This window comes from Lissotriton vulgaris, chromosome 2_1, assembly GCF_964263255.1.
Source record: "Lissotriton vulgaris chromosome 2_1, aLisVul1.2, whole genome shotgun sequence".
In the NCBI taxonomy this organism is placed as follows: domain Eukaryota; kingdom Metazoa; phylum Chordata; class Amphibia; order Caudata; family Salamandridae; genus Lissotriton; species Lissotriton vulgaris.
In genome coordinates, this window is record NC_141687.1 from 1222280373 (window position 1) to 1222352461 (window position 72089).

The window sequence follows — 72089 nt, forward strand, 5'->3', positions numbered from 1 at the left end:
AGCGCCGACTCTCGGTGTTGACCAGTGCGACCCCTTCTTCTATGGTTAGTCTTTCTCTCCCACTTGCTGTGTGGGATGCCTTCTTGTCCAGGAGTGCGATCTGTCCCACTTGATGCTCTTTCTTCCTCCTTTGAATGACTCTTTGAGAAACTCCTGGGGGGTGAATAACTTTTTGGAATTGTCTTTTGGATGGTTGACTCTAGGTCATCTGACTCCGAGCAGTCCTTGGTTGACCTTGATTAGTCGGATGCTGAGAAATCTGACTCTGAGTAAGCCGTGTTATTTTCTTTGTCACTGTGTCTTTCCCGTTGTCTTTTTGCTGGTCTGTCTTCCCTCTCTCTCCTTTCAGTTCTGTTTGTTTTCTGAGGGTTATCTGTCCGGGCGTCTTGATAATTTGCTTTCAGGTTCGGGGCCTTTGATTTGCCTCTAACCTTGACGTGCAGTCCAACTTCAGCCTTCCTGATGATTTCTTCCAGTGACCACTTTCCTCGCAAGATCTTGAGTTTCGTGTCGGGGTTTGCGCAGCCTTCAATTATCCGGAGTCGGACGGCGTCCTCATTCGTAAAGGTGTTGAAGTGACAGCCTTGTACCAGGTTTTTTAACCGAGTGATGAAGGTTGGCAGTGATTCACCTGGTTCCTGGCGAGCTGTGTTGAAAGCGATGCGCTCTCGATCCACTTCCGTTTGTGCGGAGAGACGGGCACATAGCTTCTCTTGGAGTCTTTTATAGATGTCTGTGTCTTCTTCGGAAAATGTTTCGATTGGGCACCGGCCTTCTGGACCCACCAAATGGAGGAGCAGCATTAGGCACTTCCTCTCTCTTTGTTCTCCATTGGCATCCAGGAAGTCACTCAAGGTGGCCAGCCATTGGTTCCGTTTGAGACACAGACTCCAAGTATCCGTCTGCATCCCTGGGGGTGGTGCTTCAAAACAGGGATTGAACTGTTGTGCGATTTCTTCCCCCGCCATAAGAGTAGGATTTTGATGAATCATGCTCGCAGAGCACGGGCTGTTCACTTGTCTTCTCGTCTTCGTAATTGATCTGTATTTGGTCGAAGCCTGTGGTCTAGTCATGCGCTGGGACGTTAGCAATGCTTGTTTGGCCTTCGCCAGTGCTCGCTTGGTTTTTTGCTGATGCTTGATTCTGTTATGTTCACCAGTGCTTGTTTGGTTTTCAGCAATACTTGTTTTCTTTCTTGGCTGCGATTTATCCAATGCTTGTTGGTTTGCGTGTATCGATGCTTGTGTCTCTCTGCAGGGATCAATGCTCGTTCCTTTGTACGCACCAGTGCTTGTTGATTTGCACGTATCGATGTTTGTCTAGATGCATGTATCACTGCTTGTTTATTTGCATGTACCAATGCTTGTTTACTCTTAGCCAGTACTTTGTCTTTGCATGTACCAATGCTTGTTGATTTGCATGTATCAGTGTTTGTTGATTCACTTCCGCCACTGTTTGTTTGCATGCAATTGCCAATGCTTGTTTGTATGTCTCTTGTCTTTGCCAATGATTGTTTGGTCTGTTTGTTGATTTGCATGTATCAGTGTTTGTTGATTTACTTCCGCCAATGTTTGTTTGCATGCAATTGCCAATGCTTGTTTGTATGTCTCTTGCCTTTGCCAATGATTGTTTGGTCTTGGCCAATGCTTGTTTGTTTGTCCTTTACCAATGCTTATTCCCAGACACTGCTCGCCTGACTTAAAGATGGCCGCCTACAGTTTGCACAGGGAGGATGTCCCAAAAGTTGCCTGACTCAAAGATGGCCGCCGTGGTTATCTGCAGGCACTACTTTCTTTCTCTTCATTCAGCCCTCCTCTTCACTCGGGACTCACCGGCAGTCATTTCCAGGAGCAGGATCTTTCCAATTCGACTCCCTCTGGTCACCACTGCTGTCAGATCCGGCGTGAGATTCTCCGACATCGGAGTCCAGGCTCCAGTCATTGCGCGATCAGCAGCGTGCGTCAGCAGGCCTTCGTGGGGCGATCCACCCCTTGATTTATGTGTCTCTTGGCCACCACAGTCACCAGATCGGGTTGGGGTGGGCTCCCAACTCGATTCTTGAATTCCCGCTCTCTCTTTCGCCAGTGACCTGCCGGACCTCACGCATTAAGCGTGAGGTTTTCCAACGTCCGATGGCGCCCGGTCTCGAACTGCAGCGCTCTCAGCAGCGCTTGCTGTCGGCACGTTAAGGACGCCTTCCACAACTCTGGGGCACTTCTTTTACCTCTCTGGGCACTCCACAGGGTCGGAGTGGGCTCCCGATTCCTGCACACGGGCTCTTCACCCGGGGCACACGCTTCCAGCGTGAGGCGCTTTTTGGCGCGAAGGGGTCTCTTCTTCTTCGAGCGTTTTAACGCTCAGTGTCTCGGCTCCCTCTTAGATCCCTCTCACCTGTTGGGGGAAACAGGGTCACCTGCTGCTGGTTCTTGCCTCAGGTAGCAACTTCGTTTCCTTTAGGCAGCGTTTCTTCTCCTCGAGGCTGCCTGGGGACAGGGCTCTCTTGGGGGGTTCCGTGGGCTATGGTCATGCCCATCCCATCCTCGTCGCCAGCTGTCGTGTCCTATATCAATTACACACGGACACCGACTTGTATATCTATGAGCTCTTTATTCATACATCTGCATGGGTCCCTGTCCCTACTCTAACTGTTCCCTGGTTCCTGTCCCCGGCTCCTCCTGTTCCTGCTCCTCCCTCTGACTCCACCCTGCAACCACTAGACTGCATCCCACAATACTACAGTGCCCTTGTCAAATCTCAGCTCCTTTGGTTCTGACAAACGTCATGGGGATTTTTATGGCCCCACCCAAACTCTTACCTGATGGCCACAGTGTGTGGCATATGGAATTGTCGGTCTACTGTAACCTTCCTTGGTACATAACCACTGCACTAGTCCCGTGTCGTGTTTCTCTCTTTCCGCTGTCCGCACTTTTCCTGTAGCTCGAGCTCCTCCCAGTGCCAGCTTAAAGAGAGCACCCTATCCTTGTTGCCATTGAAACTTCCTTCCTTTCCAAATAAATGGCTTAGTCAACTTTTGAAAGCAAGAGATTTTTTCCTGGTAATAAGGGCACACCCATCCCCAAGAACATTCCAGTAGCAGCTGAACTCAAGGCATGAACATAAACATTCAGTTGTCAATGTCCCACATTAAACAGAGACCTGCAAGATCCTAAATAAACAGCAAGATGTATTTATTAGTTATTTATTTATTTAAAAGTTTTATATAGCGCTAGCTCGACCCGTAAGTATCAGAGCGCTTTACATACACACAGTAAACAGCAGAAGGACAATTACATTACATGGTAGGCCGGCAGTAAGGAAGCAAACCAAAGAAAAAACATACAGCATGGGAATAAATATGCAGTGCAGCAGAGGGGGAGAGAGCAAAAAGAAAGGGCGAGCAAGACATAGTCCGGTCACCCACTATCCTGGAAAGTCCAGGGAGAGGGGAGACAACTTGGATAAAGAAGACTAGGGGGCATATTACCAAGCATAAACGATAATTATCGCTATGCTTGGTTAGCAGCAATAATTTTATCGCCGTGCTTCGCCTATTTTTATCGCTTAGGAGCCTTGCTATTATCAAGGTTTATCTCCTAAGCGATAAAAATCGGCCGAAATGCATGAATATCGCTGAAAAGTCAGCGATATTCATGCATTAACGAGCTAATACTCTTAGCCATGTTATCCACCTACCATTGGATAACATGGCTAAGAACTGCTCAGGGCAGGCGTTAGCTTTTGGAGATATTGGCGCTTAGCGCAAATATTTCCAAAAGTTGGTAATAGGAGATAGCGATGTTAGCGACTGTTTTCAGTCGCTAACATCTTGGCACGCCCACTTTGTATGTCATTAGCGATAATTATCGCTGACATGCAAAGTGGGCCCCTAAATGCCCGCTATCGCCTACAAGCTGTCGCTAACTGGTGTTAGCGACAGCGTGGTAATAGGGCAATGAAATTATCGCCGCATTAGCGGGAAAAAGTTCCGCTAATGCGGCGATAATGGCCCTTGGTAATATGCCCCAAGGTTAGTTGACGTTAGTCATTAAAGTATTTGTTTAGGAGATGGAGTTTCAGGTCCCTTTTGAAAAAGGAGAAAGAGGGGTTGCATCTGAGGACTCGAGGGAGAGCGTTCCATATCCTGGGAGCGTTGCCAGAGAACGATCGGTATTGGGTTGTTTTCTTTTTCACTTTCGGAGGAATAAGGAGGAGTGAGTTGGAGCTTCTTAGTGTTCTGGATTGACCTGCTCTAATCAGTTTGTTGTTTAAGTACTTGGGGGCAGGAGAGTGAAGGGTTTTGTGTGTGATGCATGCCAATTTATAGCTACATCTCCCTTCCATGGGAACCCAATTAAGGCAGTTGAGAGCTGGAGAAATGTGTTAAAATCTTTTAACTCCAGATAAAAGTCGAGCGGACATGTTCAGCACTGCTCTTAGAGGGGCTAGGTGAGCTTTCGGAGTTCCTGTAAGGATGGCGTTCCCGTAGTCGATGTTGGAGAGAACTAGGGATTGGACTACTGTCTTGAGGTCATCATGGGGTAGAAAAGGTTTCAGTTTCTTCAGGTGTTTTAGAGAGAAAAGAGCACTTTTTGCAGAGTTTTTGATGTGGGCCACCATTGATAAGTTCTTGTCAAGGGTGATGCCTAGAGACTTAACTGAGTCGGATAGGGCAAGGGGGCAGTTTAGGGCAACCAGATTCTTGAGCCACTCTTGGATTGGGCAATGGTTACTTTTTAGAGCGAATAGGATTAGTTTAGTTTTGTCTGGGTTGAGCTTTAAGTGGTTAATGTAGAACTAAATTTGGATCTCGGTTAGGGTGATATTGAGGAGTAGTATGTCGCTGGGAGACTTGATCCTGCAATAGATTTGGGTGTCGTCCGCAGAAAGGTTGTAATTCACTCCGGCTTTTTTCAATGTGATTGTGAGGGGCTCCATGAAGAGATTGAAGAGGGACAGGGAGAGGATCGAGCCTTGTGTAACTTTAGTTGGTTTCGAGAGACAGGAGTTCATTTTAATTTGTTGCGAGCGGTGTTGAATGAAGGAGGTGAACCATTTTAATACTGTGACATTGATCCCGGACCGTTTCGACAGGGTCACCAAATAGGCTCGATGGTTTACTGTGTTGAATGCCGCAGATAGGTCAATAAGGGTGAGTAGGCAGGCATATCCTTCGTCTAGGGCCTTGTGAATGTCGTCGGCAACGTTGAGCTTAGCTGTTTCCGTGCTACAGCCTTTTCTGAAACCAGATTGAAAGGCATCAAGGAGGTTTAACTCATTAATATAATTATTGAGTTGGAGGAGAGCACATTTCTCTAATGTTTTTGCAAGGAATGGGAGGTTAGAGATAGGTCTGAGGTTGTTAAGATCATTAGGGTCAGCCCCAGGTTTCTTGAGAATGGGTGTGATTTGTCCTAGTTGAAGGGAGTCTGGGACACAGCCTGAGGTGAGAAAAGCATTGATGATGATTGTGGAAGTGAGGGGGTCCATGGTGTGGGAGAAAAGTTTTAGGTTGGAAATTATATTGAAGACCTTGTTTACCGACATTAGCTCAAAGTCGGACCAATGCGCATTGTTTTTGAGCTGGATGTAGGTCTGATTGTCCTTGTTAAGAGCTCTTTCCGAGTGGTCCAGGGAGGTTGAAGGGATGCAGGTTAAGGGGGAAGGGGGTTAGCAGTTTGTAAGAAGGATTGATCAATTTTAGAGACTTTATTGGTGAAGAAGGTGCCCATTTCTTCACATCGCTCATTGGTGGCTTCGGTTTATTGAGAGGGAGTGCAGTTAGTTTGGCTTTTAACAATCTTAAAGAGTTCTCTTGGTCTGTTTTTCACTAGATCTAGTTGGCTGCGGAAAAAAGATGCCTTTTCATTGAAGATGTGTTTTTTGTAAGACCGTCGAGCAGATCTAAGATGTGTTAGGTGCAGGGATGAGGGGTTTTGTCTCCAAGACCTTTCTGTTTGTCTGAGTTGGCGCCGTTTATCATTCAGCTCCACGTTAAACCAGGGTTTTGATTTGGTTCTCCTCAGTTGTTTGAGTTTGAGAGGAGATACTTGGTCTAAGACCTCTGCCATTCTTGAGTTGAAGTGAGAAGTGAGGTCATCAGCCGTCCATAATGAGGGATGGAGTTGAAGATGGGGAAGAATCTTGGCTTCAAGATCGGATAAAGGCATTTCTTTGATTTTTCTGGTTAAGAGTTTGGGTTTGACAACAGGGATAGGTTGGAGGTTGGCAAGTGTGTCAATCTTGAACAGAATGAGGTGGTGGTCGGACCAGTCAATGGAAGAAATCTCTCTCAATGAAATCAGATCGTTGTTTGTTATGATCGCATCTAGAGTTGCACCTTGGATGTGAGTTGGTTTATTGCAGAGTTGCTTGAGGTTATATATTTCCAGAAGGTTGGAAAGGTTCAGGACAGTGGAGTCTTCTGGGTCGTTCCAGTGGATATTGAGGTCACCCAAGAACACGTTTTTGGTGTCTGTCAAGGAGAATCGTGTTATGAGTTCTGCTTGTTCTTCTGGGAAGAGGGTACGCTCTCCAGGAGGATGGTAGATAGTGTGGAATTTGATTGGTGGGGTGCCCTTGGTAGTGAGTTCGACACCTAGGTATACAAACGAAAGGTATACTGCAGGTTTGAGTTTGGTAATCTGTATTCCATCTCTGTGCATGATGACTAGACGCCCCCCAGTTTTGATCGGCCTGTCTTGTCTGATGAGGTTGTACCCTGGAGGGGGGAGAATGTCAAGAATGGGGGTGGAGTGGGCATTGAGCAAGGCGGTATCTGTTGCCAGAATATTGTTATTGGAACTATTTAGTTGTATTAATATTGTGTTCTAATTGTATTTAAATAGCAATTCGTACCCTGATGAGGAGATGAAATAGATTAGTGGATGGGTAGCAGGCTATACCATTGCAAACTGCTTGGTTGGAAGAGTGTTACATTGCTGTGTGTTCATTGCAGGAAGAGTGTTCGTGCTGTGCCTGAATGAACAGAGTTGTGCTCTTATCCTGGAATAGGTCTCTGCACATAAGCATGTAGTCCATTGGAGAAGTGTACTACAAGATTATTGTTTTAATATGGATTGACAAAAATATCAACTGCAGTATATTTTCAAGGTAAATACACATAGATAAGTATAGATTTTTCTTCTTAACTCTACATTTAGTTCCTTTGACAATATACATATTTTAGTTTGTATTGATGTGGAGCTAAGAATCTATGGTACACTAACTGAAGATCATGTCATAATTATCATGCTACAAAAATATTGTAGCAAGAATAACAAAAAAATAGTGAAGGTAAGTACAGATAGATAAGTGTAGATTTTCTATACCCACCTCCATGTGCCATCACAGACACACACACACACCTTGCCACCCCACACAGCCACATCCAAGTTCTGGGCCTCCTTCATGACTAGAGAGTTAAGCTATTAAGTAATACTCAGTTTTTCTTCGCTCTGTATTTTATTAAATGATTTAGCGGTCAATTTAATTCTTGGTGGTAAGGATACTCAATTGTGACAGAGTATCCTTACTGCCAAAAAAATGCAGTCTGTCAACATTTAGGGTTAAGCACGACTGAGACTACTCCACCTCCACCCTAATTAATCCCCTCTAACAGCCCTGCAGAGTAAGGGCCATCTGAGGATGACCTGTCACTCAGCCCACCTAATTTAGATGGCTGGAATGAGAGGTCAGTTTTCACTGCCTGTCACTGCCAGGAAAACCCTGTTAGGAAGTGGCAGTGAAACCTTCTAAATGCCTCAATCACCATTGGCGAGGGCTCCAATGACGAAGGGATAATTGTATTTTTAATTTTCATTTAAAAAAAAAACATTTCAAGATTTACTATTTCAAAATATAAAAAGGAATCTGTTTGGTGCAAGGCTCTGTCCTCTGACGGAGCACTGTACCAAACAGAAAAATGCATTGACAGGAACCACCTTGCCAATGTTTTATAAATGACCACCAGATTACGGTCATTTATAAATCTGGCTGGGCAGTCCCTTCACCAGAGCGAACAGAGTTATTCACTCCATCGTCCTGGCAGAAGAACGGGCCATCCGCTAATATAAAAAGACGGGGCTTAATGTCTCTCTCTATCCAGAAATGTGGGCTGTATAGAATCTTTACCTAGATGATTATCAGTGATTTCATGTCCTTGCAATTTCTTGCATCGCAGGCAGGGTGAAAGGTGACTAAATTATATTGAGTGGAGGTTATTAAATTAGCAATTGAGATTAGAAAAAAAAACACCAACTCAGAGAATCTTCAAACTTTAGGACTTAATCAAAAACAAGCATTGTAAACGCCAAGCAGTCTTGCCTTTGGGACACCATTTTTTTTAATTTACCAACCCGAGATGCATTGTTAAATGAAAAAGGAAATAGAGCAGAAGCAGATGGGCTGTCAGCACTATACTGCTTGGTCCGCCGCAAAATAATAGTTAGAAAAAGCATGGAGGTGGTGAGGGGCAGCAAGAGGGTGATGGTGAGCGGGGGAAGTAAAAGGGAACACGTCACAAGGGAATAGCATCACTCTAGAGAGAAACACATGAGCACAACAGCAACCCGAGGGAGAAGCACCTAGGGGCGAGCACACCAAGGAGGGGTGGGGCAGAAGCACACGGGTGAGAGAGAGGAAAATGGAACGCGGTGGAGAAGGGAGAAGAGAAGTACAAAAGGGAGACAGCTGGTAAACACATGCACTCTCGTGGAGTGCTTAATCAAAGAGAAAAATGTATTCCACGAAAAGTAAGTGGTGAAAGGATACAAGTTAAGAGCTAAAGCTCCATGGGAGCAACAAACACAGAAGTGGAAGCAGGCCCACACAAGGCAACGAATAACAAACATTGGCATAGCCAATAGGTCTAGCTTTTGGGACCTTATAAGTATTAAGTTATGCAGCAAAATATCCTTGGTGCAACAACAACTGTTGCATGGCTAAACCTTGTAGCTTATATGTGTTTAGCCATGCAACAGTTAATGTTGTTGCAGTAAGGATATTGTGCTGCATAACTAAATAGTTATAAGGTCCCAAAGGCGAGACCTATTGGCACATGCGGTATTCTGAGCTTTAACACAATACAGACTGTAATTTGAATGAGTCCTTTTAAAAGCATGGTCTGTTCTGTCTCATGCCCTAGTGTATAAAGAAGGATTAGGCTGATGATGTTGGAAGAAATGTTATACCTTCTCATATTCTGGGATCCACAATCCCTTTGCAGCCTGGTGTACCCACGATTTAGTGCAAATCAGTTTCAGCTCTTTTGCAGCCCTCTCACTCACACCCACAAAAGTACTACGTATGATTTCATGTGGGTGAAAAATGTGCTTCTCTACTGCAATTCACATGCAACCTCTTAAGGAAGAGTGAGCATCCTTTCAGTATACAAAAAGATAGATATTTCTAAAGCTTGTTTACAAGGTGATCATACGTAAATGGATTTCAAAATCTAATTTTTGTATCCATTTCAGAGGCATTGGGTACTGAAAGAGACCTCCAATGTGTAGATATGAGAGCTAGATATTAATGCTACCACCGGTGGGTCATCTTTAGAATCCTAATTTACCAACCAATCACGAGGGTGTTCTAAGTTCTGGGAAACGTGTTGTGCTATTGCAAGGACCATTCAGCAATTTAGAAGCTGCAACTTTAGAATCCTAATTTACCAACCAATCACAAGGGTGTTCTAAGTTCTGGGAAACGTGTTGTGCTATTGCAAGGATCATTCAGCAATTTAGAAGCTGTAAACACTATACTGCACTTGCAATCTCATTGTGCTTTGCCTGGAGGCCTCAAGATGTGCTATCTTAGCAGTTACCGGGTAGATCAGCTTGTCACGTCAATTGTTTGCATTATGATGATTGTAACGTACGAGTAATCATTCAAAGGCAAAGCTACAAGCAATGAAGAAATAAGCCAGGAGGACAGCTCATTGAGCTGAACACTCGATGCTTCCGAGGTTGGTACATGGAGTACGCTTGAGTAACAGCATCAGCAGCTGCCTGCAGGGCGTAATGCTCAATGCTTCCGAGGTTGGTACATGGAGTACGTTTGGGTAACAGCATCAGCAGCTGCCTGCAGGGCGGAGAACCAATAGAAGTGCAATATTAAGGGTTACATGAACCGAGGTTATCCTTATTAAAGATACAAACTGGACTTAGTGAGCTTGAGAATTGGTGCACTATGTTACAAAGTGAACAAGCATTGGCCGCCGCTGCCTGCAGGGCATAGAACCAATAGAAGTGCAATATTAAGGGTTACATGAACCGAGGTTATCCTTATTAAAGATAAAGACTGGACTTGGTGAGCTTGAGAATTGGTGCACTATGTTACAAAGTGAACAAGCATTGGCTGTGCGACGCGGGAAGCTTTAGTAATGTAAAAAAGCGCTAGTGATGCTCATGTAAAAAAAACACGCTAGCAGCAGCACGAACAACTTAAAGTGAGTGCGCTGGAAGGGAGGCAGATAGCTGCTGCGCACGTGCATGCTCGCGTGAACGCAAGCACTAGGCCACCAGGCAGCACTTTGAAAACCCTGATACTAAATGTCTCGGAGCAGTGCATGCACTGGCTCAGCGAGACTTAAAAAGCATGCTAACAAGTGACATTAAAACCAACCAATGGTAAAAAATGGGCGGGCTCTCAGCCCATTGAAAGTTCACAATAGGCCTTTCACAATCAGACAGCTTGCCCTGTCTGGTAGGCTCGATATAGAAAGGATTTGCATTGGTGAACATAAATCTGTATATAATATCTGGGATATTAACCGAGTTCCATAGCTGCTGTAGCTGTCTGTCATTTTTGCAAGAGTTACGGCACTTGCAAAAAAAAAAAACCTTTTAGCACAACCAGACGAGAGCATGTAGTAATTTAAACTTGAAAGAAATGTGAATCATGATTGTTAGAAATGGGATTTCTGGTTGGCTGAGGCTTGCGCCAAAGCCAGGCAGAAACCAGCACTCTAGTTAGGGCAAGGGAGTTACACGCCAAGATAACCCCTGCTCACCCCCTTGGCAACGTAACACGAGCAGTAAGGCTTATCCCGGAGGCAATGTGTAATGCATTTGCGCACGCACCCACCAGCAACAACATCCAAAGCCCCCCACAAAAGGAACTCCACACAAGGTTATATCAAAAATAGCCTCTGTATTCTCAAAACACATCAGATAGTAATCACACAATATACATTGTGCCAACTGGCACAGGAAATATTTACAAGGGATATATTACACATGACAGGGCCACGTGCGCCACTGTCAGAATCATCACAGAGTGAACTTGGTAAAGAAATAGTAAAATTGATAACTTGGTAAAAGTTAACTAAATCATAAACATACAAGTAAAAATAAGTCATAGTACGTACAGCCAGTAAACACTGATAATTACTGTACTTTGCAACAGTCTGTGACATGAAATACATCATGCACAGTATCCCACAAGTCTAACTACATTAGACACTAACCACCTAAGTAACATTACACTAGGGGCGTAAATCACACAGGGAAGTATAATCTCCCTAACACAAACCTAAACAGGTAAAACAACCTCCTATGCATAAACCATATCTAGAGGTATCCAAACAGGGTGCGCAAAACATACTATACACCTTACATTTCCTAGCACCCCAAAGGTATTAGCAAATAAATCACAATAGCACATAAATCACATTAGGGCCTGCGCCCTATAAGTGTAACAATCCCCCCTGGCCAACTGGCCACCTAAAATAAGGGGGCTCAAACGCCCTACGTCCAGAGAGTCAGGGCTGCTGCCTAAGCAGCGAAGGTCAAGGTTGCGCCACTGCGCCAAAGCCTAAACGTTGTAGCTGCCCAATACTTGCTGGGCTGCTGAGAACAATTAAATGGGGCTTAAACGCTGCAGTTGGCACTAAGTGCTGCGCAGCTGTGGAGGCCAAGGTAGGGGCGAAGGGAGTGCCACTCACTCCTGGGTTCACAAAAAACAAGTCCCCTGAAAAGAAATATCTAAACAGTGGAGCTGCCCACTAATTGCTGGGCACCTGGGATCTGTAAACTGCGGCATGGGCTCTCACTGGCCCTTGGAACTAACTGCGCCACAGGTTTGGAGCCCTCAAGGCTCTGGAACAAATATTGCGTACATTGGAGCCCTCTAGGCTCTGAAAATAAAGGTGCCCAGCGTTGGAGCCATCTAGGCTCTAAAAGAAATAATGCACCAAACGTTGGAGCCACACGGGCCTCGGTAACTGAATAGGGTACCTCTGGGAATAAGGTGGGTGACAAAGGCCCTCATGGGCAGCACAGGCCCACGGGAAATAACTGGGGCCTCAGGAGCCATCTGGCTCCGGAAATAAAGATGCCCTCAACGTTGGAGCCATGCCTGGGCTCGGTAAAAATGTTGGGGCAGCCCACTGCCATCCGGGGTCGCCCTGCATGCACTCCTGTCACTGTGTAGCACACTGGCACCAACACAAGCCCGGAGCCCCGAGCCCGTTTATGCTTACCGGGGTTCTGCTCTCCTCCAGTGGGGCTCCTTCGGGCAGGTGGTAGCACGTATCTGGCGGGGCTCCCCTCGACTCCAGGGAGCACCGCACCTCCGATGGCAGCCTCGGCCACCAGCTTTGCTTCACCCGGGCCCCCTCCTGGGACCCGGGACTTTCTTCTCTTCTTGCCACCACCGCGGGGCTTTCCCCTCTGCCTGGGAGCCCCACATCAATACACGGCGTCACTTCCCCTTCCGTCTGGCGGCCCCACCCACAACCAGGCGGGCCGCGATGGCTATCTCGGGAAGGATGAGAGGTAGGCTCCCTCGGGTTTTTAAAATACATGGGCAAAGTCACGGGGTGGGCACCCACGCACCAAAACAATCAGATAAGCGGGGTGGCACCCGTACCATTAGAAGACAAATAAGCGGGCGGCACCCGCAATTACATCCAAATAGGCGGCTATCATGCAGGGTGGGCACCTGCTTTAAGGACATAAAAATAAGCCGGGTGGGAACCCGCAATGTGCTCAAGGAGGGGGGAATCCCTAGGCTGGGAGATTCCCTCGCAATAGGGGCTGCAGCATCAGCGCTGCACAGCCCTCACGCTTTCCTGGGGAGGGGGAGACAAAAGAATACAGTCCAGCGCTCCCAGGGCGCAAAAGGGGGCTCCCACAGTCTCTCTAGGGTCCTGGCATCCAGGCCAGGAAGAAGGGTCCCAGGGAAAGAAGTCCTCCAGGCATCCAGGGGCAGGGCAGAGCCCAGGCAGGCAAGCCTTCTGCTGGGTGCCAGCAGCAGCACGCCCCTGGTAGATTCGTGTTGGAAACAAGAACATTTACTTGGGGTCACAGCCCCTTTTGTATACACAGAAATCCTTTGTTGTCAAAGGTGCAGGCGAGGGGCGAACCAGATGCAACTGGTTCTTGAGCCCTTTGTTTTGCTCAGCCCCTCTGCCTATTCACAGGATGGGTTAATCAAGTGAAAAATGGACACTTGTAACAGATCCAGACCATTGGTTGGAAAAACTATGGTACCCTCAAAAGACCCAATGTGAATAGGTGTAGCGGTATATATCGTTCCTCCGCCCCTACATTGTGGTTCGTTGGCAGTTATCATTGGGTACCATAGGTAGTGTGGGTGCCTGCCTCAACCAGAGGCTCCTCTGGTCTGGATTGCAGTGGCCAGAGAAAAAAATATTGTGCAAAAGAAAGATCAAAGACTGTTAAAAATAAGATCAGCACCTTTTGGAACTTTAATGAAATAGTGTAGATCTTATATTAAAACCAGTGGGTACTTGTCCTGGATCGAATTAAGGGATCCAGAAGTATTCAATTACAAGAGTGTCGACATGTTTCAGCCCCCTCTGGCTCAAAGGAGTCTACGGGGCTTTCGTCAGGACGGAAAATGACAAACAAACAAAAAAGTTCTACTCACATTTAATATGTGGAGTTCAAAGGGAAACGGCGAGGGTCAAATTAAACCACTCGGGTTTTAAGAGCCTGCAAGAGACAATACAGACAGACATGTTGTGCAAGGTAATGAGACATTTATATCATGTTGCTTAAATGAGAGAGGCACACTAGTAAGCATTAGTCTTAACTAGTAACACAGAGCTTATTTTAAGCTAAGAGAATTAAATTTCATTTCTAAACATTAGGAGCATTCCCTGGTAGAGTAGAGGAAAGAGGGATGAGTTGAGAGCGGTTACACATGCTGTAAAGGTGTATGTTACAGCGCCAATCGATGCTTGGTTGTGTCTCGGTATGAGTGATGGAATATAACCCATCATGCGTGTTTGAAAGTCTATCACCACTTTAAAACTCATGAGGGACACGTACAACGAGAGAATTAGCGTTGTAGATGAGAGAAACACCCTGTTTAAGAAAGCGATGTTTACTGACTCTAATGCGGTAAAATAGCGCGCTCGAGCATATATTCTTGGAGAGGCACTTACCCCCTAATGTGGAGATTCTAGCTTGCATCGGGGAGGTTCAGAGCTGTAGGGAACAGGTATGAATAGTTCAGAGATCTCTTACCTACTCGGAGAAGAAATTGGAATATCCGAGAGAGGTGCGCGCTGCGCCATTACCCGCGTGTCTGCTTTCCTACGCTGCTTGTGCTGACTCTGCCCCCGGACGTCAGGAAGCGTCCGGGGGAGGGTTTAAGACTGCGTTTCTTTCAACGAACTTTATTGAATACTTGTAAAGAAAGTATGAATGATAGGATCAGCGTGTGTGTGTACACTAACGTAGTGTGCAGACCTCTAATCTGAGGAAGGTAGAGCAATTTTTAAATACAGGGTCTCTTTAGTGAACTGCAAATTGGTGCCAGGGGACGTTATCATTCATCCCGGTGATGTTGGTCTTCAAACGGTCCACCCACCGTTGCTCTTTTTCATACAGGATTCTTTCTGTATTGTGGGTTTTTTCAGTTAACATTTCTATGACAGTCCATCTTATGTCGTCACAGGAATGTCCTTTCTCTAGAAAGTGGGCACACAGTTTCGTGGTGTTTTTCTTCAGGCGACTGTTACTGCGGTGTTACCCTATTCTGAGTTTGATTTTACGGCACGTCATGCCTATGTATAGTTTTTTGCATGGACACGTAACTAAGTAGATGACGCAAGAAGAATTACAGTTCGTATGCTGTTTTTGGGTCCAGTTTATTGTTTCTGATAGTTGAAGCTGTTTTGTATGAGTGGTGAATTGACAGACTGTACAACTGCCACATGGATAGTGACCACTCACCGGGGCCATTGCGACGTTCCTGATGGGTTCTTGACTGTATGTTATACGTGGTCGGGTATGGACCAACGTGTCTCGTAAGTTTTTAGATCTTCTATTTGCGAAACGTGGTTTTGGCCAGTCAAATTTCCCCGTGTTGAGGATTTTCCAGTTCTTGTTGACCAATTTTTGGACCTCGTAAGTAGACGGACAGAAGGTAGTTACACATGTCGTGAGGTCTGGGATGGGGTCTTTAGGGTAAGTTTGTAAAAGGCATTCCCTCGGTTGATGGTTAGCACGTTTCATGCATTTCTGGATGGTCCTCTGTGTGTAGTCTCTCTGTTTTAATTTAATACACAGATCTTTCGCTTGGGTTTTGTAGTCATTGTTCTCTGTACAGTTTCTTTTTAGGCGTAGAAATTGACTGTAGGGTAAATTGTCCCGCAGTGGTTTTGGGTGGTAGCTCTTATAGGAAAGTAGACTGTTTTTGGCAGTAGGTTTGGTGAATGTTTTAGTTTTGAGTTTGTTGTTTCTGCGAAAATTGTGAGGTCGAGGAAGTCGATGGATACATTGTTGGCCATGTGTGTGAATTTCAGCCAAGGATCTTTTTCGTTTAGCCATCTCAAGAAAGCATCCAGGTCAAGTTTGATGTCCCAAATGAGGAGGATGTCGTCAATGTATCTCTTCCAGTATAAAATACTGGAAGAGTATGGATTTACCTCGTTGAGGACGAATTGTTGTTCAAAATTGCTGACGTACAATCCTGCCACCGAGGGGGCAAACGCACTGCCCATCGATGTTCCATGTTTTTGTAGGTACAACGTTCCGTTGTATTAAAAAAAATTGTCTTTAAGTGCAAGTTGGCAGCACTGTAAGATAAAATGTCTAGGGGTGTGGTATTCCCAGTTTTCACTGTAGAGAACGTCCTCCAGCATTTGTAGGGTGTCATCCTGGGGCAGGCTGGTGTACAATGACTCCACGTCGAGACCTACCAGGAGCATCGTGTTCTGATCAAACTGTATATCTTTGATTTGTACCAATAGGTCACGTGTATCTTTAAGATAGGTGGGTGTCTTTTGCACTATTGGTTTTAAAAACTCATCTGCGAATTTTGATAAGGGTTCGAGCAGTGATCCTATGCCGGCCACGATGGGGCGTCCTGGTGGAGGTGATCGATTTTTATGTATTTTGGGTAAGGAATAAAAGAAGGGGATTTTGGGTTCTTTTGTACAAAGGTAGTCTGCTTCCTTCCCTGTTATCCATCTGTTGGTTTCAGCTTCATTGACCATTATGCTGATTATGTTCTGGAGCCTTTCAGTGGGATCCTCCTCAATTTTCTCATAGTATTTTCTGTCTGATAGGAGGGAGAGGCATTGCAAATCATAACCCTCTTGGCTGAGGATCACGATCCCTCCCCCCTTGTCTGATGGTTTCAGGACAATGTCTGTGTTGGATTCAAGAGCCTTTAGAGCCTGTCGTTCCCTATTGGTCAAATTTTGGAAGTGTGGTTTCTTTTTAGTAGTCATTTTATCTATGCCTTTTAGTATTGCCTGTTCGAAGGTGTGAACTTCAGGTGGTATACTTCCTGCTGGAGGGTTGAAGGTCGATCTCTTTCTTAGATTTGTATCACCTTCTGAAGGTTGGTAAGGTTTGTCTGAAAAGAACGCTTTAAGTTTTAAAGTCCGACAAAACTCAGCTAGTTCACATTTTAGCTTGAAATTATCAATTGGTGGAGTAGGGACAAATCCAAGCCCTTTTTCCAGGACGTTCCTTTGATCTTCTGTTAGCTCGATATTGGCAATATTGACTATTAACGAGTGTTGGTTTTGCTCGTGCTCGGTTGGGCAGATGACATGCTCCTCGTTTGGACACTCCTCTGCTGATCTTGCCAGACTATGGTTTTCTTTCTTCCTCTGAATTGGTTTTGGCCCCTGCCTAAAAAAGGCGGCTGTTGTTGTTGTTGTTGTCCCTGTTGGCCTGGATGTTGTTATGTCTCATTACCTTGCACAACATGTCTGTCTGTATTGTCTCTTGCAGGCTCTTAAAACCCGAGTGGTTTAATTTGACCCTCGCCGTTTCCCTTTGAACTCCACATATTAAGTGTGAGTAGAACTTTTTTGTTTGTTTGTCATTTTCCGTCCTGACGAAAGCCCCGTAGACTCCTTTGAGCCAGAGGGGGCTGAAACATGTCGACACTCTTGTAATTGAATACTTCTGGATCCCTTAATTCGATCCAGGACAAGTACCCACTGGTTTTAATATAAGATCTACACTATTTCATTAAAGTTCCAAAAGGTGCTGATCTTATTTTTAACAGTCTTTGATCTTTCTTTTGCACAATATTTTTTTCTCTGGCCACTGCAATCCAGACCAGAGGAGCCTCTGGTTGAGGCAGGCACCCACACTACCTATGGTACCCAATGATAACTGCCAACGAACCACAATGTAGGGGCGGAGGAACGATATATACCGCTACACCTATTCACATTGGGTCTTTTGAGGGTACCATAGTTTTTCCAACCAATGGTCTGGATCTGTTACAAGTGTCCATTTTTCACTTGATTAACGCTGATATTGTTTGGGGAAATAAAATGGACACGATTTCCTCGTCCCTCCTTTGATTATCCTATTCACAGGATGGGCCAGGGACATCAGACACACCACAGGGGGTGGAGCCAGCATCGTGGAGGGAAGGCCCAGCCCTATTCAGGTCTCAGGTGCACTCCTCCCTCTCATCAACATGCAGATCTCTCAATTCACCACCGGGGCAGACCCATCCTGACTCCAGGAGCCATGCACGCCAGCCAGCTCCAGCCAATCACAAGCCAGACAGTCAATTCACATTCACTGCACAGACATGCCAACTTCTAGAAGTGACACTTCCACACTATACACAATAAATCAGCGCACATCATCGCGCAGCATTTAATCACACGAGTTTGCACATACCAAACTCGACCCTGCACTCCCCACACATCAGGAACTACCATGGTCACACACATTCCCCATGCATTCCTATGGGAGGGCAGGCCACTCTCACCACACGCACTCAGAGAGCGCACACACTTTACACTGGGCCCCAGTGCTAAAGTGCGCAAAGACCAGAAATCACTATAATTATGTAATATTAAAAGGCAAAAAGTTCAAGGGTGAACCTGCCAAAAGGGCCAAGTCCAATAATGATGCTTAGCATGGTAACCAAAATGAGAAGCAGAGAACTAGAATAGTAGCAACAAAATATTGTAAACAATGATAGATTGAAAATGGTAACTTACAGCATGCAGCACTGTTGCTGTCTTATCACTTCAACTACATTGTAACAAGGATAACATATTTTGGGCTAAATAAACTTGGTGGACCCCTAACATTTGCATAGAAGTCATTATTTGTTTTACTCTGCCGTGTATGTAATCATTTTCCACTTCAATATCACTCACTTTATAGCGTTCAGAGATCAGAAGAGGCTTTGCTGGGATTGGAACTTGTGACTGGCCCAGTATATTCTTTTCAGGGGTGACCTGTTACCCCACTGGGCTAGCCCGTCTGGTTTTAGGAGATGCTAGAAGTTTTCAAGAAGATAAAAATGCGGTGAAGAGCTTTAGAATTCTCTTACATTTGTACTTGTCATGGCCAAAAATCACAATTTCTTACTGATTGCTTCTAAAGCTTCCTTTCAGGAGGTGTAATGCTTTACTTTGCAAACGATATAGTTTGTAAATTGTATATCATGTTTTGGGATCCACAGATACTAAATGTGTGAAATAACATGTCGGTGTTTCCCGAAGCAAAGCGCTGTTTTCAGTGACTGCTTTTATTGAATTTTAGATGAAGCATCTATTGCGTGTCTGCCCCAAGGGAAGTCTTGTGAGTATAATGTATAATGTCAGTGTGACCTGGCATATTGCTCTCTTTTTTAGATAATGGACATTACTTTGTTACCACAGTTTTTTTAATTATTCCCAACATAACCAAAACCTGTGAAATAAATCGCATCGTCATTTTGGTTCAAAACACTGATTAACTAACAAGCCTCCCTTGCGTGATGATTTCGAAGCAGACTCCTCAAACAGCTGACAAAGTACAACAAAGAGACCCGAGAACTGATTGCAATGTGAGATGCTGGCTGTCCTTTCATTGTCTCGGGTTCTTCTTTGTTGTTTAATGCTAATTGTCAGGTCCCCCAGCCTGGCAGCAAACTGCAGCTGCTGGGCCTGACAACCATGGAGAAGAGAAAGCTTGTGGGTAGAGCAGCGGAAGGAGGTTGGTGGAGCGAACAGCAGCAGTGGTGGGGAGGAGACGAGAGAGAGCAGCACAGAGTGGGATGGTTACGAGAAGCACACTGTAGTATACTGGTGTAGGCCTAGTAATCAGAGGCTGCAGGACACACGTGTGCTGTTAGTGGTGGGCACGTAACCTGACCACGCCCAGAGCCCTGGGCCTTTTATTCACAGCTTTGCGTGTCCAACGTTTACGTTGGGCTGAACCAAAGTCCCCCTACGCTCGAGGGCGCAAACTAAGAGAAACAGTGGAAGGGGGGTGTGCTGCAGTGGTACACCCCACTGCCAGCGACACTACATTCCTCCTTTACCTAGGGATAAAACAAAATGGAGTACAATGGCACACAAATGTCTCTCATAGTCAGTGGGTGTGCTGTAACAAACATAACGTGCTGTCTTTAACCGTATTCGCCAAACTGTCTCTGGTATAGTCTCTGAAATTACTGTGAGATCCACAACATACAGGATATAAAACAGAACAGTCTTACTTTATTCTCGGCGGGGTCAACCATCTCGGTCAGTTCAACGCCAGCACCGGGCCACAAAGTCTCGATACCTCTGGGAAGGTTTGGGGCACGGACGTAGACTGTATTTTGCTTGGCTTCGCCCTTCCGCCGTGGTCGGGGACTGTTCTTCCGATTCTCTGGTCTCGTTGACGCTGGGGCTTTCTGCTGGTCTCTCGGGCTCCCTCTCGCTCAGGGTGATGTTGCCGGTCTGGCTTGTCAGGGTGTCTGTTCCAGTTGGTTCTGACGGTCTGCGCTGGGGGGCCGGGTGCCAGTCGTCCAGTTCCGGATCATCACCCCCTTCGGGTACTTTTTTGAAAAACGAGACGTTCCTTGTTACTACTTCTCCGTTCCTGACAGCAGTGACCATTGTCCCATTTATCTCCGTTACCCTCCAGGGGTCAAGCTCAAATGGTAGACGGAACTTCCCGCCAGGATGGCGATCCTTTACAAGAACCATGTCCCCGACTTGGATTGGGCTGTCTGCCGCTTTCCGTCTCCGGGACGCTTCCTGGTTGTTCTTGGCGCGCTGTTCCATGGACCGGTTCCTGGGGGTTGGAGCTAGCTCCCACGTGGGGTGGTGTGGGATTGTGTCTGCGATTGCCCGGTTAAAGGAGATCCGGCTTGGGGAGACTCCTGTGGTGCAATGTGGAGTCAGGCGATATTCTCGAAGAAATTGATAGATGGCTAGCTCCAGACTGTGGCCGTCGACTATCACAATTTGGATTGTCTTGTTTAGAGTTCTCATTAGTCTTTCGACCTCTCCGTTGGCCTGGGGCCATCTTGGTGTTATTCGTTTATGTTTGATGCTATGGCTCTGCAGGTATTCCGTAAACTCGCTGCCATTGAACGGGGGTCCATTGTCAGTGCGGACTTCATCCATGAGCCCATGGGTGGCGATGATTTTTTCGAATTTTGGGATCACTTGAGACGCCGCTGTCGATGTTACGATTTCCACTTCGGGGTAGCGAGAGAAGTCATCTATCACGACGAGCATGTACTTGCCCCCGGGGAGGCTGCCGAAGTCTGCGCTCACTCGCACCCACGGGGACGTTGGCCCTTCTTCGGTGATTACGGGTGCTGGGGGGTTTGGTAGGCTCGTCGCTAGGCACACTGGGCATCTTTGGATCACTTCCTCGACGGCTTTGTCGAGTCCTGGGAACCACAATTTGCTTTGGAGTCTGTTTTTAGACTTGACAATCCCTTGGTGTGACCCTTGTGCCAACAAGGCAGCTTGTTGGGCGAGGCTGTTGGGCAACACAAGTCGAGGGCCTCTCAGGAGGCATCCTTCGGCTGAGATGATAGCTCGTGCCTGACTTGATACAGGGCTCTCAGGATAGCCTGGGCGTCTGGAGTGCGAAAAGACGCTGGGCTTTGCAGCGCCTTCCAGTCGCCAGATTCTACGGTGTGGATTGCAATTTGGAGGCAGTCGTCATCTTTGGTGGCTCTCGCCAGTTCATCCAGGGACATCGGCCGTGGTCTTGACCGTTCGACGATTAGCCGGACGTATTCTTCTGTGGCTGCTGCCTCGGCTGCCTCAGCATCGGTGACTGGACGGGCGTGCCTCGATAGGTAGTCCGCGGGGTTTCGTGTGCCGGGTCGGTATTCCACCGTAAACTAGAACTCCTGCAACTGCAGCACCCATTTTTCGATTCTCTGGGGTGGGCGAGAGGACGAGCCTTGGAAGAGCGGTATGAGGGGTTTATGATCGGTGATCACTGAGAAAGGATGTCCATAGAGGTAAATATGGAAGTGGCGGCACCCCCATAGAATGGCGATGGCCTCTCTTTCAATTTGCGAATAACGTTGTTCGGTAGGTGTCAGGGTGCGGCTGGCGTATGCCACTGGGGCCCACTCTCCACATGCTTGTTGTTGTGACAGGACGGCCCCGAGGCCTGTGGGGCTGGCATCGACTAGCAGTTGTGATTCGTGTTGCGGGTTGAAATAGGCCAGGGTTGTGTCAGCCGACAGGGCTGCTTTGGTCTTTGTAAATGACTTTTGTTTTTCCGGGCCCCACGTCCAGGCGGTAGTTGACTTTGTGAGGTCGTGGAGGGGCCCTGTCAGGTCCGACAGATCCTTTATGAAACGCCCGCAGTATGTCACCATACCCAGGAAACTGCGGACGGCCGTTACAGATGTGGGGGCTGGCGCATTGTGGATGTCTTTGACTTTCTCCGGGTCTGGGCCTACTCCTTGATCGGAGAACTTGTATCCAAAGAAGCTGATGTCTTTGCGTAGAAATTCACATTTGTCCTTGTGGAGTGTCAGTCCTCTCTCTTTTAGCCGGTTGAATACCGCTTGGAGGCGTCTGATGTGTTCTTACAAGGTCGGGGCGTGTACCAGAATATCATCGCTCACATTGAGCACTCCGTCGAGGCCTTGTAGGACATTGTGAATGATGTTTTGAAATACTTCGGCTGCACTTGATATGCCGAAGTTGAGTCTGGTGTATCTCCATAGGCCTGCGTGGGTGGAGAAAGTCGTGATTGGGCGTGAGTCTGGGTGAAGAGGAATCTGATGGCACCCCGACCTCAGGTCCATCTTGGAAAACCACTTGGAACCTGCGAGCTCCCCAATGATGTCGTCAATGGTCGGCGTCAGGTGACGTTCTCTCTTGATTGCTAGGTTGGGGAGGCGCATATCCACACAGATTCTTACTGCCTCGGGTTGCTTTGGCTTTTTGGCAACTACAATGGGGGCTACCCATGGTGTGGGTCCGGTCACGCGTTCAATGATGCCAGCTTGTTCAAGCATCCTCAACTCGGCTTCAAATTTGGGCCAGAGGTGAAAAGCGATCCGTCTGTGCCGGAGAGCTACCGGGGCCACTGACTGGTCAATGTGGAGTCGGACGGGGGGGCCTCTTAAGCATCCGATGCCCTCGAACAGCGAGGAGTGTTCCGAAACCAGATGATCCAAACCATGGGCTTGTACTGTTAGGGCAAAGTGTATGAGCCCGAGCTCTCGTGCTGTTCTGCAACCAAGAAGGAACCCCGATCCTTCTTGGGATACGTAGATTTTTGTCTGCAGCTGCGTTGAGTCGTGGGACACAGCAGTCCGGAACACCCCGCACAGGCGCAGCGGGCGCCGGGTTCCGTAGGCAAAAACCTGCACTCTTGTGGGGTGAAGTGTGGGAGCATTTTCGAGGCTCTGGTACACGCTGGCGGCCATGAGGTTTATCGTCGCGCCTGTGTCGATGAGGGCTCTGACTGCTTGGCCATGCACTTGGACGGTGCACATTGGTTCGGTCGAAGATGTGGCTGCTAGAGTATTGAGCATGCGCACCATGTGGACGGATGCGGCGTCTTCTTCATCGTCGTCCATGTCGCTGCTGTTTGACGTGTTCGGTAGTGGTGCCATCTGTTGCACCCTCCTGGGTGGGCCACTCTGCTTCCTCCTTTGCGACGACAGGCAGACGCTCGCAAAGTGATTGGCCTTGCCGCAAGCGCTGCAGATCTTGCCTTGGGCTGGGCAGGCGCCTTTGTGGGGAGTGGCACCTCCGCACCACATGCATGCTTGATCGTGGGCGGATTGGGCCTGCTTCGGCCGCCCTTTTCGGGGAGGCCTCGTCCGGTTGTCCGTAGGCTGCGACTTGATGGCGCACACGGGTTCCGTCTTGACCGTGACCGCTGGTTTCGGCTCCATGTGGGCAGCACGGGCCTTGGAAAGTTCCTTAGACCGCCCCAGGGCTAGGATGTCGCGCATAGACATGGCGTCCGTTTCTAGCACTCTCTCCCGCAATTTTAGAGAGGCGCACCCCTGTATGAATTGGGCGCGAATTTCATCTTCCGCATCCGGGAGAGTGCACGTGCTGGCTAACATCTTGAGCCGAGCGTAGAACACGTCTACGGACTTCTCTGGGAGTTGGCGTGCTTGGCGGAGTAGGAAGCGTTCATAATCCGTGCTGGCGAATGGTTCAAAATACCTTGTGATGGCGTCCCGTAGGGTGTTATACGTGTGAGGCGGGTCTCCCTCCGTAATGTCTTTGGAGATGTCGTGGATGGCTTCACCCCCTAGGTGTAACAGCATTGCGCGCCGTCGCGCCACTGCAATGTCCGCTGCGATGAAGTAATTTTCAAGACGCTCCACCCACTTCCTCCACCCGGCAGCCTGAGAAGGGGGGGTCCCAGTGACAGCGAACGGTTCCAGGGGCAGCACGTTGGCCATGATGGCTGAAACCCAGCAGGGGGGTCGACAAGGGGGCTCTAGACAGTTGAATTAGGCTCCAGCAGGCAGCAGACGAGGAACGGGCACTGTGGATGGCTTGCCGGTACAGTGGAGGGCTCGTAGGCCTCGTTCCGCGAGAAGCGTGAGGTTTGGCAGGGTCCGATGACACGTGCGATGCGTGAGGAATAGCAGGGAGGCCGCGTAGCGCGTCAGAAGCGTGGTGCGGGGCGCACACAGCGCATGCGCGAGCCCACCGGGGAGCTGCACGGGACCGGGGCCGGGAACAGAGACGTGGCTTGGGGCCGGAGGCCGCGGGGGCAGGGGGCAGACACCCTGGGGTACCTGACAGTGGCGCTCCAGGCCACGCAGCAGCGGAGGTCCTTGGACGGCCCGGGAGGTAGGGCGAAGGCACTCTGGAGCACCGGTGAGCGGCACAGATGGCAGAAGCAGGCATGCTGGCGGCAACGTCGAGGTGAGCCACCGCGGGCTGTCGGCGGCTCAGGGGGGCGCTGGGCAGCGCGCCACGTGTAGGCTGGAACGGTGGCGGGCAGCCAGGAAGAGTGTGGGCGGTGGTGGCAGGGCACGCAGTGGGCCGGACACTCAACCACCTTGTCGCCAGTGTAGTATACTGGTGTAGGCCTAGTAATCAGAGGCTGCAGGACACACGTGTGCTGTTAGTGGTGGGCACGTAACCTGACCACGCCCAGAGCCCTGGGCCTTTTATTCACAGCTTTGCGTGTCCAACGCTTACGTTGGGCTGAACCAAAGTCCCCCTACACTCGAGGGGACAAACTAAAAGAAACAGTGGGAGGGGGCGTGTGCTGCAGTGGTACACCCCACTGCCAGCGACACTACCCACACAAGGGAGACAGCTGGAAACACATGGATTCTCATGGAGTGCTTGAACAGAAAGAAAAAGTATTACCCTGAAAAAGAGCAGAGGAAGCATAGCAGCAAGCCATTCAAAGAGCTGGTTAAGAGGCTTTGCTGCGTGGGAAATACAAGCATACACAAGATGGGCAAGTTGAAACTAGGAACACATTCAAATACAAAACAAGCATATAAACGGGACAGTAAAACCAACCAATGTTAAGCAATAGGCAGGCTGCAAGCTCCTGTATGTTCTTGGTAAGCCCACAATATGTTTTTTGCAACCAGGCAGCTTGCACTGTTGGTACGCTCAACCTATCAAAGGGACATGGTCCTTGATCATTAACTTTTATAACAGTTATTTTGATTACTATAATGTCCTCACTTTATACATTTATACACTTATCATACTTCCTAAGCAACACCTTATTCACCATCTTTTTCCTGATATTACAACCAAGATTTTACTTGTAGGTGATTGTAATTCAAAACCAGGGAGTCAGTGTAATTTTGCCTTACGTTACTTTATTTATTTATTTTAATTTGAAAAGATTTATATAGCGTGAACTTGACCCATGTGGGTCAAGTTCATGCTAAGCGCTTTACAAGTAAATGAGGCAAAGACATACAAATCAATAAGCATAGTAAAGGTACATATAACTTAATATAACACTAAGCTAATGAAACAGAAGTCTGGTGATCTATTCAAGAAATATGCTCATAAATAAAAGTTTGACTTTTTTCTTAATGAGGTAGTGGAGGGGATCAATCTTATTTCAGGGGGGAGAGAGTTCCAGATTCTGGAGTTTGTGCCTGAGAAGCTCTGTTGTAGATTTTTTCCTCACAAAACGCTATGGCTATAGCATTTGGGTGCTATTGCTTCTACAGGATCTTGAGCCTCCAGACAGTTTCAGCTTATTGGTGAGATAACTTGAGGTGTTGAAGTGCAGAGCTTTGTGCATCATACATGCAATTTTAAGTTGAACTCTTGTTTCATAAGGGAGCCAGTTAAGGGCTTCAAAGTCAGTGGAGATGTGGTTGTCCCCTTTTGAGACTGTCTTGCAGAAGGGTTAAGTGAGGCCCTTAACAGGGTTGTTGTTGATCTAGGCAGGCCTGAGAGGGTAGTGCTTCCATATTTGCAATTATTACAAATATGAACACTTCTTCTCCATTGACACCACCATAAAAAAGAGTTTACAGATCAACAACGGGCCACTTTGATAGATATAATTGCTATGTTTAATTTGGCCAAAACCCACTTTTGTTGTTGTTATTGTACGTACATATAGGAGTTGTTTCCCTGTTATAATGGTAAAGATGCCAAAGAATAGCAGATTATTTTTTTAGCTGAACTGATTTCAAGCGAAGGATAGATTACTGCAAGGTAAATCCTTTTAGTTTGAGTGACCACAATCATCCGATGTTAGCTTTCAGTCCTCTCTTGCCTTTGAGTTTTTTTAAGCTAGTTTTCCCATGAAATAAAAAAAGTTACCCATCAGGGTTTTTGCCTAAAACGGGGCACGAACGACCATTTTCTGAATTACCAAAAGGTTAATCCTTACTTCATTATCTAAAAGCCAGCTGCTTGAATGAGGATGCAGATTGTTCAGTCATTTTATAATCCTTGAAAGCACTCACTGGATGCATTTCCTCTTCTCTGAAGGCTCAGCCTCTTAAGCCTTTTTTAATTTTAGGTAATATATGGCGAGACCGTTAAAGCGTTGCCTATTGCCCTCAACATTCAGCTAAAATTTGGGATGTAGTGGTAATTTGTAGGAAGACCTTTAAAGCCTGCCTTATGAATAGGAGAAGCAAATTAAAAATGTAAGCTTCTGTCTACAAAAACTCCCAAGATTTCTGGAAGATTGTGCAAAAAACGTACCAGTTACCCCGGATGCTATGAGGGCATTGAAAGCTAACATCTCCTCTGAAACTTGGCGTCAACATTTTACTACTCTTTTTGACTCTTATATCACTTGTCTAAGTTTTTAGACCTTTTCCTCTAAGGATTTTCTTTAATGTTCTCAGTAGAGTAAGTTATTGCAGAATTAATGGCTAGCGCCAGTAAGAAGACCCTTAGCCCTGGTGTGGGTCTTGATGGATATGTTTTGATTAATTTTCAATATCTGGGTCCTCCTTTTGAGTAGAATATGCAACAAGGCTTCATATTTTTAAATTATAGATTCTTGGCACTCAGCTATTATTGTTTCACTCTTTAAAATAGGTAGCAGGGACGAGTATAAGTATCACAGCCTAATATTGCTGATACATTAATCTATACGAATTTTTTAAAGAGTACTTCTGATGTGCCTGCAGTCATGGGTAGAAAATAATGATATTTTTGTTGAAACTCAATACAGTTTCAGCCAGGGATTAGGCACCATAGAGCTTACATTGTATTTGCTAGTTGCAAAATATGCTTCTTTAGGTGCTCACCTACTGTTCGCACTTTACTTTAATCGTCATGGGAGAGCTTTGGATAGAACTAATAGCGATAGATCCAGGATTTGTAAGAAACTTATTAAAGTGCTCCTATATACAGAAAATGGCTTCCTTCAGTTTAGAACGTCATAAGACCTTCAAGAGATGATTTCAAAGGATGTGGTTTATATGAAGGAGATTGACCTGGTGACTAATTTAACAAAGCTCATGTAATCTCACTTCGTCCTAAAAATGTAAAACCTAGCAATCTGTGTATGGGTAACTCTCTGGTTAGTAAGGTGAAGGCTTTTCAATGTCATCATGTATTGCTCTTTTATTGTAAGCTGACGTGCGCAAACTTCTTGAATAATAGACAAATTTGCGTCAAGCAGACTCAGGGTGCAGTCTTCAGTTTTGTAGATAGATTAGGTCATAGACCTTTGGCACAGATGTTAACGCTTTACAACAGAAATCTGGCACTTTTCCAATGTAACCTGCCTTCAGAGAGCTGAGAATGTGCATGTTAAAGAGTTTGTTAAACTTACTACAATCTACTCCTTTAGCTATTTTGTAAGACAAGTGGTAATTGAGTAGGTTGAAGAGCTCAAACAAATTGCACTGATTTTTCTTTGGATCTCTGATTGTAGTAACCCAGCAGCTAAACTGAACAGGGAAATTAAGATTGCCTTTTTCTTGGCTATTGGTAGAAAATCCCTTGGTTAAAATGTGTAACGGAAGTAGTTTTATGATGGGTCACCCCAGTTTATTTTTGGTTAATCGAGACATGTTGTGCCATTTTTTTTACATGAATATCTTTATTGGTTTGTCAAGTATAACGGAAATGTGCAGCATACAAGGTCATATTACACCATAGCTTTACAAATGTGTTGATGCGGCTGTGGAGTTGGTCTCTAATAGGTGGGCAGCGTCTGGGTGGCAGGAGCGGCAGGTTTGCGGATGGAGTGTAAGGGCAGGTGGTGCGAGGGGAATGCTGGGCATGGACGGGTGACAGAAACACATCAAATACATTTTAAAAACACTTACCTGCCGCATCAGGCCCCTCTCCACTGCAGGCACATTCTGCCAGAGTCCACTGCTACCAATCCTGATACTGCTTTCATGCAGATAAAAGCAGCATCAGGATTGGCCTGAGCGCTTATTGTTTGTGCTCCCAATTAGACTGGGAGCCGGTGCCTTCTCTCTCCAACCCGGCACCGCAGCTCGGGTTGGATGGAGCTTCAGTGGGCATGGCGGTTTGGCCGGCCTGAGACGGCCGGCTAAACCATCATGCGCACTGAATAGCAGTGCAAACACTTCTCCACCAGCCTGTCATCCCCCTCACCCCACCCCCAAGCCCCAGCTCCAGAGCAAAAATAAAATGATAATAAACAAGGGTTTATTATCATTTTATTTTCTATTGTTTCGGCTGCTGGCAGGTAGGGCGAAGAACCACCACCGTAGCGGAGGAGCCGCCATTGCTAGTTGACTGCATTAACTGGGAAAACCAGACCTTCCTGGTGTGGGGGTAGTATAAGGGTTATAACCGAAACATGTTCAGGGATACTTGGGGGAGGAAGGGGTGGGAGATGAAATGCAGCTGAGTGAGGAGGGCGGGTGTGGAGCATGAAGTGCTCATCGTTTAGTCAAAGAGTCGTAGCACCCTGAGGCGTGGGGGTTGGAAGCACGTGCCTTCCATTCTAGAGATAGAAGTGAGCAGTGGGTGCCATCGGCAGAATAATCTCTTCTCTGTGTAAGAGAGCGTGTTAGATAAGTGTTCCATTGGCAGAATCTGCAGAGTTTTTGAAACCATGAAGCAAGTGTGTGGGGGGGGGGTCCTTCCATTTCTAACACAGTGCAAGGAGCTGTTTGGCCACCCCAGTCATATGGCACATGTGCGCAGTCCGTCTGTGTGCCCTCTAGGGTAGTAGGTTTCATGATCAGGGTAACGGGGTCTGGCGTAATGGGGTATCCCAAGACCCCCTTAATGTGTCCAAGGATATCCTTCCAGTATGTCTGGATCTTTAGAGCAGGACCACCAGACGTGTATGAAAGTGACTTTATCCTTATGGCACAGCCAGCATGTCTTAGGGGTGCCAGGATACATAAGGGATAACCTGTAGAGGGTCAGGTACTAATTGAACATTATTTTCGGGGCCAATTCTCTGTGCATGATACTTTTGTGGGTTTGGGGGATTTCCCTCCAGAGTCCGTCCCATTGTTTGTCTGTAAATGTGTAGCGTAGGTTCTTCTCCTAGCAGGTCTGGAATACATGTGCGGTGTAGGTCAGGTGCGCGAAGTGAGTCCCTTGGGGCCATTGAAAGACCAGACCAACCTCTTTAAGGCAGTGTAGCAGGGTTTCCGTTCTCCCACAGAACTGTGCATAGAGATCTAGAACCTCAGTGAGTTAGGATGATCCAAAACTCATCTCAGTGTCAGAAATCTCCTTACCTAGCTAGCTACAGTGTCTCATGGATCATTATGGAATGAACCATGTCTTAGACAAACCAGAACATGATCTTTAGAATACCTCAGGAATCGTGGAACACATGAACACTCTTTCGTTATATAATCATTTCAAACCAAAACTGAGAGTCAAAGAACACAAGTGCAAGTTTGAAATATTTATTATTCAATGCAAAGTTCTCAAACGCAGTATCTTGTATAATACCAAAATGCAGATTATAAAAATCAGAGTCAGCAGCATAGTCACTAATCCATAGTAAGCAAAAGGTGCTAGCATGTTATAATGCAAAACCTATAGAAATCGATATCACCTATATTTCGCGGACCCTATCTAGCATATTATTTTATATCTAAGAAGGTCTCAATCGGGCTTTAGCAGGGCGGCCCCATACCTCTCAATGTCAGTAGGAGCAGTTCACATCAACAGCTACCAGCTCTCTCCATGCGCAGCACCAAGTGTCTACGTTCATTCCGTGTAACTCTATCTTAAACCCGCGTAGAGCCCAAGATGTTGGCATCAACATTATTTGTGTTATGTCTAATGTGGTGCGAGGATCAGGCCTCCCAGCAACCTTGTGTTAGGTTAATCTTAGAGTGTGCAGCTCTCAGTGTGCAGACAGTTGTACCAAGTGTACCAGGCAAAGCTGATAGCATGGAAATAACATATTATTCTCAAATAAACCACCTCATCGCCTCTAGGGTGAAAGCTACAACAACAAGTATGTGTCGTGTGCAAAACTGAAGCCGAAGGCAAACCGGCTGTTTAAACATGTAATACACTCATGCTAACTTAACGCAATATATGTAATGAAGTATCCATATGACACCCCCCCATTGGTCCGAGCACCGTCAAACATAAGGGAAAAGGCAATACTAAATCAGACACAACAATTGAAAGCAAAGTTCAATAATCTTGAGCTAAAATAAGCTAAAAATATGTATGAATGAATATGTATGAATGCCTACAGTGGCCTCAAATCTAAAAAATAAAAACAAAACTTTTGAACCAAAAGTCAACCATCAGGTCTCAAAAATATGAAACGTAGGACCAGGTTTCATCAATTCAAATGTTTGTAAGAGAAAAAACAAGGCACGTATCCGATTTCCAAAGTCATGTGCCACATTGACGTTATCCCCAGTGACATCACATGATTGTACTCTCCATCAGCTGAACATAGTTCATCCCTCCATTCCAGCGAGGGGAAAGTCATATTTCACAACAAAGCATTCCTCCCAGGCATCTCACTATTGGAAAGTATATGCAAAGAAAGTTGCCACAGCCTCCAGCATGAAATCACTGCCATCATCCGAAAATAGTTCAGCAATCCAATTTAGCAATGGGAAAGAACATACGTGCTCCTCCAGCATCGGATCCTCCTGTAACGTCAGAGGACAACTCGGTGGGTTCACCAGATCGCTGTGTGTCAGAAAGGCATCCGCCGCTGCAGAGATCTCCCATTGGCCCAGAACTCCATTTATCGCTGCCAAGGCCATAACTCTCTCGCCAGAACAGATCAGCTCGTGAGCCACCACGGGACGCATTAGCTGATCAAAATCGACGTCAGGAGCAGTCCTCAAGCATAGGCACAAATCAATGGCCCAATCGAACTCGCAGCTCAGGCAGTGAAACACAGGTTGGACACACGTGAAGTCGGTGAACCGAAATGACAATCTATAGGCCGTGCTTAATGCTGCAAGCGGCAATGTTCCATAGTAATTGAGCATCCGATTACGGCACAGTGTCAGGAGGCGTTAAACGGCGTCTTGCGCAGGATGGGCATCCATGTTTTATGAAGAAAAACACCAACAGAATGCCTGCTGCTATAGCCAGCAACACAGGTAGTCCACCAAACAGACTCGAAAAAATAGTGTGGAAAAACGTGGGAATGATACCAAAAACTTTTTCAAACGTAGTCACGAGGCCACTGCTTACTAACTTAAAAAAATGTGCAAGTCCAGTCGTTGAAGAAGCATTAAAAATCTGGTGCACCAGTTCACAGAAATGAAACGGCAAATCAGTATTTAAAAGCGCCTGCACCTCTGTGCGGGTGTTAGCTATGTGAAGGACATAAGTTTCCCGGGCCGAACTCAGGGTCACTTGTTTTTGAGACAAAAGGGCCCTTATTCTGCTTAAACCATTAAATTTTGCTTCCAAGGTTGGAATTCGTGGCCAGATGGAGACATCTGAAGACCCATGCGTGGGTGGGTATAGAACATTCTTGCAGCACACCACACGCTCTGATACAGTTACCACATATGCCACACCAATTAATAAACCACAACATAACTCGTTGTTTAAAAGTAAATAACTACCATTAGCTAATAATGTGAACGTGGGAACTACTGCTGGAACTGGTGTGCCTTTTAAAACACATGCTAAATTTGGGCGGTCCTGATTACAGGAACCGTGTAACTGAATGTGTCTGCATATTAATGACTGGTCAGGTGACTGTGTGCAATCCTCACCATTAAGATTCACTTCTTTTCCATCCTTCAGACATCTGTATGTGTATGGTAACGACCATGCCTCGTGTAAGAAAGCATTGCCTAGTGGTTCATATCGTCCTATAGCAATATACCGCATACAGTTAGTAAATTTATATAAAGGAAATGGTAATGTAATTAAACTATGAATCAGCCACGTGGCAGTAGTTGTTTCAGCAACAGAGAAAGGCAAGGATTCAAGCTTCTCAATATGTAACATAGAAAATGATGCATCACGCATTGAAAGCATGCGCTGTTTTTCAGTAAGATTAAAAGGGGTGAAAAGGGATGAAACGTTTAACGAGTTCCAGGGAACTCGACCTGCCTTAATTGTCTGTAGAGTCCAAGCAAACTGCATTACAGAACGCAATTGATTTTGACCATGGTATAACGTGGACACTTCATCATGTACAATATCAACAACAGAAGAAACAATATTATCCAATGTGTAAATCCTGGAAGAAAGCATGTTAATACTGTTATCTACTACAGCTAGCACTTTTTCTAAATTTGCTTGATCAATCGCTCTCAGGCGTTTAGCTGCCTCAACCTGTGAAAATTTCCAAATTTCATTGTATACAGCATAAATAAAGCGTTTAGATCTACCCCTAGTCGGGCCTTTTATAAAATCATTTAGCTCTATATTCTCATTCAACTGGGACAGATGCAGTTTAACAGCAGCCAAAGTGGAATGTTGTAACCAGTTCTGACACAATTTACCAACTGAATAAGTGGTGACAGTGTGATCTGTGTCAAACCTGGGATCTGACCTGATGTGCGTAAAACCTTCAGATAAACCCAAAAACCTACGTTGGCAAGCATCAGTGCTTCTTTGCCACAAAAGCCATCCCTCCGGATCAAAACGGGAAATATTAAAGGAGGAATTCTGCAAAAGTGCTTGTATCCCATTGATGGATATTGTAGTGAAATTACTCCAACCTGAATATTCTTCTAAGTCAGGGATAGTAGGGGTATTTAATTTTTTAGATGTAGCCAATCCAAAACACGTTGTTTGAGAAACAGTAGAATTTAAAAACAACATGTGATTCGGGATGAGACATGCACGATGCAAAGCCTCAGTGCCTTGTACCTGCCAATCTTTGGTACCCCAAACCGATTTAAGGTCAATAGCATCCTTCCATAACTCATAGCCATCCACAGATAACCTATCTAAAAAGGACTTTGAATACAGCAATTTTGTATCTGTAAGTCTAACTTTGGGCATGAATTTCTGGTTCACTTTAAAATAAAACGATTCAGGATTTGATTGATTAAAATCTGTAAAATAAGAGTATTTTCCCAGAAATGTACTTGAGCTCCCCTGTAAGGGAGTAGGGCAATGTTCCCACTGAGTGTAATTCACAGGAACCCTCCTGGAACTTGTCTTGTGTAAGAAATGATTCCCATAATGTTGATAACAAAACAAATCACCATAATTGACAGAATCTAAGTACAAATCCTCAGCATCAAAGGCCGCATAATATTTCAAATCAGAGAACAATGCTTCTACAGCCTGAAGATCCCAGTCATCAGAACGAACATTTTGCTTAATCACATCTCCCATGTTTACTCTAAGCACATTAGGAACATTAATAACTTCTGTGGGGCCATGTATCTGAAACCTAACCGCATCCCACACAATCCCATCAAGGACTGGCCAAGCAGTAATCTGTACTGAATGTAAGTCTCTCTTTAGTCTGTGTACTGAATGTGAGGAGGACAGAGGGGCCAATGTTCCATTAAGGTACCGAATTCCTGTTCTTTCTTTCACATAATGGCCATCGATCAGTCTGAAAAAGTAAAACACAAAACCAATCGACATAAAAAGATGAAATAAAAATAGTATCAGCCAAATGTATGTCCAAGGTGGAATTAAAAAATGTTTTTTAAACAACGTGGCACATTTTGCAATAGTCGATGGTTTCTTTGAAAGTTCCGAATCAGAGTCAAAAGAGAATCTGGATTGGTTAGCCAAACGAGCTTGTAAATCGGACATGGATAAATCAGCAGGATCTGCATAGGTCACCTCATCAATGTTAGTAACAGGAATAGTATTTAATAAAGGACTAGTCATGGCAGGCATCTCGAGGGACACCTCCTGATCTGCACCAGATGTAATAGCCAGCACAGAGTGCCTCACCATGGAAGGACAGGATACAGCCGGTGTCATGCTATGAAGAATCGGCCACCCTGTGTGTCTTGACATTGTCAATAGAAATAAATCTGTTTTCTTTACGACCTGGAAGTGGTGGTAAAATGACTGTTCTTGTGCCCTTCACTCCAAGTACTCGGACTGGTGCTCGATATGAGGGACCAAACTCTTTCTTGTTATCGATCTTCTCTCGAACCAGTTCTCCAACTTGGGGTAGCCAGCCAACTACCGGGATCTGCAACGCATCATCCGACGTGGAGGGCAAGTGTTCCTTTGCAAGACTGTCTCTGGTCTTTTGTCGATTCTGTAAAACATTGCAATGTTCATCTACGTCAAAGGCCCCGGCCTGGGCCTTGTAGTCCGGCCCATCAAGGTCAGGTACATACATCTTGATACCAAAGAGCATTTCCTATGGGGTCCGCCCACCCAGAGACCTTCTAGGGAGATTATTAAGCGCACGCTGCACGCCATAGAGGTGGGTCAGCCAGTTTCTACCAGTGCCTATAACACGGGCTGTCAAAGATTGCTTTAAGTCGCGGTTCATTCTTTCTACTACAGAATGGCCCTCAGGCCTGTAGGGGCTTGAAAACTTCACCTGTACTCCCAACGAAACCATAGCATCCTTATACGCCTTAGAGGCGAAAGCCGGACCCTGGTCCGAATGGAAAGTACCACAAGCAAAGATTCCCACAAAGACACGCAAATCCTTAATGACAGTTCGCGAATCAGCGCTTCGATGCGGCCATACCCATACAAAGCGTGTGCATGAGTCAACTGCTACTAAGATGTATTTATACGCAGTATCAGAAGAAAAAGGACCGCAGTGATCCAAATAAACACAACCAAGTGGTTTATTAGAGATGTACAACTGTGTCTGAGGCGGACGCGCAGCAGTAGAAGGCTTGATCTGCTGACAAATGTCACACATAAGGACATAATCGCGCGTCTGTTTGTACAGCCCCCGCCACCAGAACCTCTGTTGTAGCTGAGATACAGTGGCTGAGACGCCCGCATGCGCAGACGCCACACCTTCATGAGCCGCTGTAATCAGAGAAGCTCTGCGATCCGAGTTGGGAACTAGACGCTCTCCAACTTCAGGAATTTTCACATAAGGAACCTTATCGGGACTTAAGTGGTATGTGTACTTCGAAGGGAACCCCGCAGGATATTTACCTCCCTTCTCCGTGGCAGCAACAGCCGCCAAGATGTCATCATCTATTTTGCTTTTGGACCTCGTGACCGCTGCAACTAAGTATTTTGATACCGCTGACTTCGCTGCTTCATCAGCAAGCGAGTTGCCAACAGCGTGGACCCCCACGCGCTGGTGGCCGAGAGTATGAATCACAAACACGAGCGGCAGTTTCTCTTTAAGTTCCGCCACTCGGACCCAGATCATTTTATGTTTTATTGTGCTACCCTTGGAATCACGAAAATCATTCTGAATCCAAAAGAACAAGTTCTCATTGTAAGACTGGACACAGTAGTAAGAATCACTTACGATTAAAGTCGTCACACAAGGATCAGCGTACTCCAATGCAAGCATAAGAGCACGAAGCTCTGCCAACTGTGCGGTGCAGTCCCCTAGCGTTTGCGTGTGCACAACACTGGACTTGAACTCATCGTTCACCATGGCACCGACTACAATGGCGCAAGCGGAAACGTAGGCGTGTTTAGAGCCATGCGCAACCTGCGCCGAACCATCCGTGTAAATGATACAATGGAAATCCTCCAACGGCCGCATTGCTAAAGGAGCAGGATGAACAAATTCATACTGTAAATACTCCTGCGACCGTAAAGCGGCGTCAAAAATAAACGTGACATCCTGAGATGTCAAGGATGTAGCCCACTGAATCCACCGAGGGTGCAAAGCTTTAGAATTCGGTACACTGGCTTTCGTGACCGCCTCCAAGGCTGGACACGGGGTGACAACCAACATGCGCTTTCCCTGCGACAGGGCACGTTCCTTAAGAATTGCCATCTGCACAGCCGTTAAAACTTTCTCCACAGTGGAAAAACGCAGTTCAGCCGAAGTGTACAAGTGTGACTTGTAAGCAATAGGTACAGTATCCCCTTCATTAAAAGTCAGGTACGTGAAACCCACCGTCCCAGGGATAATTCTTATCACCAGGTTGGTCTGGTTATCACGAGTCTGTAAGTAGTCAGAAGCTAGCATATCAGCCTGCAAGGACTGCAGAATGGCTGAATGCTCAGGCAGCCAGCATGATTTGGAAAAAGATGGTTGTACCAAGGCATATAAAGGCTTGATACGCTGGGCATATTCCGGAATGTATGTCCTCCCGAAATTTAAAAAACCCAGCAAAGACTGTAATTTTTTCAGCGTTGTCGGAGAGCGCAACTGCGCGCACTTCTCCAGGAACTGAGGAGCCAATCCCTTTCCTTCATGGTTAAGTTCATAACCTAGAAACAACACTGTGTACTCCGCAATGTGCGATTTTGCAAAGTTAAACTTGTAACCCATGTCTGCAAAGTTACAAATTATGCTGTTTACTCGACACAGATGCACCCAAAGCTCGTCGTCTGTGAGATAAATATCATCCACATATGAACATGCAACTGGATCGAAACTCTCTAAAAGAGAGACTATGCGGGCGGAAAACACTCCAGGACTATTTTTATATCCCATTGGGAGTCGATTAAACTTTTTTTGTACGCCGCCGCACGTAAAACTGGTCCATTGGGAACTTAGACCATCTAATCTATGTGCATAAAAACCATTGGAAATGTCAAGCGTGGTTTTGAACCGTTTACGCTCAAGACTATTCACTAGGGCAGAGCCGTGAGTATTCTGTACTGCACAGTTACGGCAATGCGAGTTCAAATGCCGGTAATCCAAAACCAGACGATATGAGCCGTCCGGCTTGTTAACAGTAAAAAGGGGATTATTCATTGGTGACACACACGTTTCAATTACACCTTGATATTCCAATTGTTCAAGGATAGCCGCGACCGAAGCTTTAGCTTCACGCCGTATGGGATACTGGGGTTGTGGCTGCGGCTGTGACCGTAAAGGAATCTCATGGCTAGGGGACAATTTATCCCAGCCACACTGATTTCGGTACACAGCCGGCGCAAGCGCCAGAGCCCACTCTTCTGCAAAATGCAGCGCTTCCACTCTCGATACAGTGTGCGCGAAACTGGGGAGGATTACCTCCTCCCCTCGCGGAGCTGCGAGAACAAAAGGTGGGGGCCAGTCAGCCTCCGAAAGCAAAATGTCATACGTATCCGAAAGATTTTCCCAAAATACCCCTTTTACAGTTCGCTGCATGTCACCTTCAATTAACAGGACAATTTCAAAAAGTCTTTCAGGGGGAGCAACACGTGTATCAGCTGTTTCAATCACAATAAAAGTCTCAGTCGCTTTCACCTTCAACAGTGGACGGAGGGCCTCTCTCACTATGGTAATCTCCGCCGCGCTGTCCAGCAAGGTCAGAGCCCACGTCAGATTCCGAAGCCGCGTTCTCACTATCTGGGGCATATCGATGCGCCGTTAAGGCTGCGACTTTCTTCTTGGCAAACTGCGGTCTCTTTGGCGTAGAGTCGTCCCGCTGATCCCCTTCACTTCGCGTGCGGGGCTGGCCACGTCCTTGCTGGCCACCCCTGCCCCTGCCGCCCCCTCCACCACCGGTCGACGGAGCCGATGAGTCCTGAAAGGAACGAGGAGAGCGTTGGTCAGATGCCTGATATCTCTCAGGCGATTTAATCGTAGCGCGATCGCGCAATTCATAAACTCTATCCGACTGCGCAGGTTGTGAAGGCGCCGGGCTAGAAACCTGTGTCTGTTGTTGTTGTTGCTTACCCTGATTCTGCTTTTTAGGCCAATTTTGTTTTTTGGACTTGGGCTGTCCACCTGTTTCCGAAGACTGTCCCTGGGGCTGCTTCTTTTCTTTTTCAAGAAAAACCTTTGCACCCTTAGAATTGCGGCCAACCGTTTTATAAGCCGCCACAATAATTCTTGCCAGCTGACGGGGTTTCTCGGCATCGGGAATTAACGCCAGACCATTGGCCACCTGAAAGTTCACAGCATCCCCTTTTACATTGGCAAGGATAATACCGCAAACTGTCTCAAATGAACCGTTCAGGCGCATACCCAACTCAACCGCCGACTCAGGTCCGTGATCATCTTGAACACGTTTGAGGATCGCAGACAGGTTCGACACTGACGGTGTGCCAAAGCACCTCGAGTAAACCGCTGCAAAAGTCTTACCCCATGTCTCACAGTCAGCAAGTTCCGGGGCTAAATCTTTCGGTAAACTAAGCGTAAGAATCCGGTGTTTTTCACTCGGAGTCGTATTAGGAAACACAGCCTCCAGCTGGTCGAATTTCTCGGCAAGCCAGTAAGGAAAATCATCCTTATTGTCTGGCTTTCTGCCCATAACGGAATTCACCAAGACAGGACTGATTTTCAAACCAGCCTGTTCTGCCCGAAGCTGCGCACCTGCGGGGGCTGCGCCATGAATATTACGACCAATGTAATGAACAAGCGCTCTAATCACTCCAACCGCGACCTCATGAAGACGCCGCAGGTCAGCTACACTACAAGTGGTGCGATTAGGATGAGGAGTAAATCCACCCAAAGCGGGCCAATTTGTGCCCGGAATGGATAAGGGACCTAACCTCGGAGCCGTTAAAGAATGGGGTAGGACGCCACCAAACCAAACTCCGTGCTGCCAAGCATCGATAGGTACTTCCAGTGCCCTGTACGGAGCATAAGCCGCCGGTACAGCCGAGGCAGTGTATGAATGATAGACACCCGAATTAGCGTCCATTTCCGGAAATGTCACCCAGGAATAAAACAATTCGTACGGGTACGCATGTTCCGCACTCACCACCACTAGAACCACAGCCAAGCCTTCCGCAGGTACATTATATGCCCGCAAGTGGTCGCGAACCGCGACTCGGCTATGCTGCGCAATTTCCACGGCCATGTTAGCACAGGAAGTGTAAAGAGACAAAGAACAGTTTGTAGCACAACTGGGTAGTAAGTCAAAGAAACCGTTTATAGAAAAATTCAAGCTTGAAAAGACCTATTTCAAAAATAGGTAGGTTTTTCCGACACCACCGTTTACCGGAAACGGGAATGAAGGTGTTAAGGTTTGAATGATATACTACTCGAGTGTCATGAAATACGGCCAACCAATCCGTTGGGCGCCATGTAGCAGGGTTTCCGTTCTCCCACAGAACTGTGCATAGAGATCTAGAACCTCAGTGAGTTAGGATGATCCAAAACTCATCTCAGTGTCAGAAATCTCCTTACCTAGCTAGCTACAGTGTCTCATGGATCATTATGGAATGAACCATGTCTTAGACAAACCAGAACATGATCTTTAGAATACCTCAGGAATCGTGGAACACATGAACACTCTTTCGTTATATAATCATTTCAAACCAAAACTGAGAGTCAAAGAACACAAGTGCAAGTTTGAAATATTTATTATTCAATGCAAAGTTCTCAAACGCAGTATCTTGTATAATACCAAAATGCAGATTATAAAAATCAGAGTCAGCAGCATAGTCACTAATCCATAGTAAGCAAAAGGTGCTAGCATGTTATAATGCAAAACCTATAAAAATCGATATCACCTATATTTCGCGCACCCTATCTAGCATATTATTTTATATCTAAGAAGGTCTCAATCGGGCTTTAGCAGGGCGGCCCCATACCTCTCAATGTCAGTAGGAGCAGTTCACATCAACAGCTACCAGCTCTCTCGATGCGCAGCACCAAGTGTCTACGTTCATTCCGTGTAACTCTATCTTAAACCCGCGTAGAGCCCAAGATGTTGGCATCAACATTATTTGTGTTATGTCTAATGTGGTGCGAGGATCAGGCCTCCCAGCAACCTTGTGTTAGGTTAATCTTAGAGTGTGCAGCTCTCAGTGTGCAGACAGTTGTACCAAGTGTACCAGGCAAAGCTGATAGCATGGAAATAACATATTATTCTCAAATAAACCACCTCATCGCCTCTAGGGTGAAAGCTACAACAACAAGTATGTGTCGTGTGCAAAACTGAAGCCGAAGGCAAACCGGCTGTTTAAACATGTAATACACTCATGCTAACTTAACGCAATATATGTAATGAAGTATCCATATGACAGCAGTGAGTGTTTGCATTGCTGCCTGGATGTTTGGTGAGTACGAGGCCCAGTACCTCAATTGACAGTATTGGCAGGTGGGTGGTCCCCGGGATCTGATAGTCATGATTCTAGTGCTCAAAGGATTTGATAGGGGGACCTGAAATAAGTCGCTAAGCATCCTACAATACCCCTCCACCCAGGTACCAATGGCTCTGTAGTCAAGGGCATGTGAGAAATCTAGGTTGCCGAAGAGGGGGGTGTTAGGTAAGGAAAAGGTTGTGAGTCCCTTCTTAGTGTCCACACGGTCCCAATTCTCGAGGTTGGTTCTGGGGGGCCTGGCTATGTATGCATTCTTGTAAGGAGGCTGTTTATGCATCCATGCCAGATCACATATCGACCGACACGCCACCGTGCCTTCCATGAGTAGCCATGTTTTTTTCAGATTCCTGAACTGCCTATTCCGAAATAAATTGGAGTTGTGACACCCAAAAATATTTGATCACGTTAGAGCATGTCATACATCCCTTAGCAGACGGGAGAAGTAACAGCTTGTTGAACATGCATGGTTTCACTCCTCCCCACCCCAGACAATGTTGTGTGATTTGCTTTGGAGCGTGTGGATTTGAGTCTCGGGTATCAAGGTTGGCAGGGACTGAAACAGGTAGAGTACCCGAAAGCACGTTCATTTTGATAACGCTTATAGGGCCTAACCAGGATTGTAGAGGGGTTTTTGTTTGATAAGGTCCTTCTGGAGAGTGTGTTGTAGAGCCGAACAGTTGGATTAAGTCCAATCCTCAAGGTGGGGTTTAGTGGTGAGCTGGTCAGGACTGTCAGTGGCGGGCATTGGGCATTTCCCCAGTAAGCCGAAGGGGTAGAGGCCCATTTTGTCACTGGGGGCTATATCAGTCCCCTGTAACAAAAGCTGGAGCGGTGCTTCTTGCTAGCACACCCACCCCCGATCCCAGGTGCGGTCGAGCAGCAATCTGTCAGGGATGGTTGCTGTTCCCAGTCCGGCCCTGGTGGTGAGGCCCAAGTATCGAATTGAGTTAGGGGTCTCTTGGAATGGTGCCAAGGTCTTGAGCTGACTAAGCAGGGCACCTGGGATGTTGAGGTTCAGATAGAAAGTCTTTATTCTGAGGTATAAAATACATCCATAAAAGCATCATACAGATCAAAAATCACTATACAATACTTTTCCCAACATAAATATCAATAATAAATGGTTAAAATACACACACACATTATTAGAGCTTAAAAGGACCAATTGTCGGCTGCTATTATATTTATAAGCACATCCTACTTAGTTGTAAACGTTCGCCCACTGTACAGGGATTAGATTAATTCTGTGGCAAACGTTCCCACAACAGTATGTAAAGTGCATACATATTAAAAAAAAAGCCCAAATATGAGGTGCATACATGTTAATAAAAGTGCCCAAATCGTTATAGGTGCTAAGGAGAGGGGTCCCAGCAATCATACGAAAGTAATTTACAATTTGCATATTTATTGTAAATTACTTTCGTATGATTGCTGGGACCCCTCTCCTTAGCACTTAGAATACCCAGGTCCCAGTGACTCTTTGGGTTAACCCTTCTCTTTGACGCAAATCGTTATAGGGCCTGGTCCCTCATGCCCTCCATGCCCTCCAGCTAGTACAGACAGCATGTTCACTAATCTGATCTAGTTAAAATGAAAGGACACAAAATATTGCACAATTCTACTCAAATTAAATATATATAAAAAAGAGTATATTGCACAGGTAGGTCACACAGGTAGGTCGCTCCCCCTCCGCACAGCATCGCCTGTGATTCCCTGCCCCAGCTGCCGCTGCTGAGGAAGCTTGAGGTCCTCCACCATCGCAGGCTACCACCTGCACCTCATCCCTGGTGGCCAGTGGTAGGCCGTAGGTAGGTTTGTTCATCCTCCGCTTTATTGCTTTTATTGTATTGCCTGTATTTTCATTGTTGTGTCTGTGACTGCTGTTATCTGTCTTCCCCCGCTGCCTGTACGTGGTCCGTGCCCCTTTTGCTTCCCTTCGTTCCCCTCGCTGTCCCCGTGCTCTTTCTGATCTGTCTTTCCTTCTGTACCCCTCGCTGCCCCCATGGCCCTGCCCGGTTTCCCTTCAGTTCTCCTCGCTGCCCCCGTGTCTCTCTCTGCCCGGTCTTTCCTTCTGTACCCCTCGCTGCCCCCGTCTCCCTGCCCGGGTTTCCCTCCTGTTCCCCTCGCTGCCCCCGTGTCTCTCTCTGCCCAGTCTTTCCGTCTGTACCCCTTGCTGCCCCGTGTCCCAGCCCGATTTCCCTCCTGTTCCCCTTGCTGCCCCCTTGCCTCTCTGCCTGTTCTGCCTTCTGTTCTTAGCTGCCCCTGAATTTCTGTATTCTGTATTTTGCCTCTGTGCCACTCGTTTTTCCGGTATTTCTGTGCCCTTTTTGCCTTCTGTGCCACTCGTTTTTCCCTTGTTTTTGTGCCTCTTTTGCCTTCTATTCCACTCGTTTCTTGTGCCCTTCTGCCCTCTGTTCCACTTGTTTTTTGTGCCCTTCTGCCCTCTGTGCCACTCATTTTACCCTTGTTTTTGTGCCCCTTTTGCCTTCTGTTCCACTCCTTTTTTGTGCCCTCTGTTCCACTCGTTTTTTTGTGCCCTTCTGCCCTCTGTGCCACTCATTTTTCCCTCGTTTCTGTGCCCCTTTTTCCTTCTGTTACCTTCGTTGTCCCTCACGCCTTTGCCGCTGCATCCCCTGCGGCCCGCCCCCTGACTATCCACTGCCCATTTGCTGACCCCGCCTCCCAGCTGCTCCTCCCTCCCACCTCCCCATATAGGCCGGCCGCTGCATGGTGAGGAGAGCGACCCTTGGCCCCACCAGGTAGGTCGTTCCCCTCTGCACAGCACCGCCTGTGTGTCCCTGCCGCAGCTGCCTCTGCTGAGGAAGTTCGAAGCACTCCACCTCCCGCAGGCTACCACCTGCACCTCATCCCTGGTGGCCAGTGGTAGGCCGTAGGTAGGTTTGTTCATCCTCCTCTTTTTAGCTTTTATTGTATTGTCTGTATTTTCATTGTTGTGTCTGTGACCTCTGTTGTCAGTCTTTCCCCGCTGCCTGTAGGTGGTCTGTGCCCCTTTTTCTTCCCTCTGTTCCCCTCGTTGTCCCCGTGCTCTCTCTGCCCGGTCTTTCCTTCTATACCCCTCGCTGTCCCTGTGCTCTCTCTGCCCGGTCTTTCCTTCTGTACCCCTCGCTGCCCCCGCGTCCCTGCCCGGTTTTCCCTTCTGTTCCCCTTGCTGCCCCCGTGCCTCTCTGCCAACCTGACTGTCCACTGCCCATTCGCTGCCCCCGCCTCCCAGCTGCTCCTCCCTCCCACCTCCCCGTATATGTCAGCCTCACCACTGGTGCGCCAAAGTTGCTCCTAAGGCAAACCCGTCTGTGCCCGTCCGCGCCTGGACCAAGCCCAGCGCCAGAACCCCTGGCCCCCGCACCCGCCACGACGACCACCGCCACTACGACGCCAGCACTCTGCACGCTCTCAATTCCGGACGGAGCCACACCTGCTTCAAGGCTGCCCCGAAACGCACACATGGCCCCTTCACCTGCCCGAACTGCAGCTACACCAGCTTCAGAGCTGAGAAACCACCTGCCAAGAAAGACTCTAACCACCCCCGATGCATACTACTGAACACCCGCTCCGCACACAAGCATGCCGTCAAGCTCTGGGACCTGCTCGATACAACATCCCCGGACGTCACCTTCCTGACAGACACCTGGTTTAACAACTCCTCCGCACCCGACATCGCCATAGCCATCCCAGACGGCTACAAGATCACCCGCAGAGACCACACCAACGGAGTCGGAGTAGGAATCGCCATTGTCCACAAGAATAGCATCTGGGTCTCGACTTCCACCGACGACGCGCTCAACACCGCTGAACACATGCATTTCCAGATCCACACAGACCCTAGCTCTACCCTCAGAGGCTCCCTCGTCTACCGACCCCCGCGGACCCCGCCCCCAGTTCAGTGACTCCATTGCTGACTTGATCAGCACGCATGCCTTGACCTCCACCGACTACATCCTCCTCGAAGACCTGAACTTTCACCTTGAGAACAACAACAACAGCAACTCCACAACCCTGATTGATAACCTCGCCAACCTCGGACTGAAGCAACTCGTCACAATGCCCACTCACTCCGCCGGCCACACACTCGACCCTGTCTTCTCCTCAAGCCTGCACATCTCCATCAGCCACACCACCGAACTCCTCTGGACCAACCACCGCTGCATCCACTTCGACTTCCAGAAACCCACCACACACCACCGCACCCAACAGATCCCCCGCCGCTGCTAGAGCAAAATCACAGAAGATCAACTACACACAAACCTCGCTCTCAGCCCACCCACCGAACCCTCCAACACCGACGACGCTGCCCACAGCCTCAGACGCTGGATCAAGGACTGCGCCAACACCCTCGCCCCGCTGAAGAACCCCCCCACAGAGACACCAGCATTAGGGCCAGCTGGTTTTCCCCAGAACTTCTAGCCTCCAAGCAAGTCTGCCCGAAACTAGAGAAGAAATGGCACAGTGAACAAACTCCGGACAACCACGCAGTACAAAAGGACGCCATCGGCAACCACCACCACCTGATCATGGCGGCCAAGAGGACCTCCTTCTAAGACCGCCTCGACAATAACACACACAATAGCAAGGAGCCCTTCAACATCGTGAAGGAACTCTCCAACCCCAGCTCCAACACCAACGACTCCCGCCGTCGCAAGCCTTGTGCAACTCCCTCGTCACCTTCTTCCACTGCAAGATAGCAGAAATCCATGACAGCTTCAAAACCCAGACAGCCCCAACAGACAGCAACACAACAGACATGACCCCCTGCTAGCCTGGGCCAGCATGAGCATCGATGACACCAGCAAGACCATGCGCACAATCCACTACGGCTCTCCGTCAGACCACTTCCTGCACCACATCTTCAACAGAGCAAGCAGCTCCATCGCAGCCCACCCGTCCTCAATCTCTCACTTGAGAACGCGACCTTCCCCGAGATCTGGAAACACGCTGAGATCAACGCCCTACTCAAAAAACCTAAGGCAGACCCAGGAGACCTCAAGAACTTCCAGTCCATCTCTCTGCTCCCCTTCCCGGCCAAGGTCAGCTAACCCGATACCTCGAAGAAAATAGAAACCTGGACCCTTCCCAGGCAGGGTTCCGCAGCAACCACAGCACCAAGACTGCTCTCATCGCCGCTACCGATGACATCGGGAGCCTGCTGGACAACGGCGAGACCGCAGCGCTCATCCTCCTAGACCTCTCTGCCGCCTCCGACACTGTCTGCCACCGCACACTATGCGCACGCCTCCACGCCGCAGGGATCCGAGACAAGACTCTGGATTGGACCACCTCCTTCCTCTCTGGCAGAACCCACAGTGTCCGCCTCACCCATTCCATTCCAAAGCCTCCAAGATCATCTGCGGCGTACCCCATGGATCCTCCCTCAGCCCAATGCTGTCAAACATTTACATGGCCCCACTCGCACCCGTAGCCCGACAGCAGGACCTCAACATAATCTCCTATGCCGACGACACTCTCCCTCACCAAGGACCCCATCACCGCCAAAGACAACCTCCACGAAGGAATGAAGGCCGTCGCCAACTGAATGAAGACCAGCCGTCTGAAGCTGAACTCGGACAAGAAGGAGGTCCTCATCCTCGGCTCCAACCCTTCAGCCTGGGATGACTCCTGGTGGCCGACGGCACTGGGGGCAGCCGGACACCCACCGACCATGCACGCAACCTGGGAATCATTGTCGACTCAACACTCTCAGTGACCAAGCAAGTCAACGCCGTCTCCTCCTCCTGCTTCAACATCGTCCACATGCTCAGCAAGATCTACAGATGGATCCCGACAGACACAAGAAAGACAGTCACCCAGGCCCTCGTCAGCAGCAGACTCGACTACGGAACGCCCTCTACGCGGGAGCCCGGACCAAGCTCATCAAACGACTACAACGCTTCCAAAACGCCTTGGCACGACTGATCCTTGATGTACCACACCACAGGCACATCACCCCCCACCTGAGGAACCTGCACTGGCTCACCGTCAGCAAGAGGATATCCTTTAAGCTCCTCACCCACGCACACAAGGTACTCCACAAGACCGGCCCAGCCTACCTCAACAGACGGCTCTCCTTCTACATCCCCAACCGCCAGCTACGCTCCGCCGACCTCTCACTCGCCACCGTCCCATGCATCCGAAGAACAACCACCGGTGGGGGATCCTTCTCCCACCTTGCCGCCAAGACATGGAAAACCCTCCCACTGAGCCTACGACAGACCTGCTGGCCTTCAGGAGCTACTGAAGACCTGGCTGTTCGATCAGTCGCCCCCCCAGCGCCTTGAGACCCTTGCGGGTATGTAGTGCGCTTTACAAATGATTGATTGATCATTGTCTTGGTCGGGACCTAATTTCCATTAGTTACTCATATCAGGTTTCCTAAAACTGTAAAAGTGTTTCCATGCGTGGTCTAGTCCAGTCATACGGTTAATACCATACTCTTTCTGATATAAAGTGCTGACAATAGAAATGGGTATGCAACCTTTACAACGCAACTTTAACTACGCAGTGCTGTTACAACGCATGTATTACAACGAAAACCATTACAACGCATTACACTGGGGGGCGCTCTAGGATAAGGAATAGTTTTAATTTTCTATCCAACACCTTCCATAGTGTCCACGGGGACTGGAGTTGGAATAGTAAATTAAACTATTCACTATCCAGCACCCCCAAGTGTAATGCGTCGTAAAGGTTTTCGTTGTAATACTTGCGTTGTAACAGCATGCGTGGTAAAAGCATGCGTTGTAACGTCACACATCCATAGAAATGATGACATTCTACAGCATATTTCTAAGGTGGGCAATGATTGCAAATATAAGTATACCTGGTGACATTGGGTAAAACGTTGAGGTTTGATTATCGGTAAAATATATATTTTCAGTAGGTGGCTATATAACCTACATAAGAGGACCACATGGATAGTGCCCTTTTGCATCATGTTGTCACACGGACAATTAATCAAATTTACTGACCAGTCATTCATATTTGGGAAGCTGAATAGTCAATGAAATATATCTTGTCGTAGACGGGTCAAAACAAACCTATGCCCACAGTTCAATACTGATATAAGATAAGGTTGCATGTTAAAATTAGGTAAAATTAATTGATTCTTTAATACACTTGGTTTGGGGGCTTTAAGTAGCCATCGAACATCGCATAAGAGCCTCATCCCATTCTCTTTCAGGGTCTTGCTGCTATTTGTATGTAATGTTTCTGGTCTTTTGAGGTACCCAGGGTAGCCCATGTCACTAAACAAATGTTGAACATAGGCTAACCATGAGATTCTTAAGTGTAAACTTAGTTTAAGACAATCCTCTGTAATTGCTCGATTAAGCACTGTGTATTCCGATGTCCAAATCTTGTGCCAAAGGAGAATTGGTTGTAATTTAATTACGTCACTGACATGTTGTGCCCCCAATTTGACATGACAAACATAAACTGATGTGCTTTTAGGGATAGCAAGTAGGTATCTAAAAAATTCATTTTCCACAGTTTGAATGTCTGCACAGTTTCTGTACCCCACAATCCTGCCCCATATGTAGCTATACTGAAGCATTTGGCTTTATACATTTTCATCATCACCTCAGGGGGATTTGTACCCAAACGTTTCATAAAGTTCCCAAGGGCCATGCAGGATTTAGTAAACTATAGTTTCCTATTAGCGATGGCTTTGTTCCAGAGGCCAACTCTAACAAATAAAATCTCCAAGTAACTGAAGGTGCTGGTAAAGCCAATGGTAGTAACATCTATTCTTAAGTCTCTACACTTTTTGCTTGTCCTACCAGATGAATGTTTTCCCTATATTAATTAGGAGTCCAAGGCCCTTCATATAGTCTCTGAAATTCGACAGCAGGGCCTGAAGAGCTAGGGGTGTACGAGCCATAAGGACGGCATCGTCTGCGTAGAGGAGGGCCAGGAAAGGGCACGTGACTATTTGTGGTAGATCTTTAATAGATGTCCTACACTGTTAATATATCATGAAAACAGAAAGGGGGCATAACGCAACCCTGTCTCAGCCCTCTCGCCACGCTAAATGCTTCAATGCATTCTCCCCTTTTGCCAAATCTAACCCTGAATTTGCATCCTGAGTATAAATCCCTCAATATGCTGATAACTTGTGCCTCCATCCCCATTTCTTTCATTTTTTGGCAGAGCTTAGCGTGTGTAACGCAATCAAAAGCCAATGATAAGTTGACAAATGCTAAGTATAAATTCCCCATTTTAATATCAACATACTTTCCGATTAGCATATTTAGATTGAGGCTCTGTTCTATCGTCCCAATCCCCATGAAGAAGCCATATTGCAAATCAGACAAAATATTTTGTGAATCTGCCCAGTCCTGTAGTCTTTTTAAAATAATTTGCCCTATCACCATTAACAAGACACTCAAGCAAAGAAATGGGTCTGTAACATGCTGGGTAGTATCCTTTTTAAAAATTTGGCACAATAATAGACTCGCCCCAGGTAGGCAACAACCCTCTGCGTAGCAAGCCTAAAGTACTAGTGTTAACACAGGCCCCCAAAGAGCGATGTTATCCTTATATAAATCGACTGGTATTGCATCTTGTTCCGGTGCTTTACCACTCTTACTTTCCTAGATTGCGTTATTAACTTCCTCTAATGAAAGGAAATAATGGGGGAGGTTTGGGATAAATTGATTGTGTCAATATAGCTATGGTCAGTCTCAAGTACTAATATTGGGTCAGGCTGAGCATAGATGTTGGAGAAGTGCCTAATCCATTCTACCTCCAAGATTGCAAGCTCCACTCTGGGGGCCTCAGCATTCACCAGAGGTGTTGAATTGATTACCAACCAGAAGGCTCCACTATCATTACTTGAGCTTGCTTCCTGTAAGTGCTCACAGGCCTTCTCTCTTAGATGTGATTTCCTTAAATTTACTATGCGCTTGTATTCGGCTCTACATTTCCTAACTTCTGTAGAGCTTTGTAGCAATTTGTGTAAATCCTCCTTCAATCTTTGGAGTGCTTTAGAACACAGTGAATCAAACTACCCCTTCTCCTTCTGTTTAGCTTTCTCCCCGGCAACAAGAAGACCCTCCATAATACCCTCTGTTATTGACAAGAAAGCTGTGATAATTTCTTTATCTGGAGTGGTATCGTCTAAACAGCACTCAAAGGCACTCCCCTTGAGGTTGAGGTTGAGGATCTGGGATTTCCCCCTGTTTATTTCAAAACCGGAAGACCTCTCGAGCTGTCCAGAGTCTGGACCACCGCAGGGAGGGAGTCCGCAGGATCAGACAGGCTGAGGAGATCCCCGAGATTTCTTGAGTGTCTCTAACCCGCATGGCTAGTGGCTACACTAAAAGATCGAAAAGGAGAAGGGTTGGTAGGCACCCCTGTCTTGTGCCCCATTCTGTCCTAAAGAGAGGGGATCACTGGCTGTTGAGGAAGATGTATGCAGAAGGGGAGGAATAGGATGCCATGATCCTGTTGATCATGTTGGGTCCCAACGCGATTTTGAGTAAGACCGCTGTCAAGAAGGCCCGGCTGACCCGGGTGGTGTATTCCAAGACCCCCTTAATATGTTCATGGATCTCCTTCCAGTAAGTCTGGATCGCACAGCAGGACCACCAGACATGTATGAATGTGACTGAATCCTTGTGTCAAACAAACAACCGAGGAGCGTATTACCAATAGAGGCTAAGGAAAGAGCAAGCATGTACAACACTCACAGTAAGAGTAACCTGTGAGAAAAAAACACATTAGGTTGTTCAGAAAGCCCTCACTCACCAACATAGTTGGGGACATGCTTCCTCATTGGGCCCCACCAGGAGTGGCCAAATGCCACCCTAGTGTGCTGCAACGCCAGGTTACTGCGGAGCTGGTTTTTGTGATACGTGAAGTGTGAATTAAGTGGGCTAAAAATGTCCAAATTGTGTCAAAAAAAGTAATTTATTAATTTTGTCGATTGGACATGAATAAAAACAAAGGTGTAGGATAAAGAACCAAAATGTAAAGTCCAGTGTTATCCTTGTTGTGTGGTCAACATGTTTCTGCCTATGTGTGAGTAGTTAATCAGGCATTCATCAGGACCAATTAAATAAAGTGTATTGATAAACCCCAGTGGTATGGGCGCCCTAAGGTCCACCCTATCTTGGGGTTGCTAGTGTTAAAAAAGATATTAAAAAACACTGTGCGTGGATTCCGTCACTTTGGAGTGGAACCAAGTTTGTTCTATGAAACAGACAAAGTCACAAACAACAGATAGGAGACAAAAAAAGACAAAGTAAATTCAGTATATCCATATCAGTTGTCAAGGAGTAAAACTAACATGCTAGGGTGCTCTTGGAGTGTGCATATAGCCATAACAAACACATGAGTGCAGTAATAAGTGAGCTCGTGCACATACAGGATTAACAATAACCCTGTGATGTTGAAAGGACCAGCGTCCTTTCTCAAGCATAATGGACTAAAATCAGAAATGAGGGCAATCGGTGTTCATATGCCCATCTAATGCTAACAACTAACTTGTGCTAAGAAAGGGAGAACGGTCAGCGAAGCTGGCTGGTGCTGTTTGGCAGAAGAATAGCTTAGAACATATAAAAATGCGTCCTTACAGTAGGTGCAAACGATCAGAGCACCCTGGGTCTCGGGAGGGGGGTGGTAGCGAAATGGCACACCCTATAAAATGAAGAAGTAAAAAAAATGAAGAATGGGTCAGAAACAATACAAAAGTGTACTCATCTGACGAGTGCTGTACTCACGCCCTGTACGCTAGGCACCCGCTTGGAACCTGCGTGAGCCCTCGATAACCGGACGCCGAACAACATCTTGCTCGCGGTAATCTAAGTTCATAACAGCCAGGAGGGAGGGAAAACGCCACCACCATGGAGCGCGTAGTGGACGTGGTTAGTGCGGAAGGAGTCATCAAAGAACAACCGGAGCCAGTAAAAGGCGAGAAAAAAGCAAGTTATGTCACCGCTGCCCCCACCGTCATTAGCTTAGACGAGGGCACGGCCACGTGATTGCCTCTAGGCCAGTCCTGGGCAAGGTTAGAACGGCTCACCTATAGGAGTCGAATATGCATAAGTGAGACGCGCGTTGTTATAGCAACCACAGTAAACGCTGTGGCAAAGCATGCGTAACAATAAAGAATAGTACAAAGTTCCCAGAACACAGTGATACCATGGGAGGGACCTTGTTAACAGACTCAAACGTAGGGTACAATGTAACAGTTTAAAAAGGGAAGCGCTGGGTTGTCAGAACGCCATAGTTGATTAGACATAACTGCGATCTGTGCCTGAGGCCTGGGAGGCAGAGGACCACTATACATCACTATACATCATGAATGAATGGGTAAGTAGAAGAATTAGGAACGTGCTCCCCAAACATCACATTAAACAGGCGGGGGAGGGCGAGGGCCCACTCCAGCGACTAAAGTGGCATCGAAAAACAATGCAACATGTAGCCAAACGTATCACAAAAACCAGCTCCTCAGTAACTTCGTGTTGCAGCACACTACGGTGGCATTTGGCCACTCCTGGTGGGGCCCAACGATGAAGTATGTCACCAACTAGATTGGTGAGTGAGGGCTTTCTGAACAACCTAATGTGGTATTTTCTCACAGGTTACTCTTACTGTGAGTGTCGCTACATGCTTGCTCTTTCTTTAGCGTCTATTGGTAATATGCTCCTCTGTTGTTTGTTTGATTTCTCTCGAGGGGAGTAGGAGCGTGTGTTCTGCTCCCTTCCTCTCTTGTTGTTACAAGTATACTTAGCAGTTCACAGCTGTGAGAGTTCCCCTTCCTTTCCCTCCTGTTTTATTAACTAACCCGTCCTTTTTACGAGCTCAGGTCTCAATATGGCTAATCTGGGCCTAACATTTTCAGAGTCTGAGGTAGATGCCATTTTAGCTCTGTTTGCTGACCCCTCTATATCACAAGCGGTCACCCACACAAAAGAGTGGGACCAACTATCAGAGCTAAAAAAAGAACAGAATACGTACGATTCTACATGGGACAATCTTGGCAGAGTATCTGAGGACTAACACGGCTCCAAAAGGTCTTCTTGTTACTAACACACCAAGGATTTTCCTTGAAGATGCACTCTTTAGAAAAGAATGGGCCATGATCGCGTGGCATTGCACACGCGACTGGCTTGTTTTAATAATTAAGACAGCTGTCTATCAGAAGCCATAATGGTGGAAATAACACAAACCGAGACGCATTTTAAAGCAACATTAACCGGCTATTAAAAGCGTTTGAATGATTTCAATAAAGATATCAGTGAATATAAAGACAACCTGACCCAAACCAAAGTGGCTCAATTCCAAAAGGATCTGAAGAAATTTGCCTTCACTAAAGTTTTTCCTTATTCAGACCCGGCCTACACACCACCCAACAAGCCTAACTCTAACAATGGAAGCACAGACGACAACTCATCTAACAGCAGTGGCTACAGCAATGGCTGCAATAAGCAGAGGCAAAGGGGCGGCTTTAGAGAGAGACCTAGCGCCTTTTTTCAGCAACCGATGTGGCCTCAATACCCATTGCAAGGAGGAGGAGGCATACAACCTATGCACTTCCGACACCCACAGATGCCACCCATGTGTTGGAACCCAGGTTTTGCACCTTCCCCCATATATCAGTCCAACTCCTATGGCCCGCCTTTTTTAGAGAGAGGCCGCAGGGGGAGAGGCAAAAGGAGAAGGCAAACACAGGTGCGTTGGGAACAAGACGACCCAGTGGGCAATCACACTCGGAGCAAACAACCGCAAGCGGGCTCGAGTGCGCAAGGAGTCTGATCGTCAACCTATCGAATATGATTCTAACAGACAATGAGCCCAAGGTCCTGGAGAAGGGCCTTGTTTTTTTTTGTTTTTTGTTTTTTTTGGTGTTCAAACTGCTTTATTGCATGTTTTATACAGTACACTGCTTCATGCGCCTACAACCCTGAGGCTGGCAGCGTTATGTGCGGATCAATAAGGAAGTTGTAATTGGTGTAACACAGCCTTGGAACCGGCATCCCGGAGGCCCGCTGGCGTATAATAGCATTATTCAATGAGTGTCCTGTATCTAGTGCAAACATATATACCTGAGAATTCACTGCAGTAGAACAAGGTTTTCGTTTTTATCAGTTTCCAACATTAAACAAAACTGTGAGGTCTCGCAGACACACTTGAGAGTGGAGTTCCTGGTCACCAGAGTAGCTTATGTATCGATGGTCATTCATTGCTATGCATTGATATATCAGCAGTCACGGTGGTACATATTCGTCTGGAGGATAAGAGCTATGTGCAGCACTACGGGGAATCGCCAAGTATGGTGATGAGGGTGTATAGTATAAGCAGGGCGGCAGGGACTACATATTGGGCGAGGGCCCAGCGGCAATGTCTGTGTATACAGTGTCTGTTGATAGCATGTGGGGGAGTTCCGTGCAAGGTAGTGACCAATAGTGTAACATGCAGGGTAGCGTGCCGGGGTAATAAGAAGTGAGTTGTGTATGCAGTGTTTCTTATTTCTAGGTGTTATCAGTTTAGCTGATTGCTAACATGTCCTCCCTCTGGAACATCGCTATCATCTGCCTGGGCAAGCAGATAGCCGACCAACGGGCCCCAAATATCCTTAGGTCGGTTAGGGATCGGTAACAATTCAGTAAAGGTGATGTGCTGTTCCTGACAGTAAGTCATGTCTGCCAACCAGTCTTTGAATTTAGGTGCTCTGCCTCGGCCCCAGCGACACCCCACCCGTCGCCTCGCCAAGAGCAATGCGGTATCTATGAATTTTCTGCATGATTTTGGAATGTGTGGTGTGTGCCCGAGTAGCGTGAGGAGCGGCTCTACAGTTATGGTTTCCTTGGTCATTGCAGTGAGAGCGTCGGATACCTGCTGCCAGTATAGATGAACAGGAGGGCACTCCCAGGCTAAGTGCAGGAAGCCCGCGTGCTCGGCATGGCAGCGTTCGCACCTGTCGTTGTCAGCTAAACGAAATCTGTGTTTTTTTACTGGGGTATAATACAGCCGCTGCAAGAATTTGTAGTGTATTATTTTAACTCTACTACTGGCTGAGATTCGAGCTGTAAGGGTGCAGCAGTATTGCCATTGTTCTTCGGTGAGCTCAGTGGCCAGGTCAGCGCTCCAATGCGCTCGAGCTCCCGCCTCAGGCATCATGGCAGCTGACCTGAGCTGGCGATAAAGACCAGAGACCAAGTGTGCCCCTTCTTGGGAGCATAACAAAAAGTGAAGTGGGAGAAGGATTTCAGGTTCATCAGGGAATTTAGGCAGGATGTCCTTCATCCCTTGGCGTAGGCGTAGGTAGTAAAATACATCAAGCGGGGTACGATCCTGAGAGGCAAAGAACAACTCTGCGGATTTGAATTTCCTGTTTGCGAAGAGATCGCCCCAGGAGGTGACCTGCAGTCGTTTGTATAGCATCCGAAAGCCTTGTTCCTGTAAGAGAGCAAGGCTAGGGTGAAACGTCAGTGGCAGTTTAGGAGAGTACGGTAGACAGCAAGACATCATCTTGGCTATGCGGCGCCATGCATCCAAAGTGCAGGAAATTGAAGTATTCGGCGTCTGTATTAATGATTCCGAGCAATGGAGCAGGCCATTAAGCGGAATGGGATGCACGATCCAGTCCCCCACCGCTAGCTGAGGCATGAAGGGCGTGGGAACCAGCCAGTGATATTCATAATGCGCCTGCGCGCATTGGTAATAAGCCTCTAGGTCAGGTACATCGAAGCCTCATTTATCATAAGGCTGGATCAGTGTGGACCATTTCAACCGTGGGCTTTTACCCCCCCAGAATAATCGACAGAGTTCTAATTTTAAGGTTTTAAAGAAGAAAACACCCAGAGAGTATGGGATATTGAGAAAAAGGTATAGGAATCGGGGTAGAACCACCATTTTAATAAGGGACGCTCTGCCAGCCATGGAGAGCGGCAGGGTGATCCAGCGAGCCACTGCAGCCGTAAGTTTTGTGATTGCCACTCCATAATTGGAACGAAGCTTTTCATCTTTGTCGCGCGAGATCTGTATACCGAGGTATGGGAGATCCGTCCGACACCACTCAAGTGGATAGTCGAGGGGAAAGTCGGTAACCGCATCAGTGAGGGGGAAGAATTGCGACTTGGACCAATTTATGTGTACCCCCGACATCCTGCCGAATACTACGAATTCTCTTAATAGGGGATTGAGGTGCAGGTCAGGGTGTTTGACATAGAGCGTAATGTCATTGGTGAATAAAGACACATCGATTTGCCGCTGAATGCATTGTATCGCACCATCTCGATGCAGCTCACGAAGCCTGCAGGCTAGGGGCTCGACAGTGATCGCAAAGAGGAGGGGGGATAGAGGCCACCCCTGGCGCGTACCTCTGGCGATGGCGATGGAGTGTGAGAGGCGACCGTTGATGAGGACCTTCGCCGTGGGATGTGTGTAGAGTAGCTGGACCCAGGAGATGAAGAGTCTTGGGAATCCCATGTGCGCCAGAACTGAAAATAAGTAAGGCCATTCAACAGAGTCGAATGTCTTAGTGGCATCTAGGAAGACAGCTGCTACTGGCAGGTCAGGGTGAACCGTGCGAAGCAGAGAGAACAAGGTGCGTAGGTTATGAGAGGTAGACTGACCCGAAACAAATCCAGATTGATCAGGCAATACAATCCTGGTCATAAGCAGGGAAAGCCGAGTGGCCAGGACCTTCGCAAGGATTTTTACTTCGCAATTTAAGAGGGAAAGTGGGCGGTAAGAACTACAAGAGCTAGGATCCTTGCCAGGTTTCAAGAGCGAGGTAATGACCACCTCCCGCATGGAGCTAGGGAGGATGCCATCAGCGAGCGACTCTTCGTAGACCTCTTGGAGGACAGGAGCCATGATGTCTATGTAAGCTTTATAGAACTCGGCGGGGATGCCATCTAGTCCAGGCGCTTTGCCATTCTTCAGTGACATGATGGCCTCGCGGATCTCATCCAGCTCGAAGGGAGCAGCTAGGAAGGCCCTATCACCATCGCTGAGCCAGCAAAGTGCTACATCGCCCAGGAGGTCAGCGTAAGGTATATCGGCTGTTATATCAGTGGTGAAAAGTGTATGATAGTGAGAGGTAAAGGCATCCAGCAGTGCATCTGAGTCCCTGATCGTGTGCCCCTGATCGTCAGTGAGTTCCAGGATGGTGCTGTGGTCACATGGGGCGCGCGTTAGTACCGCAAGTGCCCTCCCCGGTCTGTCTCCTTCGCAATACTTTCTGGCCTGCCAATGTTTCCCCCGAAATTTTGCCTCCCTGTTAGCCTCCTCCTCATATTTTGACAATTTGTCCCTGAACTCTGCATGTATATCAGGACTGTCGTCCTCCACCATTCGAAGCTCTAGTGCTCTCAGTTCCCTGTGCAATGTATGAATAGTGTTCTTTATGTCCCGCAGGACCCCAACACTTTTAGATATGCAGTACCCTCTTATGGTAACTTTGAAGGCCTCCCAGATATGATCGACCGAGTCCACTGACCCTTTGTTCCTGGGAAAGAAAGCGACGATTTCCTCCCCCAGCTTGACTCGGAACAAGCTATCTAACAGTGCAGCTGGTTGCCTAGGGCTATCCCACCCAGGAATAAGTGTATGCATCAGAACAGGGCTGTGGTCAGAGTATGTTCTTGGCAAATGTGTAACCCCCAGAACCTCCGAAGTGATCTCTTTGGTGATGAGGAAGTAATCCAAGCGTGCCCATGTGCCCGTTTGCGAGGTAAAATGTGTGCCCTCCCTCCTGATCGGGTGTAGGTATCGCCATATGTCCATCAGTCTGCCCTCAGCAATGACGCCCTCCAATGCCTCTCTGGCCCTGGGTTTATAGTGGCTCGCTCCGTCCGCTCTATCTAAATGAGGTATTGATGCCAAATTAAAGTCCCCCCCCAGATGACATGACGGGATCCCACGTCCATGATTTTACCCCAGAGTGTAGTAAAGAAAGCGGGCATGTCTAGGTTAGGAGCATAGCAATTAATGAATGTAAATGTGTTGCGACCCAATCGCCCCCATAGTAAGGCGTAACGTCCTTCACTGTCTATCAAGTCTCCGCACTTCTGGAACGGCACTGTGCGTCTAAGGAGGATGGTAACTCCCCTCGCGTATGTGGAATAAGAGGAGAATATACGGATTTCAGGCCATTTACTTGCAAAGGTGGCCCGCACTTGTGGTGACAAATGAGTTTCCTGCAGCATGGCAACATGGACATTGTGTCTGTTGAGATAAGCAATCACATTACAATTTTTTTTGGCATTGTTAAGCCCTCTAACATTCCATGACATGCAATTCAGTTGTGCATCAGATCTTAAGACCGCCATAGGTAGCGGAGCGTCAATTTATCCCACCCTGTTAGTAGTAATGCAGCAGTTACTGCTCCATCCAGATGATACAGTTTAACATAGCATTTTGTGACTCGGTCATCCACTCCGTGTGTAAATCTTACCTCCCCGAACCGGCCCAACCACCCACCCACTACAGCATCCCAATCATGCCAGCAGCCGCCTATCCCCACCCTCTTCTCACCCCTCCTCCCTCCCCCTCCCCTCAACTTCAACAACTTAACATTTTGCATGGGGAGCACCCGTAAGGGAAACAACATCAAGGGCGCACAGCCACTTCTCCCGCCGATGACCTCCCATACTGTGCCGCCCTCGGTAGAGGCCAGGGCCGGGAAAGTGGTCCTTGGAGTACATTACCACTGGAGAGATTAGGCAGTTCTGTTCTGCAGTGTGAAGTCCATGTCCCCCGCGTTTCCGAAGCAAGGGCCAGAGATAGTAGTTCAAAGCAACAAGGAGTCTGGTCATGCCAAGTTCATGTGATCAATGTTCATCAGCTGCAGAGGATGGGTCGTCATCCTCCGGGTCTGCCTCAGCATCACGGCCACCCCTCCGAGCCTTGCGGATCGTCTTCAAAAAATCTTCAGCTTTTTGGTGATTTTTGAAAAAGCGATGCTTCCCCTGGTGTGTGACTCGTAGCTTCGCCGGGTAGAGTAGGGCATATTCCAGCTGGGCTTCTCGCAGTTTCTTCTTCACAGGGATGAACTTGCGTCTCTCTTCTTGCACTAGAGTGGTGAAGTCAGGATATATGGAGAAAGTAATACCATTGTATTGCAGGGTTTGTTGAGTCTGGGCTGCTCTCAGTGCGACATCTCGGTCGCGATAGTTCAATAATTTAGCAATGATCGGCCTAGGCGGCAATCCCGGCTTAGGGACAGGTGCTAATGATCGGTGCGCCCTCTCGATGATGAATTGAGGCAAAAACGCATCCTCCCCTATCGAGCCTTTGAGGAGCTTCTCAACATAGAGTTCCATTTTGCCCATGTCTGTGGATTCCGGAATGCCCATAACGCGTATGTTGTTGCGTCGGCTACGGGCTTCCAAGTCCTCGTTCTTAGCTGCTATGAGTCGGAGCAGGTTGTCCATGCGGGCCAATTGCGGGGTGTGGGACGAGGTGATATCGTCATTATCTGAGATTCGCTGTTCCGTGGACGTTATCCGTTCTTCGTGACGGTCTACCTTATGAACCAGGGCGTCAAGCCTAGATGTCATTCAGTCCACTTTTTCCACTACAGTGGCGAACCCCTGCCTCATCTCTTGGAACAGGTGGTGCAAGTCAAGTTCCTTGGTGGGAGAAGCAATGGCCGTCGAGTTGGTATCACTGGGCCCTGGTTCAGCAGGCACCGATTTCGTACCTCTTTTAGCGCCGTCAAAGCTTATTTTCGTTTGGCAGATTTCGGGGCGCGCCATCCTGGTCTCTGGTCGCGTTCTCTCCGCCACCTCGTGTTCCACCACTGCGGCCTTGCTGGGTTCCAAATGTGGAATGGTATAGCTTTAATAGCGGGCACCCCCCGAGGCCGATATCCCTCCGCCTGTGCACTCAGCGTTGTCTGATGTTGGAAGCGATCCCTCCAGCGATCGGGAACTGCACCACGGGGGGCACGGGCTACCAGCTGTCGTTTGCACTGTTAAAAAACTTGCAGAGGATGGGCACAGGCGGTCGTTAACAGTTTTTTTTCCCATAGATACGCTGTGTGAAGGTAGCTCTGATACCAGCAATACTGTGTGAGAGTGCAAGCTACGAGTCTATGGCAAAGAGACAGGTCAGCGGCAGGCTCTGCAACCTAGATGGCACAAAAACATTGCGGTCCGTATATGAATCAGCCCCAATTCCTAAAGGCCGCAGCAGGGGGCCTCGGCAGCCGTCACAGTTTAGAGCGGCCGGCGGAACCTCAAGGGTCCGAGGGTCACTGCACATGTGGAGGGTCAGAAGACATGCAGGCCCGGGACCTTGACGAAGTCACCCGCAGCTAGAGTTCCGGGAGATCGCGTCTCCACTTAGCCCCTAACCGCCTGCCAGTTATCGGGAAGAAAGTGGTCGCCACCAGATCCAAGCACCTCTCACCTTTTGCAGCGCAGCGGTAGGTGCCGCAGATGTCCGACACTCCCCGGTGTCAACGGGAACCACGGTGGCAGTCGCAGTACCCCTCCGAGGGCTGTCTCGCCCTCCGGGCCGTGCAGGGATGAAGGCAACGCCTCTCAGGCGTTGAGTCCGCCGACAGTGGGCCGAGCACACGGGGCAAGCCTGCGTGAAGGGCAAGCAGCTGTCAGCGATGTCCGCAGCTCGCGCCGGCTATAGGGACCTGGGTCAGGCACTTCTCGGGCGCCGAGACCAGGGGCGCGGATTGGGCCTACCGCCTCGTGGCAAGCCCCGGCATCGCGTAGTCCCTTGCGGCCGACCTCCTCAACGCGCAGTCTCCGAGGGCACCGCCGGCTGATTTTCAAACGCTGTTTACGCCGGCTCAGATGTCGCCAGCGGCCCAAGCTTCGGGTCGAGTGCAGAGGACGACCCACCGCATCAGATGGTAGGTAACATTAATGTTTTACTCGCCTGTGGCAGAGGATATTTGCAGGATAATGGGCCAAGGAGCGGGAGCTACTCAGTTAGGCTGCCATTCCGCGTGCGCGCCCTCTAGCGCCCCCGGGCCTTGGTTTTGTTCCTACTGCTCGTCTAGATAAGTTACGCTTACACTGTGAGCTCTCAAATATCCTTATAAAACTAAAGCTGAAGGCTTTTTTTGAAGGGAGAGAGACAGACACTCAGGAACGGAGTGAAGGGGACACTGCTTTAAGAGTAAAACCTCCTTCACACCACCTCCCTATATAATACCAGCAGAGATCACTGCCTTCGAACAGGCAGTCTTTACTGAGATTCAGAACCTGGAGGCACCAACTGTCTTCAAGAACATGACTGCCACTGAGTTTCAGGCCCTTGATAAATTGCGAAGCAACCCCTTGATTACGATTAAACCGGCGGACAAGGGTGGGGCTGTCGTGATTCTGAACACCACAGACTATGAGCACGAATGCCTGCGACTATTGGGTGACACTAAGAACTATCAACCACTGACACATGATCCCTCGGCAGACTTAAAGAGAGTCATTACTGACTTAGTAGAGGATGCAGAAACAAAGGGTCACATTTCTAAAAACGAGGTAGCCTTCCTGACGGAGGGAGAGGGCATCATACCATATTTCTATACATTGCCCAAAATACACAAAGGCAAGATACTGCCGCCGGCCGCCACATTGTTTCGGGCATCGGCTCCCTCCTTGAGACCTTATCACGGTTTTGTGATCACTTTATCAAACCTTTAGTCCAACAGACCCCAGCGTATCTGAAAGGCACAAAATGTCTTCTCAATCCTTTGAACAATTTACAATATAACATGGAACAAACCATACTGGTTACTTTGGACATCGAGAGCCTCTATACGAATATTCCCCAGGACAATACCATCAGGGTTCTAGGTGAAGCTCTCGATACTACTGTTTGGGAATATAATAGACCCAAGGAGTTCATTTTGAAATGTGCAACCTTGGCCTTGAAAAAGAACTTCTTAGAATTTAAGGGGAATTTATTCCTCCAGTCCACTGGAACTTCCATGGGCAGCACTTTTGCCCCTAGTGTGGCTTGGCTATACGTCCATGACTTTGAACACAAGTGCATCTAAGATGTCAACAATCCCTTTATCTCTTCCATAGGTCTCTGGAAGAGATATATTGATGACGTGCTGTTGGTTTGGTAGGCTCAGGGGAGTCACTACAGGACTTCTTCCTTTGGATTAACACCCTGGACCTCAATATTAAATTTACTTATACAGCTGATAAACATGAGGTCATTTTCCTGGACGTGATAATCTCCAAACAGAATGGTCACTTTGCTACTAAAAAACAATATAAGCCCACAGCCAGGAACAACCTTTTGGATTTTACCAGCTTCCATCCTAGAGCTTTGCTGGAGAATCTCCCCTATGGGCAATTTCTTTGTTTGAGGAGAAATTGTACCCACTTGGAGGACTTCTGACAACAGTCCAATGATCTAACATCAAAACTGAAAATCCAGGGCTATCCTACAATGGTACTGACTAAAGGCTATAAAAGAGCAAGGAACCAACCGAGGGAAGCACTCCTTGAGGGGACCCCTAAGGTACAGAGCAAAATCCCTTTGACATGTGTCACAACCTATAGCTCAGCATCCAACGCCGTGAAAAAAATCATCAAGAGACACTGGCGTATTATTACCAGCAACAATAGGAACTGGGAGAAACCATTGTTCTCGTTCAAACGAGGCCGCAGTCTACGTGACACTCTGGTTAATACACGCCCCGGAGAGACTGCAGCGATGGGACTCCCATCTCTTATGGACGCATGGGGGCTACCTAAGGTAACAGGGCAATACCCTTGTTCCAATTGGAGTATCTGCCACCTCATGTCACACACAAAAACCCTGGATCCTGAACAGAATAAAGTGTGGACCCAGAGAGGACATACAAACTGTAACTCCACAAATGTGGTGTACTTGATAACCTGCCCCTGTGGGTTACGTTATGTCGGTATGACTACACGTAAAGTAAGGTTGAGAATATGCGAACATCGTAGCAACATCAGATGTGGTCGCATAACTACCAAACTGAGCGAGCACTTTTTACAAAGTAACCACACTACCAATGATATACGATGGACGGTTATTGAGCAGGTGGGCACAAAAAAGAATACCCCAAAAATTAAAGAAAGAACAAAGGTGGGTGTACCGCCTTGGGACAAGCCTGCATGGCCTGAAAGATAACATTCCGTGGGCTTCTGTGATACAGAATTAAAACCCTGATCTTTTTCCACAAGTATTGTGTTTATCATTTCTTGAGTCTGTTGCTACCTCTGGTTATGGGATCAACTGTCCACATTGGTCTACAGTCATGTCTCTCCCTCTCTCTGTTCATGTCTCCATTGTCTTGACTACCTTCATTTTTTTGACTACCTAATTTTTGTAGCTAAATATTACCCTTTTTTGCCCCATGCCATACGTGCTTGATAAGCAAAGTGCCCCATGTATTTGGCTAAATGTTGCATCGTTTTTCGATGCCACTTTAGTCGCTGGAGTGGGCCCTCGCTCTCCCCCGCCTGTTTAATGTGATGTTTGGGGAGCAAGTTCCTAATACTTCTACTTATCCGTCCATTCGTGATGTATAGTGGTCTGCTGCCTCCCAGGCCTCAGGCACAGATCGCATTTACGTCTAATCAACTATGGCGCTCTGACAACCCAGTGCTTCCTTTTTTAAACTGTTACATTGTCTTCTACGTTTGAGTCTGTTAACAAGGTCCCTACCATGGTATCACTGTGTTCTGGGAACTTTTTACTATTCTTTATTGTTACGCATGCTTTGCCACAGCGTTTACTGTGGTTGCTATAACAACGCGCGTCTCACTTATGCGTATTCGACTCCTAAAGGTGAGCTGTTCTAACCTTGCCCAGGACTGGCCTAGAGGCAATCATGTGGCCGCGCCCTCGTCTAAGCTAATGATGGTGGGGGCGGCGGTGACAAAACTTGCTTTCTACACGCCTTTTACTGGCTCCGGTTGTTCTTTGATGGCGCCTTCCGCACTAACTCCGCCGACTACGCGCTCCATGGCAGTGGCGTTTTCCCTCCCTCTTGGCCTTTATGAACTCCGATCACCGCGAGCAAGATGTTCTTCGGGGACCGATTATCGAGGGCTTACGCAGGTTCCAAGCAGGTGCCTAGCGTACAGGGCGTGAGTACGGCGCTCGTCAGATGAGTACACTTTTGTTCTGTTTCTGACCCATTCTTCATTTCGTTAACTCCTTCATTTTATAGGGTGTGCCATTTCGCTACCACCGCCCTCCCGAGACCCAGGGTGCTCTGATCATTTGCACTTACTGTAAGGATGCATTTTTATATGTTCTAAGCTGTTCTTCTGCCCAACAGCACCAGCCAGCTTCGCTCCCTTTCTTAGCACAAGTTAGGTGTTAGCATTAGATGGGCATATGAACACTGATTGCCCTCATTTCTGATTTTTGTCACGCCATTATGCTTGAGAAAGGACGCTGGTCCTTTCAACATCACGGGGTTAATGTTAATCCTGTATGTGCACAAGCTCACTTATTACTGCACTTGTGTGTTTGCTATGGCTATATGCGCACTCCAAGAGCACCCTAGCATGTTAGTTTTACTCCTTGACAACTGATATGGATATAATGAATTTACTTTGTCTTTTTTTTGTCTCCTATCTGTTGTTTGTGACTTTGTCTGTTTCATAGAATAAACTCGGTTCCACTCCAAAGTGACGGAATCCACACACAGTGTTTTTTAATATCTTTTTTAACACGAGCAATAGGCCATAGCGCGCCCATACCACCGGGGTTTATCACTACACTTTATTTAATTGGTCCTGACTAATGCCTGATTAACTACTCACACATAGGCAGAAACATGTTGACCACACAACAAGGATAAAACTGGACTTTTAATTTTGGTTCTTTATCCTACACCTTTGTTTTTATTCATATCCAATTGGCAAAATGAATAAATTACTTTTTTGACACAATTTGGAAATTTTTAACCCACTTAATTCACACTTCACATATCACAAAAACCAGCTCCGCAGTAACCTGGCGTTACAGCACACTAGGGTGGCATTTGGCCACTCCAGGTGGGGCCCATTGATGAAGCATGTCACCAACTAGGTTGGTGAGTGAGGGCTTTCTGAACAACCTAATGTGTTTTTTTCTCACAGGTTACTCCTACTGTGAGTGTCGCTACATGCTTGCTCTTTCTTCAGCCTCTATTGGTAATAAGCTCCTCTTTTGTTTGTTTGATTTCTCTCGAGGGGAGTAGGAGCTTTTGGCACCATTGGAATATTACTTTCAGGGCCAATTCTCTGTGTGGGATGCTTTTGTGGGTCTTGTGGATTTCCCTCCAGAGCTTGTCCCACTGTTAATCTGTGAATGTGTGGCCTAAATCCTTCTCCCAGCATGTCTGGAATGCATTCGTGGGGCAGGGTGTAGGGTCCTGTATTGCGACGTAGGTGTGTGTGAAGAAAAATAAACCTCCTAATGGGGTTCACCGCTACACCTGGTCCTTTTAACCAACAAATAAGAGATCGGCACAGAAACTGTATTGCTAACAAAAAGAAGTCCTTGGGAAATTGAAGCCGCTGTACAACCAGTCAGAGGGGAGTCTTCTCTCTGTGTCCGTTTGACTCTCACAGGCAGGCTCTTGTTGTTCCCACGGTGGAGCTGCACAACTTGCAAATCAGGAATCACGGCCCAGTTTAAGAAAGAAAATAAGTCTTTGTTTCAGGATAGGGAAATCACTCCCCAGGGCAAATGCCCTCAACTATCCTGTCCAGTGTCTCAGGCAGTGCACCAGTTTTCTTCACTTCAATCTAACATGCACCAGAGACACAGAACCCGTACCCTAGACTCAAGTCCTCCCTAACTTCTGTATTGCTCTGCTGGCACACTGCTCCCTTGTTGGGGCCCCAAATTTTCCAGTATGCCCAAGCACTCTTAACAAACAAACAAAGGTGCAAACTTGCATTCACTTTGGGACCAGGATTCAGAGGCCTGATGTTAGGATCTCTGAAGCAACCCTCGTTTCAAAAGGGGTCACCTCACACAAAAAAAAACCTCCTTGCCGTTCTGGTCAGTCTGTGACTCTCAGCAGGGCATCAAAAACTTGATCTACGATTTCTCCTTTCTGATTTGTGACCCCATCTTTTGCCCAAGACAGTGGCAAGGGTACACACATCCCATCCCATTGCTTCCGCCTTCCCTGAGGTCTTAGTTGCCAGCAACGCCTGTGCTGGTTACCTTCACCTTAGCTTCAAGCTGGACTGGTGCTGACTCCCCAGTCTGGATCTGATGTCCGGGCCCCTCTGGCAATGGTTGTAAGGCAGCAAATATCTATTGGTGGACAGAAGAAAAGGTCTTTAGACAAGGCACAGAAATAATCTGTCAACAGAGAAGATATTTCCCGGAATACTTCCTAGTCGTGGGGCGCCCCATATATTAGCAAGACACCCAAGAACCACTTCATCTATCAGAGAGTAAAAAACTCTATTACTCTATTTGAAGCAGCTAAGGAAGTCTGTGTTCATTTACTAAATTCTGACGGGAAAGAGAAAAACAATACAGACATACTCTAAGTCCTTACATCTGTGTATTCCTATGTTATTTATCTGAAAACCCTCAACAAAAAAGGAAATGTTCTACACTTTTACTCATAGACTTTGCATTACTTGTACATGACTGCAGGCACTTCTAAAATGATTTCTCTTAATAAACACACCTACATTGTATGCTTAGGACCATGCTCTCATGTTATAGGTGCAGCAGATAAATCTAAAACTGCTAATTTAACAGGGATTCTTATTACATAAAGAACTAAAAAAACTTCAACATAGTGGGTGCATACATTTCTCCAGCAGAACATGTTGTGACAAACGAACTACTATAAAACAATATTTTCCTTTCAAAAATGTTTGCTAAGGATCACATGGACGACTTTCCTGCATTCTACTTTTCTCAATCCAAACTATGCAACATCAGCTCTAATAATGACTGACAGTTTATTTACAAATACTAGCTAATAATAATGGTGTCATCACCTGAGAATTGTAGAACAAAAACTACCCATATCTAGTTCCCCCTAAAGGTCAAATAAAGGAACAGCACTCTAGACTACTCACCCTTTCATAATTTCATCAGACAGGATGGGCAGTAACATAGCTTATATATATTTATTAATTTTATTAATGCTAACAATTTTTAAAACAGTATTACTGAATAGCCAATTAAATATCTCATGGTTGTTTCACAGACAGCTTAGACAGGCTCAAAAGGGATTGAAAAAAGAGAGAGAAAACATAAATTTGCCTACTTTTAATTTGTAGAGGAGATAGCCTCCTTCACCTATTTTGACAGTAGGAAACCTGAAACGGGTTTCACTTCTGTCGACCTTATCTACTTCTATTTGTGGCAGCTGGGCACAAATGCACTTGTATGAGGTAAATTGCACATGTAGATAGCTAGAAAACAACCACCAATTCCTTTAGCAAGTATACTAGTTGTAACATGAGGGCACGTGAATTCAAACTAAATCCCATTGCCTCCTTATCTCTGCCCTTACACAGTAATCTTCAAACAAAAAGCATGAGTGCTATGTACACGGCAAAGCTATTCTCTTAATTAGAGCTCACATATACCATTATATTTCCTTCTGTTCATGTGAGTGCACAATAACTTACTTTTGCCAAAAATAGTAAGTAAAACTTCTCCTTCTCTCCCTGCACTGCCATCTCGTCTTTCAAAAAGTTTCAAAGGTTGAAGTGTCAAAGCAAACCTTGCTCTGAGCCCTGCTAGGCTACTAAATTCAGAACTCGACCTTTAACCCTTACCAGCTGTTCTATTTGTGTGCAAGGCTTTCCATGCGGTTTTTCCAATTCCAAGTGAACCTGGAGAGCGATAGCTGAAAAGCAGTCCTATTCCATTCCTGTTTGATAGTAATTTAGAGGTACGCCTAATAACATCTGCTGATTTTTTATATTTTGTTTCGTTTGTGTGCTGTGTACGGTGTACTTTTCTAGCAGTATAGTGGTCAGCTGTTTGTGTTATACTTAAATGTGTGCATTTACTGAAGCCTAAGATCAGTTTGAAAAGCTGCTCTGAGTGGCAGAACTGCTTTTAAACAGTGAATTTTGCCCAATTTCGACTTTGGTGTTTGGGGCACTTAAAAATGAATAAACTACAATGTTTTGGCATATTAGTCATCCCCAGAATGTCCTTTACATATCCCAGAGATGGGGGATCAGAAATATATTAGGTACAACTTTATAAAAATGAGTTTTGTACGCCTGGGTAAAGTGACATTTTCAATTTTAGTTCCCCCCCATTGCGGTAAAACGCTGCTTAAATTCCACTTTGATGCTAGGAGTTCACAGTATGATAATTAGGCAATATAGATATCAAAAAACATTTTTAGTGCACTTATTTTTAATGAACATTTTTTTTCATATCGTTAAAATTCCCATATTTTTTATTTTTTTTTCTAATAACATCAACCCTGTTGATGGTTGCACATATGAAAAACAATCCTCATTCCTTCTTGCCTTAATATGTATTAAATGTATTAATTTATAACCATCAGCACAGAACCTTACATGAAACATGAGAATTATGCGCCACTTTTTAAAGGACAGTTATTATTTAACATCAAACCACAGATGTGTTTATGTAAAAAGGCATTAAGAAAGGAAAATCCCTACTTTCATTTTTTTGTTGTTATCCTAAATAAAGAAACTGTTTTCTGTAACTTTTAAAATTAGTCTGTAATGCAGGCATTTATACCAGGGGCCTTATTTATGAAGGCCTTGCGCTGCCGGTGCGTCACTTTTAACATGGGAAAAAGTGACGCACCGGCGGCGCAAGGCCTTCATAAATAAGGCCCCAGGTTTACACTAACTTAAAATCTAGTTGACTCAGCAGTTTCCTTGTGGCTTGCGGTCAGGAATAGACATGTGCTATTGACGCAGCTGTTGCTGTGACTAGCAGGCGTCAAATTCTCAGGCCTTTCTCAGGAGATAAAAACCTTTTTCTGTATTTGTAATGTCCTGACATAGCGTAATCCCCATTTGGTGTGTCAAACAGCTTCTTCTCAGTAAGACAGCTAAAACTAAGCTGTTGGAAAGCTTTTTACTAGTCTTGAAATGTAAGCACAGTGACAGTCTATTTAAAAGTCAGACATTTTAAGGCAGTCAAAATCTATCGTTTTAATTATGTCGTGTTTAGTTCAGCAACAACCAATTCACTCCTATGATGTGACTACCTTTTAATATTCAATACAATGTATCTATGGAAAATGCTGTAACATTTAGCATTTTAGTCCTAATTATCGCAAAGCACATAATTTTGTTTTTCTTCCTCTGTATGAGGCGTATTTTAATCCTATTGAATGTGAATTCTAATTTTATCTGTAGCATTGTGGCAATTTGCACATATCTATAGTGTCTTACTTTGTCAATTTTAATGGTAGCGTGCAGCTATTTAGAATATGTTACATAATTCATTTCTGGATTTTTTATTTAACATGTAATAATTAAATGACATTTTTCATAAGAGAATGATGACAAAAAAGAAACAAACACATTGAGCTCATTCCAGACATTTACAGAAGGTGGTCATACACTCAGAACACACAATACAGCGCGCTTAAGGCTCGCCATTCTTACACAAAAACGCAATCCCTACTTACTCACACAAGTACCACCGATGTCAAATCACAAACCACATAGACATTTGAACACATATTTAACCCACAAATCAACACTTAGGATGGAACCAAGAGACAGCCCACAGACTGTACTGAAACCAAACCATTTGTAAATACTAATTGCAAGTTATATTTGCAAGAAAAGCTTCTCAAAAGTAGCCCAAAAGACTGCACAAAAAACAGCCCAAAGACTGTTCCATGTTCAAGAAGCCAAAATACAGCAAATGTGCTAGTTTTGGCTGGCAGAACACTCAAAAAGTGCTCTTCATATCACTACTTATAAAAGTTTAAAGTGCACAAATCAAGATCCTTTTTTATGTACATATTTAATTCCATGGGGTACGTAGTCACCAAGGAAGAAATATTTTTTTATACCTAAACCTATTTAGGTATCCCCTCTAGGGGAGCCGGCTGATTCCATTCTAGTTCCATAATGGTACTTCCAAAAAAAACAGCACATTCTAGGATGTCTGCTAAGAACAGGCATGCCAAAAATATTGCAGCATATACAATATTATACGCAAAGTAGCACTTATCTCAATGTGTGCCGTTCAACTTTTATAAAAAGTAGAGAAAAGTCTCCTCATTACCTGTCTATATAAATTGCAATTCATATATATCCAAATTCCAAATATTGGCCAATTTCCATACAGTTCCAAATCCAAAAAGTGTTGCAACAAATAACCTTACCAAGCAAAAATCTCCAACTTCTCACCGCCAAGTTCTGAGTGACCTAACGGTCGTTTTAGAATACTCACACCAAAAGGGTTCTCAGTCAGGAGCGGTAAACATTTGGAGGATCAAATCAGGAAGACCAGAAATATACTGGGCTGCAGAGACAGAGAATCTCAGTGTACAGGGTACCTCCTTAGCAGAGTCCTGTCCTCCTCAATATTTTCCGGTCTCCTGTCAAGACCACTCCCTTGGATAGCCGCTTTTCTGATGAAGGGCACGTTTCGGGCTCCATTTGAAGAAATATAAACCTCCTAAGGGGTTCACTGTTACACCTGATCCTTTTAATCAATACAAAATAGATTGCCACAGAAGCTGTAATATAAAAAAATCATTTATTATTATTATTATTTATATTTATATGGCGCACAAATCATCCCCAAGCGGATCTCTAGGCGCTCAGGATACAAACAGACCAATGTGCAGGAATCCTCATCTAAAACAGCCAGGTCTTTAAGTGCTTTTTAAAAAGAATCAAGGTAGTGCATGCCCGCAGATATTCCGGCAGCGAATTCCAATACTTAGGGGCTAAGTAAGAGAAGGCGCGGCCTCCCGTTTTTACCTTCCTAATTCTCCGCATTCGAAGGAACTTTTGCCCACTGGAGCTGAGCTGACTGGCTGGGACATACCATTCTAGTTTTTTTGTAAGATATCTGGGTCCAAGTCCATGGAGTGCTTTAAATACTAAGCATAAAAGTTTAAAAACTGCTCTTTTCTTTATAGGGAGCCAATGTAACTCTCAGTAAGGAAAGAGATGGAATTCGAGCTGGCTTATTCAATGCTAACCGTGCCGCCGTATTTTGGATGACTTGTAACCTTGCAAACAAGTCTTCCCTCATAGCTATCAGTAGCACGTTTCCATAATCCAGTCTACTGACTAGGAGTGCCTGTAACAAGGCCCTTCTGATGGCAAGAGGGACCCAAGGAAAAATCCTTTTCAGCATTCGCAACATTCTGAAGCACTTGCCCGATAGAGTCTTAACATGCTCTTCCATAGAGAAATTGTTATCAATAACAATGCCCAGATTTTTTGTCCACTTTTTTGGGATAGACGCCGCTCCTAGCTCACCTGGCCACCACTCCTCTATCCATAGGTCCTCAGCTTTCCCAAACAATAAGATCTCAGTTTTTTTGGAATTGCGCTGCAGAAAGTTTTCTCATCCATGCGGCTATTTTTGACATACAGGTCTTAAATTTCTCTCTGGTCATTTTGGGGTCCTTCTCTATAGGGACTATCACCTGAGTGTCGTCCGCATAGGAGATGGTCTGAAACCCACAAGATTTAATAACAGTAGCCACGGATGGCACATAGATATTGAACTGGGTGGGGCTTAGGATGGAGCCCTGTGGCACGCCCTTGTCCACCATTGTAGTCTGGGATATGAAGGAATCTAGTTGTACACATTGTGATCTATCAGATAGAAAGCTTTGTATCCACTCTAAAGCCGCACCTCCGACACCTATCTCCCGCAGCCTATCCCGTAGGATTCTGTGAGAGATGGTGTCGAAGGCTGCTGACAAATCTAGGAGAACTATCATAGTGGGTGTACCCTCATCTAACAATAACCTGACCAGGTCTATTACTTCTGTCAGGGCAGACTCCGTGCTGTATCCCGCACAAAAACCTGTTTGTGAGGGGTCTAGCAGATTATGGTGCTCCAGATACTGTGATAGTTGTTGGTTCACTATCTTCTCCATTATCTTTGAGCAGCCCGACAGAAGAGAGATAGGTCTATAATTTTGCAGAATGGCACAGTCAACTGATGGTTTCTTAGGCAGGGGTTTTATATCGGCCTTCTTCCATTTTGAAGGAAAGAAAGGGGTTGATAGTGACAAGTTGCAAATATCCCTTACTGGGATTACCAACTTTTCTGCCAGGTCCGCCATAATGTAAGGAGGAACAACATCTGACGGGGAGCCTGACTTAATCTGTCTCAACAAGGGTAGAACTTGCTCCCTAGTGATAGTGGCAAAGGTCTGTAATCTTGGTAGAAGAAGATTATCTGAACAGGGGCTTGCTTCCTCAGTCTCCACTTCCTGATCGAAGGT